Raw genomic sequence first — 72,089 nt, forward strand, 5'->3', positions numbered from 1 at the left:
TTATAAACATGGTGTAGCAGGATTAGACAATATATATATACTGTATATATATATAATGTATATGTAGTCCAAATTGATTTCAGTAAGTTATTACAGTATATGAAATGGATTCAATTATTAAAAAACACCACAGTAGCACAACATTATCATGATATTAATAACTCCAACTGAAATATTCATGGTCAATGAAGGTTTTTTTCATTATTAAATTGAAATTTGTATGGTTTAACTAGAGCATACTGATTTATTAATCATCGGCTATTGGATGTCAAACCTTTGGTAATTCTGACAAAGTGTTAGAGAGGAAACCCGCTACATTTTTCTGTTGGTAGCAAGGGATCTTTTAAATGCACCATCCCACAGACAGGATAGCACATACCATGGCCGTTGATATACCAGTCATGGTGCACTGGCTGGAACGAGAAATAGTCCAATGGTCCCACTGATGGGGATTTTCATAATTAAATTATGAAAGACACCTGACAAAATGATCTTAGTGCTAAGATCACTGTAAGTGCACAACTACTGTATGCACTAAGGTGATCTTAGCGGTAAGATCACTTCATTGATGGGACCCTGAAATGTAAAATGTGTGGAAACTGGGTGTGTGCATGTAAATGTGTATGTGGGTACATGAGCAAAACATTTGTGAAATTATTTCATCTGAAATACCTAAAACATGTACAACATATTTGACACACTTTGTGAACTGCTTACAGTTTCCACTCGCATTTTGGTAGCACTATCACAGCACACTTCAGAATATATTATTTACATATACAACAAAATATTTCATAAATCTCATCAAAACTCTTTTTTTTTGCTTTTTTTCTTTGGTTTACTAATAAAATAAATACTAGTGCATTAAATGCAAACACAATCAAGTTATCTTTACCATTTAAACATTTATATATGTACATTTATATACATGCAAGTTTGAGCATGTCAAAATCTACGGTACTGTAAATGCTGCCAAACAAAAGAAAAGCATAAAGCATAAGACATTCGAGTTAACTAATATTCCAAATAAACAAAGTTTAAGTAACAATATTTGTATTTGTCGTAAGCAGTCATTCGGTATCTTGCAACAGTTACTGTTAATATGTTAAGTGATCTTCACGCGATCTTTGCAGCCAATCATATTCAATAAACACTGAATACTGATTAAGCATTCCACTGTAATTATTACGTGTTTACATGGACATATCAATAAGAGATACCAATCAGTCTAAATATACCAGAATGAAAATTTATATTACATACTGGTGCATATATTTATTTCCATAATTTTTTCCCTCCATGATTTTAACATAAGGGCGACTGTTAATCATGTTAACACAATCTTACTATCAATATCTTCATCTAACCATTCAGCACAACCAGTGCTTAAGTACTTATGTATTAAGTGCACTGTAGCATTGTAAACAACATCGTATCAAGAAAACAAATCCCCAAAATACCTTATTAAAGGTGCAATCTTGAGAGAATATTTTTATTATTTTCCTTCCTGTGGCATACCATTCTCTGATGCAGTTGTTAATTTAGGTCACGTTAAAAATGCCTAAAGATCTGTTTGTCCGATTAAGGCGGTTTACCACAATAAGCTGATGACAAAAACACAAATTTATTAAAATAGTACATGTAGTTGTTTATATACTACAGTGATCAATTTTAAGAATTTTGGTCGCTTGCCCAGAGGGCAAGTATGGGTTCACATTGAGGTTGCCCCTCCAAAAATTTGTTTGCCCTGATTTCATCCGTGTTTTGAAACTAGAGTTATATTTATATTCCAATAAAACAGCAACCAACAGGTTTGGAATTAATATGTTGTCAATGTAAAATGTAATATGTACTGTCTGACAATAAAATACATTACTTTTTAATGATGTTTTTAAATGTTTGTAGTTACACACATGTACACATAGAGCCTAATTGCTTAAGATTTTTGTGATTTGGCAACACATCAGCTATTTTCCAATCGAATGCACTCTATGTTCCTATCGAATGCACTGGAATGTTTACTATTCGGAATGCTTCAGCCGATTACGATTTTCCCCTGATGTAACACAGAATCGGCCGAGGAGTTCCGAGTGGCAAACTCACGTGATTTCGATAGATTGACTAATATTTTAACGACAGTTTAAAAGTGATTGTGGGCAAGGAAACTGCACATTATTATGCGACACAACTCACCTTTTGGTGTAAAAAAAAAAGTCAGCCGTCCTACGGGCAACTAGTATCATAGAATTAAGTTGCCCAATTGAATATTAAGTCGTCAGACGACCGTAAAAAATTGAGTGCTGTACTAGTATATATTTCTTATTAGGAACCCATGTTATAAGATGGGTAGATGAGACTGAAACTTAAATTATACAGGCTGACCTTCAACACAGTTGTATCTATAGTCACTTCATAAGACCATCCTAATTAAACCTGAATACGTGTACAAAGTCTGTTGTTAACACCTACAGATATATAATACTAGTACATAAAAATTAATTAAAATTGCACAGGGATCACACTGGAAAGAATTTAGTGTTAGCCAATTTGTAAAATATGTAGAGCAGTTCTTTGAACATGATTGAAAAAGGGCAAACTTATACAAATAATTATTAGCCAAATGTTGTGGCCACTGTAAAAAAAAAATAGCAATTCGCTAATTTGGCAATGGGCAAGGTGAGCCTTGCTTGTATCATGATAACAAGTCATATAACAAGACAGATTATTTGGGTTAAAAAATACACGGTGTGGGTGTGTGTGTGTGTGTGTGTGTGAAACATGAAACCATATAGATGTTTTCAATTCAACACGGACCAGCATTTAAATATATACATGTACATTAGTAAAACCCAGCTGATTTACTGTTGACTGAAATCTAAAATAGTAAACACGACAAATGCAACCTTATGATAATGTTCTCAAGCTTCAACTTCAAGCTAGATTGACAAAATGAAGACGTCACTTCTTTCTTCAACCAATTTGGGAAGAAGTGAGGAGATAGGGGAAGATATGGTGCAAGAACTACAATGTATTACATGTACCTTCGTTATTTTTTTTTTTTTAATAATTTTAAATTTAATGTCTCACTGACTGATACTATGTAAAAAATGGCTTTATATTAATTTGTGACATAAAATTCATGATTAATGTAGATTTTTTTTTTCTTTTTTAATTTTAAGACATGCATTGTGATGAAAACCCATGAGAGGAACTGTGATTCAACTTTAATGACGGACTTCGAAGACAACTAAATTCAAACACCACTAGAATAACACCTAAATCTTGCCTTTTGACTTGGCCAAAGTAAAACAAAAATGACACGCCATAAATAAATATTTAAATAAATTGATATTTACACATAAACTTGAGGACCATCCTGAAAAACAATAATTTGCTTGCAGTAACCCAACCAAACATTACAGATACAGCTAGTTAATAGACTTTATATTTAAAGTTGCAGACCCTAGTTTTTAAATATTAATGCATATTTTAATCAAGCCATTTTTGATGATTGAACTCAAACATTACCTACATTTTGTTTAGATTGTCCGTTTCCAAACATCCAAACTGGTTCTGATCATCCTGGTGTTTGTAATTATACCATGAAATGCATTTTTCATAATTCTAAAAACACACATCTCTGAGAGGCAACGGTAAATGGAGATGAGCTAGTATATTTTTACGGGGCCTTTCCCCGTTTCACAATCACAAACTCCTGCCTCACTCTTATTTTAAATATATCCAGATCTGTTACAGGTTTGTGGAGTAACCAAACCAAGTGTCCATTTATTTTCACAGACTGAAAACACTAGGGTCTGTAACTTTAATAACAAACAATTGACAACAGATATATAATAGTTTCAACAAAAACAAAAAATGCTGTGTACTTTACTCATATATAAGCTGGTTGGGTTACACACAATTAGTAATTTTTTTGGCTGACCCATTTGTTATTTTAACCGTATGAACAACTACCTCTATGTTCTACCACTCAACACTACTATTGAAATCCTCAACTAATGCCGATCCTGCATCCGTCTGGTTTTTGGAGGTGTTGGCAGAACGTTTACAGACACTGACGCCTCTTCCGTCTCCGTCGAGGCATCACTGGACTGTGTTTCAGTGTTATCGGTCGACGCCGACTTGGAAGACTTCTTTCGTTTCACTGGTTTGGCAGTTTTTGCCTTGGCAGCATTGGCGGTGGCCTGCCACTCACTCTGGACCTTGAGCCGGAGATTGTGCAGCAGCCGGCTCATACACATGTTGGAAGGGAGGTCCGAGACCTTGGACATCACTTCAGTTCTACACTCAGGACACCGGAACATGCTACTCTGGCAGAACACGCACTTCGTTGAGTTGAGTGTCTCGAGCAGCTTCTCGAGACACTTGCGATGGAACGTGTGCTGACACGGCAGATACTTGTTCGTGTGGTCCAGAGTCTGGAGACATATGGCACACTCCAGCAGCTTCCCCACTGCGTTCGGCATCTTGCTGATGAACGCTACGACCAGCTCCTGGAGTTTTGTCTTCAGCGTCTGACAGAGAGGCACCCGGCAGCTGTCGCTGTCGAGTTGGCAGTGCTTGGCGTGGTAGAGACAGAGGATCTTAAAGTTCTTGCAGGTGGAGCAGCCTCCAAAAAGGCCGATGCAGCAGGTGCGTGCGTGGGCCTGCACGTACTTCATCTTCATGCAGTTCTTGATGCGACAGCGCACCTCCGTGCAGTGACACGAGTGCACCAACACTGTCATACACTTCTTGAGGGTCTTTTTTCTCTCCTCCGATGTCGCCTTCTCTCGCTGACTGGCACTCTTGTTTTCAGAAGACTCTTCTCTCACCTTGTCCGATGTACTTTTCTTCTCGGCAGCTTCACGAGCCTGAACATAAAAATAACACATTGATTAATATTAGCATAGAAAAATTCATCATAAATGCCAGTAAGCTATCAGCCAGAAAGCAACCCCTGCAATTAACAAAATGCTGACGGCAAAAAAACATGCCACTAAAAAAACTTGAATATAGTCCAAGGCAAAAAAGTTCTGTGGAGTATTAAAAACTCCACAGCATTGTCGATTGTCATGGGCAGGAAGGGTTGCAGAAAGACATGTATGGAAGGCAGTTGAAATCCGTCAACCCGTATGACTTACAATGTTTGACATCCGACATCCAATAGCCAATGATTAATAAATCAATATGATCTAGTGGTGTTGTTAAAACAAAACAAACATTAACTTTTTAACTGAAAAGACAGTATGGCTGTATCAAACAACTAATTCATCATGTTGCCATTGATGACCAATAGTAGTACTTTAGTAATATGTGGGTAAGTATAATTACAAGGCACACAACTTGGTGCACGACTTTTTAAAATAAAATATTAAGCAACAAATTTATTTTGTATATACAGTTTGCCTCTATTAATTAGTATCCCTTGGTTGTTAGTATTCAAAACAATCATCAAAACATTTAACAACACATATTGTAACAAGAACACGTTATGATCACTATAGCACCAAAACTGTAGCAACCTTCAACACCCATAAAGTATTAGTCATCATTAAGTTTGCAATGCAAACAAGTTCTACTGTCCCAAATATCTTATTTAAAAAAAACCCAGTGATGTCATTTACCTTACGACGAGCCTGAGAACGAGTAACCACAGGTGATGACACAGGGTCAGATTGAGAGCTTCCAGTTTCTGTCACAGACTGCCGCTGTAATGTTTCGGACTGCTGCTCTAAAGAATGTATATCACTGGATCCTGATGTGGTAGTAGTCACTGCTTCTGAACGTCTCCTGGCACGCAATCTAGTATGAGGACCAGCTGCAGCAACATCAGAACAATCACTTGTTCTGTTTTCTGACACAGAAACAGATCGGGTTGGAGGTGATGCATTTTCTGTAGTTATTGCAAACGTCTTTAATGTCGAATTGGGCTTGGGTAACTGGGCTGATAATGTCTTTAAAGCCAGAACAGTGGCTTGGGATTCAATGTTTAATTCACGTTTGTTTTCCAAAAGTCGATTTATCCAGATGTTAGTCGGAAGGTCAACAATGTTTTTACCAACAGATTTTTTGCACTCCGGACATCTCCAGAATCGAGTTAGTCTGACACGATTTTCCAAACATTCTAGACAAAGAGTGTGTTGGCATGGCAACAGTTTACTTGTACTGTCAAGGATGTTGCTACATGCTGTGTTGTTACACTGTAGAAGAGACAATAGAGTTTGCTGCTCCATTGTTATCTTTCAAAACAGTAATCTGGATGCCTAAAAACAGAAACAGTATGAATAACATCTGTACAATACATTATAGCTTTAAGTCATCTAAAATTAAAACAGTATAAATTATAATAAAATATATATATGCCACATACGTGCCTGATGCATCTATGGGTCATATCACAAGTGTGTAGGGTCTCCACGAGTACTCGAGTACGGGCCGAGTCTAGCAAGACCCGAGTCTATTCACAGCACTCGAGTACCCGTACAAGGTGGAATACAACGATCAACTATAATACAATGGACAATGTAGGACAATAATTTCAGCAGTAAATAATCAACGACATAAGTTACACAATAATTATATGTTCATGTGCTAGTTTCTCTTTTCAAACTGGCCATTCATCTGTCACATCACTGAACATATCAACCAGTTTCTAAATGCAATACAATGGCATGATTTGGCATCCATGTTTAGCGCTGGAATTAAGATGCATAATGCCATTTTAGTTTATTTCTTAAGACTAGGTAAAATCAGGTACAGGGTTTTTATGACAACAAAAGTGGTGGACTCGGAGAACAAATGATCAAATTCGCCCCACCCACCCAACCTAAGTCATTTTGACACAAAGAACCCCAAAGTTTTCAACATCTTCAAAATCCACACAACCCTAATCTAGACGTGGGCAATATTTTTTCAACAAAAGTGGCTATGACTTTCGCTGAACAATCTATTTCAAAATCCCTGCAGACATGGGCAAGTGACTGACAACAATATTTATGGTTTGAGTGTGGTGCAATCATAAAACCCTGAGACATCTCAAGTGACTGACATTGTCTAGTGTCATAGCTGACTTAACACCTTGTCGGTCTGCTGTTTTACTTTGGCGCCAGACTGTACATCAGTGCCTGTCACGCTGTTTGCCATGACCAGTCAAGCATTACAGTCTCGGCCAGATTAATTTCAGTAATACCAAAAAATATTAATTAAAAGAAAGAATTTGTTTTAATTTTAATGTAACACATTAATTATTAGTTACTTAAAAACACAGACCCTAGTTTGAACCCTGTAATACATTTGAAAAAAGATGCAATATAGAGTGAAACAAGAATCTGTGGCGATGAAACGGGAAAATTCTATCTTAAAAAAAAGAAAGAAGTAAGACTAGAACTTGTCTCCTCAACCGTTACTTCTCAGATGCACATGCGTTTTTAGAATTATGAAAAGTTTGTGGCATTATGAACACCAGGATGACCATAAACACTTCATATGCACGGATATTAAATAAAATCATTTTAATGTAAGTGATGTCTGATTTTAATTAACAAGATTACCAGTGAAGTTCATGATACACCCGTCAGGAGTTTAACGGAAAACCATAAATATTAATGAATATGTTACGGGTATGATTCAATTCTAATTATGTGAAATTTTTGCAATGGGATAGATGAACAGGTTTTTTCGGACCAACTACTGATGATACTGTATCCATTGGAGAAGGTGTGGTCTGATTAATGAAGTCCTGACTTCCTCAAAAGCTAAACAAGACTTTCCTATGATGTTCAGAATATAGACAAATTATCTGATTTAATTATATCACAGTGACCTAGTAATTGTATGTGACACATCACTATCCCAAGTTGTTCCTACATCTGAGGTTTGATAGTCCTGTATGCATCTGTATGCAAGATATGGCCCAGACAAGGATTTACTGTTATGTGCAGTAGACCGTGAAAGGTAGGTCACAGTGACCTCATAATAGTACATGACACACCGCCATCCCAAGTTGTTCCTACATGTGAGGTTTGATGGTCCTGTATGCAAGATATGTTTTAGACAAGGATTTACTGTTATGTGCAGGAGACTGAAAAGTAGGTCACAGTGATCTAGTAATAGTACGAGACACACCACCATCCCAAGTTGTTCTTACATGTGAGATTTGATGTTCCTGTATGTATCTGTATGCAAGATATGGTCCAGATAAGAAAAAGTTAACAGGCGTACGAATGGACAATGCCATACCATAATATGACCCATCATAGATGGGCGTATAAAAATGGCTTTGATAGTGTAAAATACACTGCACGTGTAGTGTTTAAAAACTAGAGTCTGTTGTTTTTGTTATGAAATATTCAAGTGTTTTGTCTAAAATTTTATTACATGAGGTACTTAGTTGTACGTAGCAGCACATGGTGAAACATGAATGATGAAATGTACTGATTTTTATTTAAATTACAAATGTTTGGTTAATCAAGGAATTTCGAAAATGATCGATGTAATTTGTAAAGGTATTTGATGTCAAACAAAGGACACTGAAAAAATTACATAGGTCGGTCTCTGACTGTAATTGTGTAAGAGAGTTGTAACAATTGTCCAATGTCTGTCTAGCTCTCTTACCATCAGAGTACTCAGGCTATGGGTAAACAGGATATAAAATCAGATGTATTGTAATATTATTTCAGAAAGTTCAAGATAGGATAAAGTTGTTGTTTTAACAGGTGCCGTGGCAACAGTTTCCTAGTTATAAAAAAAAAAAAAAATTCTTAGTTTTATTTTTATTTTTTTAAATTAAGAGGGGGAAAAAAGGAAGAAGAAAAATACAACGCCTTTCGATATTGTTACAGTCCCTATTGTGAGTATCGGTCACTGAGCAACAATGAAACGAACTATAGCTTTTGGATTAGACACAGTCTTTGTTTTTGACATTCCCAGACTAGTAACACTCTGTTAACATTATGTGCGATCAAATTAACAGCAAACGTTAGAAACAACGCCTATTAAAATGGGAGTTACAAATGAAAAAATGGCGACTACAATTTGCAGTGAGGAAATAAAAACAAATTAGTGTATCTAGACAAACAGAAAATATTTAGACTGCAAAAATAATAAAAGCGGCCTAGTCTGATATATCCAACATTATACAGACGTGTTAAAAAAAAATACAAACCAAAAAAGGTCACTCAAACTTGTTACAAGATATCCGGCTGAAGCGATTACAATCACATTTCACCAGTTTTAGAAAAAAGCAAAAGTTCCGGAAATGAAAAACTGGGTTGGGCAAATATACAATATGGCATGTCGAAAAACACGGAATAAGACCACGAAATTATTAATCCTTGTTCGACATTTATAGTGTTCCAGTATTTTGTTTTTGTTATAAATTTCGATACTTTAAAATTATATTGCATTAATTAGACTGTTACGTGCATTGGAAGTGTATTCACAATGTAAGGGCGGGTCTAAGAAGCGACTAGTCCGATGTATCGCTCATTCTCAAATAAATTTAGTTGTTTTAGTTTATGTATTCAACAGTATTGTCGTCTGATAAATCGTGTGCAAGGAAACAAAAGTATATATAGTCGTGGTGGGCATGTTATGTTTCAGCTAGAGACATGGGCGTACGACCGGGGGGGGGGGGGGGGGGGGGGGGGGGGGGGGGCAAACAGTGGGGAAAATTCGGGCAGTTTTTATCTGGGTAAAATTTCGGGCAAATCAACCCCTCCAGCCCCCATAAATCAAAGAGTCCCCATACGCCCATGGCTAGAGATATATTAAAACTACTAATGTAATCACCGTGTATCATCGAACACAGGATATTACGAGCTCCGAAGCGAAAGAAAGGCAAAATACCAACGCATCGTTATTTGTCGTTTTCTTTGATCTGGTGCAAATTTATGTTGACCAATGTTATGCAATTACTAACTAGATAATTTGCTAATAAAATCCATTCGTCAGAAGGTCATTTGAAGTGACAGATAATATGTAATGCACAAATTATAACGATTGCTCATCTTCACTGCCACAATGCCCCGACAAAAAGATCAATTTACTGAATGATCGTTACGACATCGATACTTAAACACAGAGTGTAAGTTCTGCAATAGACAATTAAGTTTTGTTTCGTTTTATTTGTTAAAAGCCCAAAATTGTGGTGTGGAGATCGAGTGTACTGCATGTTGCAATTTAGCAAATATTCAGTGTACTGCATATTGATTCATTACACCGTAATTTTGGACTTTTAACAAATACAACGAAAACAAACTTAATTTTCTGTTGCACAACTTACTCAGTATGTTTGATAAAGTCTAAGGATAATTGATATGTAACTTTTTGGATCGATTTCGCTATGATCATTTAGTAAATTAACCTTTTTGTCGGGGTATTGTTAAAGTGATGATGGACAATCGTTATAATTTGTATATCATTTCAATTGGCCTTCTTGCGAATGGCTTTTTTATTAGCAAATTATCTAGCTAGTAATTGCATAACATTTGTCAATATAAACCTGCACCAGATCAAAGAAAATGGCAAATAACTACCTAGATGAGTTGTTATTTTGCCTTTCTCTCGCTTCGGAGCTCGCAATATCCGGTGTACGATGATACACGGCGAACACGGAACGCCCTTTTTTTAAAGTATGAAATTAACTGAGCCGATTGTTTTTTAAATTGCACATACAAATAGGTGTTTTTTTGTTTTGTTTTGGGGGTTTTCTTTTTTAAAAAAACACTTACTTTTCTTCATACGTCAAACCAAAACCAAACAGAAATTATTTACTATAAAAACATTTTTGTAGAAGGATGGGACGGCTATAGGCTAATGTTTCTCAAGTTCTACACACACACACCCACACATATGTATATATATATTTTTATTTTTTTTGAATATATATTCACTAAACAATCGGAGTGTAACATACGGTGGCTGGGAAAGGACATCACATGAAATTATTTTTCTCGATCGATCGATCGATTTAATATCTTGATCGATCGACTTACTATCTCGATCGATTGATCGACTTTCGAACTTGCGAAACTAGGGGTGTTGTAAAAACATCTGGTTATACCGAAAATGAGCCATGAAAGGTACCATTTTCTGCAGTTAATACTTTGAGGTAGGGGTTGTAGTACTGATATTTATGGGTCATAGTTTGGTTGATATATTGCATATAGTGTTTTTAAACACAAACGTTAATATGGTCGCCTATGGGATTTGAATTGGTATAGTCCAACCTAAAGGCCACCCACTGTTCACATCTCTCAAGTGCATCCACTGATGCAATAGCTACGGCAACTACGTCTGTATCTGTAGCAGATAGCATTATCCATACGTAGCTTTGCTGATATTCATCGAATATGGAGGGGCATGTTGAAGCTCAAAATGTCCCAATTGGGACATATTTGGCCGGTGCTCTAATTAATGTATTTAATATCATTTATATATTAGGCCCTGGAAGAAGGTTTCGCAAACGGGTGGGCTTCGCGGACAGGTTGCTGACGTTCCAATACCAGGAAAGTACCCAAAATTGCCGGGCCGGATTTCCATGGTAGGACGCGCCGGGTGTGTGGGCGGGGGAGGCCTCCTACCAGACAAACCTAACGGCCGAGACCACCTTCTCCCTAACGCCTCCTGACACGGCGCCCCCCCCCCCCCCCATCCTTCCCAGGTTATCCATACAACTGTTGTGAGCACACTATTTATAATGTATATGAAGGAAGGTTGTTGGGATAGATATGGGAAGGAATGATGGGGTGAGGAAGGAGAGGAATGGTGATGTTTATGAACAGTCCGCCATTCGTCCACCCAAAGGAGCAGGTGGGTGAAACGCATGATGATCTCCAGATGCTGAAGTTGTTATATTGAAGATGTTGTTGAACTTCCGAGGTGACTCATAAAGTTCCAAGAGCATTCGTGAGCTTACTATCTGTGGATGGGCCACCTATATGGATGACCATTGCTATATAAAAATCCAGCAGTACACGAAGAACCACTAATCGTTTGACGCGGTTATGGTTACAGATATTGAGATCTAAGAAACCCGCTGTCGCAACTTCATAGGCTATTCTTTTTTTAATAGCAGCAATGGATCTTTTATATGCAACATTCCATAGACAGGATAGCACATACCACGGCCTTTGATGTACCAGTCGTGGTGCACTGGCTGAAGCGAGAAATAATTAAGTTTCAAGTACGCTATCCTGGATACACATCTCAGATATCTGGGCTGTCTGTCCAGGACAGTGGGTTAGTTGTTAGTTGGTTTGTTAGTGGTTGGTGAGAGAGAAGAGAGTGTAGTGGCCTTACACCTACCCATTGAGACCTTAAGAACTCGCTCTGGGTTGGAACCGGTATCGGGCTGGGAATCCTGTACCTACCAGCCTGTAGTCCGATGGCTTAACCACTGCGCCACTGAAGCCGGTTGCTAGCAACAATCAGTTTATTCAACTTACATGGCCTCTTAATTAATTACAAACATCAAAGACTTTATATTGAGCTTGAATTTAAACAGAATCGAGAACCAATTAAATAGTTCTTGAACGTTGGTGCTGTTCGTTGTCGCTGAACGCATCCCTATTTTACGTGGATGACAAGAACTGTATATTTTGTTGCTGTCTGTAATTTTGAATAATAATAAGGCACACAATATTAAACTTTATTGTTGATAGTTATATTGGTTTGCACATTTTATATAACGAATGACCCGTTAGTTATTTCGTTTAGCACTTTAAAAAATAGTGTATGTAATTGTGTACTGTTATAATATGCCAAAGGTGTAAACGAATTGGCTAATATTACTTTAAAAAAAACCCCAATCAAGCCAAATATTATAATTGGCATAATATCTTTAAGGGAAGTTATAAATTACATATCATTCACGCTTCATTGGTGTATACCTATTATACACAAACACACGAGCACACACACACACACACACACACACACACACACACACACACACACACACACAAACACACACACACACACATTGACATTAAATTTGGTTTATTATCCAACTAAATATATTTAGTATACATCTTTGGAGTAAAAACAAAAATGTAACTGAATTTGATGATATGAAATGTTTACCGTTTCATTGAATCAAAAATTCTTTTACACTAAATTGCGGTTGTATTGTTTTCTGGGTTTTTAAAATTTATTTTATGTTTGTTTGTTTGTTTGTTTCTATTGTGTAGACTCCTATATTTGTGACAACAAAAAACCGCCACAAACATTTAACACAGAGACAAAGACATTCTCTTGTTATAAAAATGCAGGTCTAATTGGTAGTAACATGCGACACTGATTATTTGTACTATTATCTTTTATGAAGTATCAGGCACGGCGGAGCAGGGGGTGGGGGTTGGGGGTCTACTCAATCAATCCCCCCACCTATGTCTACATTTGATATGCGGTGTACACTTGAGGATGAAACCGGTACATGGTAAACTATTTTTTCTTAAATGGACTGCGATTTTCAGCTAAAATGAAGGTTACTAACAAAAATATTCTTTAAATCATAAATACCATGTGACACCTTATTTTGTTGCAGGTAGATTAAAACTATTATGAGGTGACATACTTTTTATGTCGGTGGGCCCATTGGGCTATTTCTTTCCAGCCAGTGCTCCACAACTGGTGTGACAAAGGCCGTGGTATGTACTGTCCTATATGTAGGATGTTGCCTGTATGAAAGGTCCCTTGCTGCTAATCGAAAAGAATAGCTCATGGCGTGATGGCGGCGAGTTTTCTCTTTCATCATTTGCGACGCCATATAACCCCCATTAGAATGTGTTGCGTGCGTCGTTAAAGAAAACAGTTTTTCTTTCCTTCAGTTAGGTCTCGCTTGGTTTCCTTTGGACAGTGGAGTCACCAAAAGTAGACGAACAAGTTATGAATACGAGTAAATGTAGATGTGTGCTAATTGTACTCCCAGCCGTAATTTTCCATCAGCTACCTAGTCTGTTGGGCAGCATCCTGGTTTATATAAAGTGGTTATGTTAGGTTACCAGCACGCCTGTGACGAAGGCAGACATTTGAAGACAGACATTTGAAAAGCCTTAAATGTCGACAGTGCATGACAAATATACTGATGGAAAGAAATAAGGGAACACATCAAATTGTTTACAAATTTAATTCCCAACTAGCGTGGTAATGTCTGTATTTCATACCCAGTTGTAATGTGGGATCGAATGTCTGTAGTGTTGAATGTGCTGCCTATATGTTCCCAGTCAACTTCTGACAGTATGAATTGATTTTATTGCAGTCATTATTTCTTGTTGCTATCTGTGTGATCCTTTATTTCTTTCCATCAGTATACTATTGGCACATTTTGTATTTTTACATAGTTTTAGATGAAGTGACGGTCTGTTTATCACGACTTATTTAGAGCATAACAGAAGTACTGTATAGTATTAGTTATGTCTATTTAATACCTATAGAAAATGATATAATGGGAATATATACTGTAATGTTGTTGTGACCTCCCCCCAAAAATGTGGGGCAAAAAAATATATACACACACACACACACACACACACACACACACACACACACACACACACACACACACACATACATACATACATACATACATACATACATTGATGTTTGGATAGCTCAGAACGCATCGTGGTTAGTCTGCAATTTGCGGGCGATTCGGTGCCACAGGTTCGAGTTCCAGCAACGGCATGGGGCAATTTGTGAGGCCAGAAAGGATTTAATTACCCCTTGCGCCAGGGCGTTAATATCTATGTATGTAACAGACATGTAACTAAACGTGCTATGGCGACACTACAGAATTGACGTATGCATTCATAATCATAAAACAAAAAATGCTTACTAGAGCAACTTTACATTGAAAACTATCCAGTGTTCTGGGAAAAAAAAGTCATGTACTAGTTGATTTTAATATAAGGATATTCCTTTTGAAAAGACACGGCACCATTCATTCATTTGAATATCGAGTAATGGCTGACTGGAATTAAAGTTGTGTATGCAGTTTACAAAGACACTTTGTATTAACTTTGAGATTATATAATAAAGAGATTATTACCCTTCTGTGTTTCAGTATCGTCAATATCATATATTAGGAGTAAAATTAGTGTATTATGCCAGTAGCTTACATAATACAACTTTTATTCCTAATATATAATATTGACGATATGTACAGAGAGAGAGAGAGAGAGAGAGAGAGAGAGAGAGAGAGAGAGAGAGAGAGAGAGAGAGAGAGAGAGAGAGAGAGAGAGAGACAGACAGACAGACAGACGAAGAAGGGAGATATCACACACATATACCAGTAATCAAAACATATTTTTGTGAAAGAAGAACCGGTATATTATCATGTGGGATGCTAGACAAGTACGATTTATAAATATAAGTGAAAGTCAACATTAATGTATCGCCATAAGTGAGACATAGCTAAATATTCACACGCAAACACATTTACATAACCAGATACACATACAGGCACGCATGAACACACAAACATACATCCATCCATCCGAGACAGGACGTAGCCCAGTGGTAAATAGTTCGCCTGATACGCGGTCTGTCTAGGATCGATCCCCGTCGGTGGACCCATTGGACTATTTATCGTTCCAGCCAGTGCGTCACGAGTTGTATATCAAAGACTGTGGTATGTGCTATCCAGTCTATGGGATAGTGCATACAAAAGATCCCTTGCTACTAATGTGGGGAAAATGTAGCGGGTTTCCTCTCTAAAACTCTAGCCGATGATTAATAAATCAATTAATATGTTCTTGTGGTGTCGTTAAACAAAACAAACTTTAAACGATCCATCGATCCATCCATACGTACGTACGTAACTACATACCAACCACCCACCCACCTGCCTACATCCATTCATCCATACATACATGCATATACATAGATAGTAGATACACGCACACACATACATGCACATACAAAGTATATACATATTTACACAGCATATTTCATACTATATCCTATGATATGTCATTCATGAATCACTGGTTGGAATAGGAAAACTCAATAGCTTCACCCAGATAATCGACCCTTCATTGTATTCCATTTCAAACGAATGGAGCGAAAATCCCACTCGTTTGGGCAGGCACAGCTTCAAAATGTCCACATGCCTTTAAACGGTGTGACCAGAGCCCCACGTCTATTATATCTTTGGGAAAGTGCATATAAAAGACCCTTTGCTGCTAATGGCAAAATGTGACAGGTTTCCTCTCAAGACTACATGTCAGAATTGCCAATTGTTTGACATCCAATAGCCGATTATTAATTCATTAATGTGCTCTAGAGGTGTCGTTAAACAAAAAACAATTTGAACGATTTAAGCAAATGTAACAAAAGTATATAGCATCTCTTGGCCCAAGAAGATGTCCCATTTGGGACACTTTGGGCTTCATCATGCCCCTCCATATTCGATGCATATCACCAAAGCTACATATGGATCATGATATCTGCTACAGATACTGACGTATTGCCTTAGCTATTGCAACAGTGGGTGTACTTGAGAGATGTGAACAGTGGGTGGCTTTTAGTACAGTGTATACATATCTGCTCACCTCGTCCCGACCAAATTGGTAGGGCAAAGGGAATGGGGATTAGTTCTTCTCCAATTTAAGAAAGGAAAAATGTGGTGGCCTGTATTTATGTGATGGATGAATGTTATAGTTTTGTTGATATATTGCATATAGTGTTTTTAACCACAAACGTTAACGTTGTTGCTTATGGGATTTTATATGGTATAGTATAATCTATAACGGTATCCCAGTCGCTTATCTTGACGCAAAGCCTCGAGTTCGAAAGTCGATCGATCGAGATAGTAAGTCGATCGATCGAGATAGTAAGTCGATCGATCAAGATATTAAATCGATCGATCGAGAAAAATAATTTGATGTGATGTCTTTTCCCAGCCACCGTAGTAACACATAGGATACAGTACATATGCTGTATACATAGTGTGACGGAACATGCTCTTATCTTTTCGCCTGTGGCTATGTCCATTGTGCTGGGGGCTAGTGCAGCTTGGTTACGTAATACCTCCGCGCGACCGTGCCTTCTAATACACACCCAGACCAGATGTGGAGGCCATGTGGGGAGTGGTTACGTAATACCTCCGCGCGACCATGGTATCTCTAGCGCACTGGCAACGATCAGTCTAGGCTTGTAAGAAAATATACCGTCTTGGTTGCTGTGGAAATATACTCATCATACGATTCGGTCCGCGTACTGTCTCCGGACCCGTCTGGGATTTTTATAATAAATAGCGAGGATTTTAGATATATCAGGCCTGTAATGAACGGAGGAGCCGGCCAAGGCCGGCCCCTGTGCCCACGACAGGCGTGCGCTACAGCAGCTTGCTCTGAATGTGCACGTAAAACCCTATGACATGACATGACATGATATATCAGGGAGAAACATTGGAAGTATCCAGGGGAACGGACGTTGTCCAACTGAACGAACTATATTAGTTCAGACCGGACTTGGTAACTATATATTTCTGCTCTGTTGTATAACTTTGATGTGTTTGATGTGACTTTAAATATTCTAATACTGTATTATACCAATATTCTTTAGACAGTGTCTCCGGTAATCTGACGAAGTAAATTGTAGGCTTCACTGTTCTAATATTTTTATACGAGTATTTGGTAAGATAAAGCTTAGCCGGTCATCCTAGAGGACCTAGGTAAACTGTAGGTTATTGTCTTTATTGTGATAGGTACCAGTATTAATTCTGTATTACAAGGTTACTGAATGAGTATTTAAGGGTTAATTAAAAATTAACCAGTTAGGAATAGAGTTGTAATTCCTTTATTAATTAAGTTCCCCTGGAAGCGTTTCTCAATTATCACACGTGTGTGTGTTGTATCACGGTGAAGTGGTTAGAATATTGTGTAAACTAGACACCCAGTGATTAACTAATTAAGTGATTAGTTCTGGGTTGTTATTATATTGTTGTTGTTAATTAACTACTGCGGCAAGTACATTTGTCAGCGTTAGAGTTAATACAGATTCCAAAGTGTATTGTGTTTTGTTGTGTTTTCTAGTGAACTAAACGTGCTACATATACATATTTATATCAGATCTTATCTCTGATTACTCCTAGAGCCGGGCCACTCGGGTAGAAGTCTGCCCGATACAGAGAGATCTAATAGATATACAGTTAGGAGAGATATTTGGATAATCGTGTTTTATTCAGTTACGGGTATTATCAGGATCCCCGTGACACATAGCTAATATATTTTAGATGTCACTGCATGTCAATTTAACAGGTGGTGTTCATTTCTGAATCTTCAGTAACATTTCGGGTAACCAAATTAAATGGTGAGGGTAATTTCCATCAGAAACGTTAACTTAATGTCTCATGCCAGATGCATATGGAGTAGTTACACCATAATTCAACAAAAACACCATAATATGATGTGCAATACCGAGGTGTGCTACTCTCGTCTGGAGCACATGAATATATTCACAGTACTTGTTCAAGTGAGAAAATCTTATATATGTGATGAGTATTATAATTTATGACATTTTAGTTGTTGCTTACGTACTCATTATATTCGCTCACTGCTCGCGTAACGTTTTAATACATATGTCTGTATAAACTAATGGAGAATGTACGAGGGTGTGTGGATTCGTGAAAAATAATTCACGAACGCCATAGTTGATGATTTTTTATGGCTCTACACTTCTGACAATATTTGCTTTTACCTAAATATTAATATCACTAGTAATAAGGCTTAAATTACATATGTATTTGTTGATTCAGATGTTTGTTCATATAATTAATGTATATTTACCGGCCTCGGTGGCGTCGTGGCAGGCCATCGGTCTACAGGCTGGTAGGTACTGGGTTCGGATCCCAGTCGAGGCATGGGATTTTTAATCGAGATACCGACTCCAAACCCTGAGTGAGTGCTCCGCAAGGCTCAATGGGTAGGTGTAAACCACTTGCACCGACCAGTGATCCATAACTGGTTCAACAAAGGCCATGGTTTGGGCTATCCTGCCTGTGGGAAGCGCAAATAAAAGATCCCTTGCTGCCTGTCGTAAAAAAGAGTAGCCTATGTGGCGACAGCGGGTTTCCTCTAAAAACAGTGTCAGAATGACCATGTGTTTGACGTCCAATAGCCGATGATAAGATAAAAAATCAATGTGCTCTAGCGGCGTCGTTAAATAAAACAAACTTTACTTTACTTTTAATGTATATTTATGTTAGTTACTGCAGATAAATGTATATTATATTGTTATTTGTGCTCTGCCCATATTCGGGTGTTATGCAAATAAATTATTCTTATTCTTATTCTTATTCAGAAATTCCATTTGGGGGGGGGGGGGGGGGGGGGCAATGACATGTCGCTGAAGGCCACAAACGTTCCCGAAGAGATTCCTCGATTTTCCAACGTAAAAAAATAAAAAAAATAAAAATATTAGTAAATATATAACTGTCACATAATTTAGAGGGAGCGGGCCCCTGCCCCCTCCTCCTCCCCCCCCCCCCCCCGGATCTGCCACTGTTATTTATTTCATTATTACCACAAAATAAGATGATCTGTATACAAACATTACATCTCAATTTTAACTTAACAGAATACTTTCATATTTAACGTATTTGATGGAACTTAACGAATTTGACACCATTATATGCGTAACGTAGCTGTTGCTTGGAGACGGTTTAACGGTCCACGTTTATTAAAAACGTAATTTACTATTGTTTGGTATCTTCGTATACCTTTTACAATATATATGAAGTATCAATGAAATAAAAAATAATTTTTTGTACCCGTTTTTTGATAAAAAGTCCTTTTCCCCCATCGCTTGCCAAAACGCCTGTCGACTCCAAGAGCCAAGTCACGTGACCCCGTGACGCGCTAACCGGCATAACACGAAAGCGTGATTCACAGCCTTTTAGACATTTTACTGGGAAGGTGGAACACGTGTATTTTAAAACGCGAAAAATTTATTTTATTGAATTGAATTGTATGGATGGAATATTCTTTTGGAGATAGTTTTCAAATGTAAAATATGGTGAACCATTGTTGGATGTATCAAAGCAGCAGTTTTTCCGAACTTTAAACAAACCGACAATCACAGGGTTTGCATGGAAGTGGTTCTTAAACAGAACCCGTGCGTAATGGAAAGGATCATCACGATGGGATAGGATCTGCAGTGACCCCTTCTTCCCTGGGGATTACGACAATTATTTAAGGTAGTCGATAAATACGACACCTATTTTTATTACTTTTTTTTAAACATATCTGTTCCAAGCCTGTATCCCCCACCGGCACATGTTCTACAATTGCCCATGATACAGCAGACAAGAAACCACGACGAACACGCGCTAAACTAGAGCTCAAAAGGGTTAGGGGGAGGAGACGGGGAGGGTACCAGAGCAGGGGCGGCAGTGTAAAATATAGTGATACGGCTCGAGGTTGCCAAACTCTTCTTTCAAATTCAATTGAGAAGGATATTTTCACAAATACAACAAATATAACTCACAAAAGTGCCTCTTTTAAAAGTGATACGGCCATGTGCCGTCCCTGCAGTGGCGTATGGAGGGGCCCCACGGGAACATGCCCCCCCCCCCCCCCAACATTTTTTTTAAAACTATTAAATTTTTATAAAATCGTACATACACATGTATATACATAGTGTAGGTTGTCTCCCCCATCCCAATATAAAATCCTGCCCACGCCAGTGGAGGGTACCAAGCCTAGAACGATAAAAAATATGAGGCTTGTATTTCATAATTAAATGCAAAATTGTTGTGCGTGCGTGCGTGTGTACACACACACAAACACACACACACACACACCGTTAATTTATTAGGAAAAAAACCCTGTCTACACCGCATGCCTTATATTCCGGACTTCGGATGCAAATTCAAGAACAAAAGAACGCTTCATGTAGTAATTAGCTCGGTCTACAACGGCGCGCGATCTTGACCCTACGGTCTACACCGGCATTCGATCATTCCTCTATTGTCCAGGTCAAGTCAGGTCATAGGGCTTTACGTGCACATTCAGAGCAAGCTGTTGTAGCGTACGCCTGTCTTGAGCACAAGGGCCGGCTCCTCCGTCTAGGACAGGAAAGGTGGGGGTGGGGAGGAGGGATCGCCTGCACTGGCAGGTGCAAGGGAGCAGGCGGATGGGGGGGGGGGGGGGGTAATGGTGCTATGGAATTTTAAATGGAGCAAAGTATAATGCCAATGAGAAAAGGGTGCTCAATTTTGATTGAGGAAATTGGGCGCAATTTTGAACGGTTGGTCGAAAAAGAAAAACTGTCCCACAGTGGTCACCTTTTAAACAATGACGGCAGTTCCCTAGTAGGCCTAATTAAGACACCACAGAAAGTGTTATGAAATAATCGCGCCTCTTTGAAAGCTTAATAGGCCTACACAACAGGGCCGTAGCTAGGATTTTTTGTTTGCGGGGGGGGGGGGGGGGGGGGGGGGGGGGGGTAGTCTAAAACTGAGTAGTTAATATTCTAAAACTCTTTAAACAGTTAAGAAGAGAATTTTCAATTTTCTTTAAGTTTCTATAATGCTTTCCGGATTTTTTCTTCTTGTCTCCCCCCCCCCCCCCCCCCCGCTAGCTACGGCCCTGCACAATGAACAACACCTGTAGTAACGGGTGTTGGTAGCAAGATAAATCGTAATATTGTTTGTATGTGTTCAATCTAATTAAAATTAGCTCCACTATTACATGTGGATCTAACAGCAGCCAGTTGGAGCTCATGTCCACCAATCAAAACCTTACTTGCAGAATCATGCCAGTGATTTAAAAATAATTTGAAAACATTCCGAATTATCCTGAGGGTATACATGTTTCGTGTGAATTACGAATGCCTTAAAACATGTTTTATTTTATAAAATAAATAATTTGTAATGTAAAACTGAAGACTGATTTAGTTGGGTTTTTTATATATATATATATATATAAATAAATAAATATTTTTAAATGTAAAATTGAAGACTGATAACCCATCTCGTACGTATTGCATGAGCGTACATGGGGGGGGGGGGTGTCGATGGGTTCGACCGACCCCCCCCCCTTGAAATCGCATTTTTTTATAATTTAATATATCTGACATTGATATCTGACATTATTATATTTACTCAACATAGAAATATATGCCCAATATCTCTGCAATCTATTTTGGAACCCACCTTTTCAAAATCCTATGTATTGGAACCCCCCTTTTCAAAATCCTATGTACGCCCATGTATTGGTATGGTTAGCTGTACTGCGGCCACTAAAATAGACTCGCCCGATATTTTTAGAATTTGTATGCTCCCAAATAACGTTATAAAAGGCGAAGTGTGATTGGTCAATATTTAAATTATTATTTACAGACGAAATGTTACCTGGACATTGGAGACTACTGGTCTAAATAAGGCATTCGTAATTCACATGAACCATATCGTATACCCTCAGGATAATTCGGAATGTTTTCAAATTATTTTCAAATCACTGGCATGATTCTGCAAGTAAGCTTTTGATTGGTGGACACGAGCTCCAACTGGCTGCTGTTAGATCCACATGTAATAGTGGAGATAAGTTTAATTAGATTGGTATGTGTTCATACCTGCATTGCATCATACCGATCTGTCTAAAACAATAAATTCAGATCCCTATTTTCTGTGATATTAATCAATAAAATAATGTTATTTATTCTGTTGTTGTTTTAAATGCGTTCTGATCTGAACACATATTTTTTATTACAGTCAAATGTTAATATCCCACTTTTAAAAGGTAACTAGGTGTGCTTATATACCATTCCCACGAGGTACCATTAGAGTAGAAAATAAGTCGGGTCCACTGAACTTGTGTCCTGCTTCTCAAAGGTAAAATTGCAGGTAGGTAACTAGGTTAACGTGCTTAAAAAAACGTTGAGCATACCTACTTCCGGGATAGTTCCACCAATCGAGACGTTGGTATACCACGTGACCGTTACCATTAGAGTAGATGTACAAATGTGATAAGACCAAAAACATCCAAACTAGCGTCCATTAAGAATCAGCTGTTTTTCGAAAAATAAGTTCATTCTCTGCTGTCTGCATATGTTGACCTACTAACAGAATGCTGGATGCTACGTCACAGGTCTGACGCGGGTCAAATCGATGTCCAGAGCAGTGGGAACGCACCCCCAAGTGTTTTATAAAGTTGTTGTGCTTTATTAACATAACTGGAATGGTACTTTTGTTTTTTATTTTTAATCCTGTAATATTTATGTATTTGTTTTATATACTGTGTCATGGATGTCAGGTGCGGATTCAGGCGGGCCCGCCCCACTCCCCCCACCTTTGGTCAAACAATATATATTACAGAATATATATATATATATATATATATATATATATATATATATTAAAAAATCAAACTTATCTCTTCCACCTTTAAATTCTATTTTAAAACAACAACGAGTTTTGGGCCCCCCATATTAAAATATCCTGGATTCGCGCCTGTTGATGTATCATTTTTTTTATATAAACATCTGACACAAAGTAGGTGCCTTCGACTTCCATCCCCAACCCCGCTCCTGATGACTATTGTACACACACTTAGCAATGTTTTTATTTTTTAAAGAACAATCTATTTGTATTTATTTTAATTCGGTATATGTTTCTTTCTTGTCATTGCTTGCTTGAACTGTTTTTTACGTGCCTATTAATTAATTAATTTATTTATTCATTCATTCATTCATACCGGTTTATACCGAGAGAGAGAGAGAGAGAGAGAGAGAGAGAGAGAGAGAGAGAGAGAGAGAGAGAGAGAGAAAGAGAGAGAGCGCTCAGGCGCGTGTGAAAACGAGGAGGTTGGGGATCGAAACACCACCTCGAAGCGATTTTTGTCGGGTTTTTCCTATGTATTTTCTCAACGCCCCTTAAAAATCCGTTATGCACAGTCTTGACCTCTCCCTGCACACTCACTTGTATTAAAATAGATTGAGACGAGGAGGAAAAAACCCATGAGAATAGTTAGGGCAATCGATCCTGCGTCCCATCACACCTCATGCGATCTCTACCACCGGACCACATCCTGCTCCAGTGGTGCTTTACTTTAAATAACACCATAATATTGTATATTATAAAACTTATATCAAGTCCTGGTAATTGTAAGGTCCCACCCACACAGATGTAATTAATAGTATGTACCGGCCTCGGTGGCGCCATGGCAGGCCATCGGTCTACAGGCTGGTAGGTACTGGGTTCGGATCCCAGTCGAGGCATGGGATTTTTAATCGAGATACCGACTCCAAACCCTGAGTGAGTGCTCCGCAGGCTCAATGGGTAGGTATAAACCACTTGCACCGACCAGTGATCCATAACTGGTTCAACAAAGGCCATGGTTTGTGCTATCCTGCCTGTGGGAAGCGCAAATAAAAGATCCCTTGCTGCCTGTCGTAAAAAGAGTAGCCTATGTGGCGACAGCGGGTTTCCTCTAAAAACAGTGTCAGAATGACCATATGTTTGACGTCCAATAGCCGATGATAAGAAAAAATCAATGTGTTCTAGCGGCGTCGTTAAATAAAACAAACTTTACTTTTTTTTAATAGTATGTACTAGTACTAGTAGTTAAAATGCTGAGCATGATAGTCTTGGGCGTACTTTACAGGTTTTATTAGCACGGGTCCTGCAGATTATTTTGTCAGAACAGATTGGTCGTTCATTTGACGCCTTGAGACCCACCCCCCCCCCCCCCCCCCCCCCTTATACCACCCTATTATTACGCCACCATTAGGTTTACACTATTTGCGGGTCTGGAATAGATTTGTTTTTCCTAGTTATTATAAACCGATGTGCACTGCATGCAGGTTCCTCCTACAACACTATGGCCAGGCGCGGATCTAGGAGTTTGTGAAGGGTGGGGGTGTTGGGTATGGTAAGAGTTCTCTGGATATTTGAACAAGCTTTTTTGTCTTTGCTGTCGGCGAAAACAATGCTTTTTGGCTACCCCCCCCCCCCCCCCCCCTGGATCCGCGCCTGGTGACCTAATACGTAGGTCATGATGTTCTCCCAGCTTCCGGAAATTCCAGTATCAGGTTTCTTCGGTTGAAGAAAACAGCAGAGGTACACCGAGACATCGAAGGTCAGCCGAGTTATGAATTTACTAGGATTATTGCTCGTCATCACACAGTTGGTACTTATTAACATTTCTCCGGTAGGGTGTAAGCCGAACACAGTTGATTCCAAAGTGTCTAAAGAGATTGTGATATTTGGAGGAAACGGTTTCATCGGTTCAGCTACGGTGGAAGAGTTACTAAAACGGGGTCACACACTGACACTCATTAACCGCGGGAACTGGTACTGGGACTCGGAGCAGACGATCAAGCCGCGCGTGCAACACGTCACCTGTGATCGAGGCATCGCGCTCACGAAATGTGAGGAAATGGTTAAGTACGTCGAAAATCTCAACTCAACAGTTGGCGCCATTGTCGATTTTAGTGCTTTCCAACACTTCGCTGTCGTCGAAGCGACAAAACTATTTCGGGGTAAAGCGGATCTGTACATTTATATCAGTTCTGATTCGGTGTATGAAGTGTGTTTGAAAAATCATTCGAATCCTTCAAGAGAAACTGACGCTGTGCGACCGAATTCGATAGACGAACGTAATACTCTAGCGGAAAAAGATCACTACGGTGACAGCAAACTGCGATGTGAGGAGGAACTGTCAGCCCAAAGACCTAACGGCGGGATTCCGTTCATAAGTCTTCGACTACCTGATGTAATAGGACCACGTGACAACACATACAGGTGGTGGATATATCAGATGTGGTTGCGACTTATAAAATATCTCGAGAAACCCGTATCCGTACCACGTGACCTTCTGAACCGACCACTGAGTTTGGTGTATTCCGCAGACGTGGCCAAGGCAGTTGTCGTGTGTTTGGACCCCACGCCGGAAATGCTGGATCAGGCATTTAATATTGCTTTTGAAGAGACTCCGTCCCTGTTAGAAATAATGAACACCATGAAAATGATGCTGAATTTAACGGATATTTCCATAAAAACAGATTCAGGAGACGAACCGTTATACCTGTTTCCATCAGTTCGTTTAGGACCAGTAGACATATCAAAAGCTCGAGACTTGTTGGGGTGGACCCCAACACCGTGGCTTCAAGCTGTTAACGAAACTATTGACTTCTATGAAAAGGCAATTACAAATCCGGTTTTTGAAACGGCTAAGAAAGACATCATTCGTACTATGCAGACATACTTTACAAGCCGTCCTCTTAAAGTTTTGGTTGGTTTGAAGAAAGTTTACGGTGTAACTTACGAAGGACCAACGTTATCAAAAGACGAACTGTGATTTGCTTTGTGGTGTTTAGTAACCATCGTATTTTTATATGTATATGTGTACCTTGTGTAACTCATGCGATGTATAATCTGTGCGAAACTTACCAGTTCTAACCATTATTAAAATGTACCTAGTATAGAAAGAAATGTTTTATTTAACGACGCACTCAACACATTTTATTTACGGTTATATGGCGTCAGACATATGGTTAAGGACCACACAGATTTTGAGATGAAACCCGATGTCGCCACTACATTGGCTACTCTTCCGATTAGCAGCAAGGGATCTTTTATTTGCGCTTCCCACAGGCAGGATAGCACAAACCATGGCCTTTTTTGAACCAGTTATGGATCACTGGTCGGTGCAAGTGGTTTACACCTACCCATTGAGCCTTGCGGAGCACTCGCTCAAGGTTTGGAGTCGGTATCTGGATTAAAAATCCCATGCCTCGACTGGGATCCGAACCCAGTACCTACCAGCCTGTAGACCGATGGCCTGCCACGACGCCACCGAGGCCGGTACCTAGTATAGAGGATGCTAACTTTAAAATAGTGTGTGGAACATTGTTTGTTTCTTTAACGACACCACTTGAGCACATTGATTTATTAATCATCGGCTATTGGAACATTTGGTAATTTTGACATATAGTCTTAGATAGCGAGTCTTAGAGAAAAAACCCGCTTCATTTTTCCATTAGTAGCAAGATAACTTTTATATGTACCATTCCACTGACAGGATAGTACATACCACGGCCTTTGATATACCAGTCGTGGTGCACTGGCTGGAACAAGAAATAGCCCAATGGGCCCACTGAGTGGAATGAGAAATAACTTAATGGGCCCATCGACGAGGATCGATCACAGACCGACCGCACATCAGGCGAGCGCTTGACCACTGGGCTACGTCCCGCCCCTTCTGGCTGAAACCACGGGTGTTCGGGTCCTGGTTGGAGTTTATGGGTGTTCAATTAGTACCACTCGGTGGAACGAGCCATACCCTGTGCTGGCGTTTATACCCGTGGCTGAAACTAACAATTCCCTGCTTAAGAGTATTCATTTTTGTACACATGGGACCTAATTCACAAAGTAGATCTTAAGCTTTCTTAAGCAACATCTCAACATAGGACCTAATTCACAAAGTAGATCTTAAGCTTTCTTAAGCAACATCTCAACATAGGACCTAATTCACAAAGTAGATCTTAAGCTTTCTTAAGCAACATCTCATCATCCTCGTACGTCTGTTTGCATCAATGGGCTAAGTCTCGTTCCAGCCAGTACACCATGTCTGGTGTACCAAAGTCCATGGTATGTGCTATCCTGTATGTTGGATGGTGCATATAAAATATCACATACTACTAATAGAAAAGTGTGGCGTGTTTCCTCTCTAAGACTGTATGTCAAAATTACCAAATGTTTGACATCCAGTAGCTGTAGTGGTGTTAAACAAAACAAACTAACTGCACTGTGAGATCGCAAAGTTGGTGTGGCTCTTTGCCGTACGCCAGAATGTTGATGTTGACACCCAATAAATATTTAGTGTTGAGGACCAAGGGCAGTTCTCGTTCCTGCCAGTGCTCCACGACTGGTATATCAAAGCCCGTGGTATGTACTACCCTGTCTGTGGGATAGTGCATATAAAAGATCCCATGCTGCTAATCGAAAAGAGTAGCCCATGTAGTGGCGACAACGGGTTTCCTCGCTCAATATCTATGTGGTCCTTAACCACATGTCCGACGCCATATAACCGTAAATACAATGTGTTGAGTGCGTCGTTAAATAAAACATTTCTTTCTAAGGACAGACCCAATACATATTTAGTGATGGGGACCAAGGCCAAAAGGGCACATGAATTAACTCCCTGAATTACATAAACACAAATGTAATAGTAATGGACTGCTGTATGAAACTACGAAAATATCGTTTTCCTTGATGTCCTATTCCTGTGTTCATTGTAACTGTCATAAACATTCAACATCTATCTTGGCTGTGATGTTTTGGTTGGTTGGGTTTTTTTTTTTAATTTAATTTTTTTTTTTTTTTTTTGGACGGGGTGAGGGGTGGAGGGTATTATTATTAAAGTTACTTTTAAATACATGGGCCTTTCTAACACGGCGTGTCTAGAAATATTTGTCAGTAGTCAAACACCATGACTCACGTGAACTTTGATCGGGAGTAAGTCTTGAGTAATAGAAGGACGAGTCCATGATTTAAAGAAAGAATGGGTTGCATACAACTTAGAAACTTTTTCACCATACTTAGTAATGAAAGGGCTAGTAAAAAAGAATGTACACATTAAAAAAATGAGGTGCACACGGTGTGGAATTTAGTCACAATACTAGATAGTATAGTATATTTTAAAAAATTTAAATTTAAAAACTAAGATATTAACCCATATGACCCTTTGTATCAGAATTTTGTTCTTTATTGTGTAGGAACCACGTTTACTTGAAACAAACAAATGTCGCTATAAATCATAGTCGACACAGATTAGATCCTTCTGGGGGTAAAAATGTTTTGCTTTATTTTAGTTGTGAAAGAAAGAAAGAAATGTTTTATTTAACGACGCACTCAACACATTTTATTTACGGTTATATAGCGTCAGACATATGGTTAAGGACCACACATATTTTGAGAGGAAACCCGCTGTCACCACTACATGGGCTATTTCCGATTAGCAGCAAGGGATCTTTTATTTGCGCTTTCCACATGCAGGATAGCACATACCATGGCCTTTGTTGAACCAGTTATGGATCACTGGTCGGTGCAAGTGGTTTACACCTACCCATTGAGCCTTGCGGAACACTCACTCAGGGTTTGGAGTCTGTATCTGGATTAAAAATCCCATGCCTCGACTTAGCCCGAGTACTCTGACTGTAAGAGAGCTAGACGGACATTTGGACATAAACACGCTCTCATTACAGTCAGAGACCAACCTATGTCTTTTTTTGGCAATTCCTGACTACCAAACGGTAGGCAACGAGTCCCGCTCTAATACCACAACAATCCTATGTTTGACGTCAAATACCTTTACATCAATCATTTTCGAGTTAAGTGATACAAAAAAATCCACATATTAATCACTAATACACTTACTACAGAAAGAAACCCGACAGCACCCACATTCAGCTACGCTTCGTGACACTCCGTCGCAACAATTGCAAAGCTCGGCGATCTATTTCGAGACGTAGACCACGTGATCGCGCACTGGGCGATTCCGCCTTGTGCAGCAGTTACAGGGGCCGTCTCATATCAAGCGAAGTTACAACATGGAAGAGTTGGCTAATGCCGTTTTGGATGAATTTGGATTTCATTACGTCATTAAACCAAAACAATTACACATTATTGATTCCATTTTGAATTTGAAGGATACATTTGGGGTGTTATCGACAGGATACGGCAAAAGTATGTGCTACGTACTGCCTCCTCTTATGAGACGACCCCTGTAACTGCTGCACAAGGCGGAATCGCCCAGTCTCGAAATAGATCGCCGAGCTTTGTAATTGTTGCGACGGAGTGTGACGAAGCGTAGCTGAATGTGGGTGCTGTCGGGTTTCTTTCTGTAGTATGTGTATTAGTGATTAATATGTGGATTTTTTTGTATCACTTAACTCGAAAATGATTGATGTAAAGGTATTTGACGTCAAACATAGGATTGTTGTGGTATTAGAGCGGGATTCGTTGCCTACCGTTTGGTAGTCAGGAATTGCCAAAAAAAGACATAGGCTGGTCTCTGACTGTAATGAGAGCGTGTTTATGTCCAAATGTCCGTCTAGCTCTCTTACAGTCAGAGTACTCGGGCTAGCCTCGACTGTGATCCGAACCCAGTACCTACCAGCCTGTAGACCGATGGCCTAACCACGACGCCATCGAGGCCGGTTTATTTTAGTTATGTGTCAGCCATTAGATTACATTTAATAAGTATTAAATAATTGTTATTGACATAAAAAAAAAAAGTAAAAAAAAAGTAATCGAAACTGTTTTATGTCTGAGTGGGAGTGGTGGGGTGGGGGGGGGGGGGGGGGGGGAATGGATATAGTTATCAGCTCTGTTATAGTTTCATAAAAGTTTGACATTGAGAAACGAGACTAGGTAAAGTCTTGTTTCTTAGTAATTTTCATTTTTGCATTAATTATCTGGCCTGTTTTATTTCACTATTAAAGTAGCTAATGTAAAATCGTTATATGTTACTTGTTTGTGAACAATGTAATAAAAAAAACATGTTATTACCACCTTTCAATATAAAATTCAGTTATCTAATAAATAAATTAATCAATTGGCCGGTTTTTCAGGATTGGTGATACATAATGCAAATAGAGACTTTGTTTAAGTATATACTATGGTTATTTTTACAGTGACGACGACGTAGCATATCAATGAGATAAGCCGGGGACTGGTGGAATAAGAAAGGACCATATGTCTCGCGTGTTTAATGATGTCGGTCATTTTGTGTTCATTTCTTATACCAATAAAGCATTGAAGAGATCGTTAAAGTTTGTTTTGTTTAACGACATCACTAGAGCACATTGATTTATTAATGGTCATTTATTAATTTTGATATTTAGTCTTAGAAAAGAAACCCGCTACATTTTTCCATTGGTAGCAAAGGATCTTTTATATGCACCAACCCACAGACAGGATAGCACATACCACGGCCTTTGATGTACCAGTCGTAATGCACTGGCTGGAAATAAAAATAGCCCAATATGGGCACATAGACTAAGATCCCCTGCGCGTGCTGTAACCTCACCGTGGTGCAGGGGTGTAACATTCTCTTTGAGAATGGCCAATACAGCACAAATCCCCTTGTTTTCTTCGAGATACAATTGAAATTTTGAGTAAAAGTCAGTATCTATCTGTGATATTTGTATTTTTGCACACTTCTTTACACTGTTTTTATTTAAATCTTGAATTTTTATATTGATGTTGATCATCACTTTATTTGTTTGCATTACCATAGTTTGACACCCAATAGCCGATGTATTTTTCGTGCTGGGGTGTCGTTAAACAGTCATTCATTCATTCATTCATTCATCGACTAAGATCGATCCCAGACCGACCGATATCAGGGGAGTGCTTTACTACTCGGCTATGTTCCGCCTATTCAAGAGATCAAGCGCTCGCGGTCGATTTTGTTTATTGGTTATAAGCATTTTCACTCCGGAATAAGTTGTATTACTAGTATGCTAGAAAAGCTACCCACCGTTCACTTGATATGCTGTTGTCATATTCTCTACGACCAGTACTATATGCGTAGGCCCTACTTATAAATCCAACTCACATCTAGCTACCAGGCCAGTGCTTATAAAACCTTTAGAATCTAGACTTGAGACTAATAGAAAGAAGGAAATGTTTTATTTAACGATGCACTCAACACATTTTATTTACGGTTATATGGCGTCAGATATATGATTACGGACCACACAGATATTGAGAGAGGAAACCCGCTGTCGCCACTTCATAGGTTACTCTTTTCGATTAGCAGCAAGGGATCTTTTATATGCACCATCCCACAGACAGGGTGGTACATACCACGGCCTTTGATATATCAGTCGTGGTGCACTGGCTGGAACGAGAAATAGCCCAATTGGCACACCGACGGGGATCGATCCCACATCGACCGCGCATCGAGCGAGCGCTGTACCACTGGGCTTCGTCCCGCCCTCGAGACTGTGAGACACTAATGTCATGACAACGCTATACAAATTGAATGCGCGTGACGTCATTAGAGATGAGTCTGGACTCTACCGGTAAATAAATAGAGATTATTATACGAGCTTGTGTGTCGTACTGATTTTAAGAAACGAGTGTCAGGATTTTTGTATTGCCCGAGCGAAAGCGAGGGTAATACATGAATCCTGACACGAGTTTCGTAAAATCAGTACGACTCACACGCGAGTGTAATAATTTCTTTATTATCCATATTATTGTTGTTGTTTTCTTTATGAATAACAAGACCCAACTCAAAATGTTTCAGCCACAACTAGGAGATGACGAAATGACGTCATATTTCAAATGCTAGGACTGGAGAAATAATGTCGTGTTATGACGTCGCTTCCCAAAATTACGTCATTACACTTGTTATTACATGTGTGCTTCGTATGATTATTATTAACTCGGTTATGTTGAACCATATGGATAATAAAAGTTTTTATTACCCTCCTGGTGAAGATATAACGGTGTCGTACAAATTTCGTACGCACCACCAGGTGCGTATTACAAACTGTATTTTGATTTGTCAACAGGGAACAGAGTTAATTTCGATTGGTTGGACAGCGACCTTATTAGCATAACGGGACTATTTTTTTCATTCATAATTAATATCAAGGTCAGTAATATCCACAACTTTTACTACAAATGTCATTCATTAAAAGTTGATGTAAACTGGACCGCGCGAGAAATATTTTTAAATAAAAAATAAAAATAAAAGAATGAATAGAACAATAATTAAACATATTCATTTTATTTATTATGTGGATTTTTGGTCTAAAATTGTTATTGTCAGTTGTGATTTGTGAATTCATCATTATTAAGGTCTACGACAGTAATTTTTTGGACCCTTGTTTTGGCTTCGTACACAATAAATAAAACCAATCCAACGTTAATTTTTTTCATATGATATGGTAGATTTTTATTTTTTTAAACTTAATATTTTTTGTAGAATTATGAAAAAGTAAAATATACCGACCTGTAAACAGCGTTGTTTGCTTGTTGTAGAAATTTAACAGGGGTCAAGGTTAGTAGACCAGTTTTTATTTTAATGTGGCGATGCATTGTAATAATATAGCTAATTTTGAATTTGAATTACATCAGAATTCCAATGACGTCACTTTGCACCTCCTTACAATAACCACAAACTGGGTACATGACGTTTCCGTTTTAAGAATGCTGGACAAAATCCAATGCAAAATTTGTATTGATTTTTTTTTTTCGAACATTACTGAAGCACCTGAATGTTTTTGAAGAAAATTCTTTGATTGAAAAATTGTACATTTTACGAAATATGGATTTCAAGTGAAATTACGGTAAGATATGCTATATTTATTGTGTACAAAGAAAGCCAAAACAAGGGAGCGAAAAGTGACTGTCGTCGACCTTAAAGTTATAACTTTAGTTTTCCCGTGAACTCAGCTGTTTTTGCAAGCTAGGCTACACGTTTTTAACTGCAAAAACACTTGTTATTCTCTTATTGGTTGGATTTTTGGTCAACAAATTGTTATTGTCAGTTGTGATTTGTGAATTCATCATTATTAGCATAACCAGTGCCAGTGGGGTAACGGGAACATTTGTTTCTTGGGGGCGTTTTGTTAAAATATGGAATTATGCATTAGTTTTACCAATTTTTCACCCAATATGAAAATAAACATATATTGATGCATGTACCTTACAGCTTTCTTTAAATTAAAAAATGAAACCCGATGGAAATGTATGGGGAAGTACGTCTACACCACTCCCCTGAAAACATCACTGAGAAGTAGCGGAAGTACAAAGAACTATTTCTCAATGCGGCGGTACGTAGTCGTGCACCGGCTAGTTATGCAAATCAACATCCGGTCTTGAAATAGGCTACAAAATTGATTGATTAATTTATTTATTTTTCATAATTTGCGTGATTTAAAGGAGGGTAATAAATAAAATACCACACTCGTTTTCGCTAGATATCATTTTTACGAAACTCGTGAACTTCCCAAACGTATCTGACCTCACTTTCGTTCGGTCAGATACGTTTGGGAAGTTCACTCGTTTCGTAAAAATGATATCTAGCGAAAACTCGTATAGTATTCTATATTTATAAGCATGGGCAGATCATCCGACAAAAACTAATAGAAGGTATTCGGCATTACCAGCATTATGCAAAAACTGATATATTAAAATGAATGCACAATTTGCTGCCATTGTGTCGGATATGTTATTAAACAACAAAATACATTTAATATGTAAGTATAGTAGTTTAAAGGGGCTCTGTTGATCGGAAATATTATGTTACCATGTGGTAACAACCGCGATAAAATGCTTAAATTTTGAATTAAACTCTGAAATGTGCCTTTTATTAAAAATAAATTACTTCAATTATTATGGTCGGTTTGTTTTGTCTGTTCTGAAATAAAGTTATATTCTATTTGTTTTTTTAACGGTGCAGGTTTTTGTAATGTTTGGGGTGGTGGTGGTGGTGGTGGTGGTGGTGGTGTGTGTGTGTGGGGGGGGTTTGTTGTTTTTTTGGAGGGGGGTCGAAATCATATTACATCTCTGTTGGTGAGAAGGGGTGGGATCTAGCTCAGTCAGTGGGCCCATTCTTTGATTGGGCTTTTCTCGTCCCAACTGATGTATCAACGGTCGTGGCACTTGCTGCAGTGTTCGTGGAAAAGTGCATATTTATAAAAGATCCCTTGCTGCTAATGTAAAAATGTAGTTCGGGTTTCCTCTAAGACTATATGTCGGAATTATCAAATATTTGTCATCCATTAGCGGAGGATTATTAAATCATTGTATGCTAGTGGTGTCGTTAAACGGAAGATTATTGTAACTCTGGTAGTAAGAGGCAGCTTAGTCCAGACTAGACCCGTTCTAAAGTAAAAGGCGCACATACAAGTAAATTGATACATTCTGAGAGTGCAAGTTATACTTGTTTAAGGAATCTAAAATGCAGTACTAAAAGAAAATCGGTTAACTATGTGTGTGCGTACGTATTGTGTGTTTGTGTCTGTGTTGTGGTATCGCAGCAGCAGCAGCAGCAAGAGTAGTAGTAGTAGTAGTAGCATCAGCCTCTAGTAGTAGTAGTAATAGTAATACTAGTAGTAGTAGTAGTAGTAATAATAATAATAATAATATTAGCAGTAGTAGTAATAATAGTAATACTAGTAGTAGTAGTAGTAGTAGTAATAATAATAGCAGTAGTAGTAGTAGTAATAGTAATACTAGTAGTAGTAGTAGTAATAATAATAATAATAGCAGTAGTAGTAGTAGTAATACTAGTAGTAGTAGTAGTAATAATAATAATAGCAGTAGTAATAATAGTAATAGTAATACTAGTAGTAGTAGTAATAATAATAATAATAATAATAGCAGTAGTAGTATTAGTAATAGTAATACTAGTAGTAGTAGTAATAATAATAATAATAATAGCAGCAGTAGTAATAGTAATACTAGTTGTAGTAGTAGTAGTAATAATAATAATAATAATAGCAGTAGTAGTAGTAATAGTAATACTAGTAGTAGTAATAATAATAATAGCAGTAGTAGTAATAGTAATACTAGTAGTAGTAGTAATAATAATAATAATAGCAGTAGTAGTAATAGTAATACTAGTAGTAGTAGTAGTAGTAATAATAATAGCAGTAGTAGTAGTAGTAGTAATAGTAATACTAGTAGTAGTAATAATAATAATAATAGCAGTAGTAGTAGTAGTAATAATAATACTAGTAGTAGTAGTAGTAATAATAATAATAGCAGTAGTAGTAGTAGCTGTAGTAGGCTAGTATCAGCAACAACAACGTGAAGTAATAGTATCGGCAATCGTCGTAATTATAATAATAGCAGTCGTTGTAGTAGCAGCAGCAGTAGCCGTGGCAACCTCAACAACAATGGGCGCAGTAATAAAAGGGGATGAAAGGTACTTATTTATTTTTGGACTGTCCTTTTAAAATGTTCCAAAATATATAAATATTCGGCCGAGCAGTCAATACTTTTATTTTTGGGCTTGTTAGCTTTTTATTTTATTTATAAAATTCTATTAACGTTTTCACTAATTGCTATTTTTAAAATTCTGCCTTTATTTCAACTCTAACCTCCCCAATTCCACCCCACCACTTCTGTCCCGGACCCAATCACTGCCGAAGTCAGAGACTGTGCCTGGGAGAGACGTGCTTGAACCTTGATTGGATATAGGCACGTTAATATGTTATCCAATCATTTCATTTTAACTTATTTTCGTGCTTATATTATCCAATCCTATCGAACTAAACGACAGTAGTAGTAAGAGGACGTAACCATATGTCTGACGCCATATAACCGTAGATAAAATGTGTTGAGTGCGTCCTTATGTTTTTTTTTAGTAAGAGGAGACCCTTTTGGCATGACCAGTCTGTTAAAACTACCCGTGATTATGGTGTGTATGTTATCTGGACCTTCCTGGTATAGCCCACTATTGGCGTATCACAGCCGCTGTTTCAGTGGCTATAGATCCTGTATAGGGCGTGACATTAATTTGTTCATTAGAACACATTTTGGTTTGCCTGTGACTGTCGACAAGACTGTTTAAAATCTTAGAAACAAAAACGATCGAAAAGTGAAATTTTGTAACATATTTTATGATGTATTCAATACAAAGAACATGTTATAATGCAGCGACCGTTGTCGTCCTACTAGGATTTGTGTTGCCTGAGATATCTACAAATACAACTACATTAACTACACGTACTACTGCAACTGATAATGCAAGTGGAACTGTAGTTAATGCGTCCTCTGCGAGTACTCTGTCAGTATTAAAGACATTTGCTAGTATTTCTACAACTGCAACTGTTAACTCTTCTATGGGTAAACCTGAAACAACTGAACATACTATTGTGTCACCTGCAAGTAAAACTAACGCATCCAAAATTACTACTAAGTCTCCTACGAGTGCAAGTCAACGTAAGTTTGAATCGAGTGATGAGAAAACTTTGGCATGGATACTGACGGTCATAATGGTCGGATCTGGCCTCATCATCGCGGCAGTGGCAGGTCTCAGCTGCTATCTGAACCGTGCACCCAAACGTAACATCTCCAAGTACCTTTCCGAGATGAAAAACAGAAGAATGGTTGGTGACAAGACGTCCATTGAGGTTGATCCAGAAATGTTGTACAAGCAGAACGGCGGCTTCGACTACGACATGGAGAACGACGATGACGACGAAGCAAGACGTCAACAGTCACAACACCGCTCGGTTATGTTTGAGAACACCTAGCGTCAGTGACTGTCAGCTACAAACACTCAGACACTGACTGCTGCAGTGAATTCCGATTTTATTTATTTTCTCTTGACCGAAGATAATTCGCTAAAACATTTGGAATATTTGTGTTAAAGTTACTGGTCCTTTTCTGTATATCCAATAGCTGTTAAATAATTAATTAATTAAAATGCTTTTGTGTAGTCGTTAAAGAAAACCAACTTTAGCTGACCCAAGGTTTTGAGGTACGTACCTTTTTTGTTCGTATAAAATACACAAAATTTGCTAAAACTGACATTTGTTATTTAGCAAAGAAGTTGTCAGTGATGTAAATAACGACAAAAAACACTTCAGTAGCCGAATATATATTCTTCTCTGCCTAATAACTAGGGTCAGTTTCTTTAATATGTTTGTACATTACTGAAAACGAAAAGACATTTACGAATATGTTTGTTTTATAGTTATTAAGTTTATTATATAGTTATATATATATATATATATATATATATATATATATATATATATATATATATATATATATACAGGGGCGGCGCAAACGTAGCGTCTCAAGACTTGAGCTATTTTGAAAATGAGATTCAAATTCGAAAAATGGTTTCAAATCAGCGGTCCAAGTCCCATCTACATTGAAATTGCTCGTTAATATGACGCCGAGCTTCAAATTAGCGGTTAACTTCAATTTAATGCTTAATACAGTGAATAGGACCCTGTGTCGGGATGCAAACCTAGTACACCATCGATGTCTGTGTTACCATATATTTAGTGGCAAGAGGTGCGGGTTTTTTTCGTTTTTTTTTTTTTTTTTTTTTTTTGGGGGGGAGGTGGACAAGTAGTAAAGCAGTCTAGGGCCATTTCTTATCACAATAGCTGAGTTATGTACTATCTTGTCTGTGGGATGTTGTATGTAAAAGATCCCTTGCTACTAATTTGAAAGAGTAGCCCATTTCGTGGCGGCAGCGGATTTCCTCTCTCATTATCTGAGTGGTCCTTAACCATATTGTGTTCGACGCCATATAACCGTAATTAAAATGTGTTATGCGTCGTTACATACAACATTATTTCTTTTATATGTGCCTCGGCCCTTCCAGCAGACGTGATAACACATGCCATGGCTTTGGAGATACCAATCGTGGAGCATTTGTTGGAACGGGAAATAATTCCTTTCAAATTTAACAGTAAAAGAAAAGACTTGAGATTTTAAAATATTTTATATTACAATAGAACACAAGTGGCACTGATTTATGGGCACCTTTTAAATGTTAGTTTGTTCTAGCCCCATCCACCATGGTAATAATGAATCCGCTTGAAGTGCTTGGGTCGTAGGATTGAACATCCTCGGCGGACCCATTAGGGTTTTTTACGTCCCAACCAGTGTTCCACGACTGGTATATCAAAGATCGTACTGTTTACTAACCTGTCTGTGGAGAAAATGCATATAAAAGATTCCTATCTACTGATGGAAAAATGTAATGGATTTCCTCTTAAGACAACTGCCAAATGTCTGACATCTAATAACTGATCAATCTGCTCTAGTGGTGTCGTTAAACAAAACAAACTTTACTATACGTTAGTAGTGGTTTAATCGTTTGGAACTTTTCCTTTAATTGTTTTATTTATATTTTATAAGGGGGATAAAAGGAAGAAGTGATTTTAAAGTAAGTCAGGAAGATAGTCGGATTTCAGTAAACAATTCGTTTTCAAAATTGGCCTTAAAGATCCTAATGTACTGACAATGGTAACTTGCGTTTTAGATAAAATACTTGAGATAACAAATTTGTGTTTGTTTTGACGGTGACGTTAGATTAGGACCGGGCGCAATTATTGTTAACTCAAGCTTTTGAACTTGGAGCTGATATATACACCATGGCTGGGTTGCCATAACGCTAGAAATGAATTGAGTTTTTAGTTAACACTTTAAATATTTAAAATTTGGAGTCGAAGTTTGGGTCAAAACTTCAAGTAAATAGCCTTTTAGTTCTGTCTTAATCTAGCGTTGAAAGCACAGATTCGGGTAAAAATTTAATATATCGTCAAGATATATGGATTAAATCAACAATACAATAAATTATATATTTCTATCACTCTGTATCGATATATTTGTAAAGGTTTCATCTATGAATCATAATACACATAATAAACAGAGTTTAGACAATGATAAACAATTTACAGTAATAAATAAATAGCAATTTCCTTGTAAATTCGTGACTGCAGGCAGGAAACCATTAGTATGACAAGCAGTATGTGCATACGAGGGGTACAAATAGTCACGTATAAAACATTAATATATTCTAAAACAGCTTTAAATTCGTGTGTATATATATATATATATATATATATATATATAGTGAAACCCCTCTAAACCGGACACCCATGGACCAAGACAAATGCACGGTTTTAAGAGGGATCCGGTTCTGTCCTGGTTTTTGAAAAGGGACTTCCGGTTTACAGATGGTCCGGTATTGAGATATTTCACTATATACCTATATATATAACTATATATATATAACAATATATAACTATATATATATATATATATATATATATACAGTTGAATCTCGTTGGCTCGAACCCCGTCGGTGCTCGAGAAAGTGTTCGACCCATCGGGAAGTTCGACCGAACCATTCGGTCAACATCGGATATTATCGTAACATAAGTTAGAAAGTTGAATTAGATAGGTGTCAGGACGTTTCGGCCCCAGTACATGTTCGGCTCTTAATGCCATATAAGGCGATCTAGTGTTCGTGTATACAGATATATGCTGCAATTGGTATAGTAACACCGGTAATAATATAAATAAAATACAAATTTGTAACGTTAATTCGTCCCCGTAATTATTGTTGTGTGTATGCGCGCGCGCACGCACACACACACACGCGCGCGCGCGCGCGCATACATACAACAAGCCTACATACTTATTATACACCGTAACACGCACACACATACGTTTTAACATTGTTTCACTAACGATTCAAGTGGTAGAGAGTAATACAAGACAGAACTTACCTAACCCACGATGCTATCACAAACAACTCAGACAAGGTTCAGGAACTGTGCATCCATATGTTTTTGCTGTTTCTTTTAAATGCTAGAACACTGAGATGTGTGTCCAGGACAGCTTGGTTGAACTTTAATGGGATATAAGCACGAAAATAAAGTTGAACTGAACTGAACTAGAACATGTCATAATGATGCTACTTTCAATTTACCTACCGGCCTCAGTGGCGCAGTGGTTAAGCCATCGGTCTCCAGGCTGGTGGGTACTGGGTTCGGATCCCAGTCGAGGAATGGGATTTTTAATCCAGATACCGACTCCAAACCCTGAGTGAGTGCTCCGCATGGAAAACATTCTTTGTGATCGTACTTAATTTCTGTACACATGTAACCCCTACTGATGTCAAATATCAGTGGTTCCAATTCTAGCCACATGTAAAGCGCCCCTATTATGGGAAGGGTCTACATGGAAATATAATTAAGTAGAACAAACGCAAAACAATTTATTGCAATTTATTAAATTGTATTTACACAAGCAAGAAAATCAGTTCATTTTCATTTTTGGATTATCAAAGCTAAATACAGTTTTGGTTGGTTGGCTCTTATTTATTCTTTAACACTCCGATATTATGTTCAATTAAAAATAATAATAATAATCACAAAAAGAGAGAAAGAAAGAAAAAAAGAAAGAGAACGAGAGAAAGAAATTACAATACTTACGATAAAATTTAATAACAAAACACAAGTGACTGAATAATTTTATTTATAAAACAACAATAACCGGGGCCGAAACGACTAGGGTTACGGGGCCGAAACGTCTGGGGCCGAATGTGTAGCGGGGCCGAAACGTCTCGAAAGCATTAGATACATATTATTCGAATCCGGGTCGTTTCGCCCTAAAACCATTTCGAACTCTGCGTTGTTTCACCCTTAGTCCTATTCACCCAGGGTTGGTTCGCCCTAAATCTCATTCGTACCGAGTCGTTTAACCTCAGCTGGGTATGTAGTATATTTAATAAGAAACCACAGCACATCAGTAGTATGCAGTGTGACTGTTCATAAATTAATTATTAATGTGAATACATTGTCTGTATATTATCTAAGGCCTGTACGTATTTCATGTATATGGCTTGAGTAAATGATACTGGAAATAAACAAAATTATATTATTTTTATCTGTAAATATAAACACGCAATGTGTGACATCTAAAAATCAATGGCTATAGGACAAATCAATGAATAAATGTACTTTATTAACAAAATAAAAATTATTGCGAATCGAAACATGGGGCGAAACGACTCGGTTAGAGGTACGAATCAACCCTGTTCAAAACGATTCGGGTGAACTAGTAATAAGGGCGAAACGACCTGTTACCATATTATTTTGTTAACTGCAAACTTAAACATTTCATCAATGTGTTATATAACAAAATATCAGAGTGAAAGGATTTATTAGAAATTACTCCTGTGATGCAGAAGCCCTTGCCGAAGTGATGATAGCTGAGTACCTCGCCCCTGGTTTCATTGAAAACTGGTCTGGTAGACGTGTTCAGAGTAACGCTTCCCGCCGAGGCCAATTGTTCGATTGGTATCACGGTTCATCGAAAAGGCACCGTGACACTAGCTGTACTTGAAAGACTTTTACCGATAGCTGCTGGCTGAACACACAACATGACAGGTATGGCAAAGAAAGGATTGCTTGGCTTCGCAGATAATAAAAATAACACATTAGACATTGGAATACATCTTATTTGCTTATTGTACGCTGACGATACTGCTTTACTAGCAACAAGTGCGGTCAATTTACAACACACGTTAAATATATTCGATCAATATTGTAATATTTGGAAACTTAAAATAAATACTACAAAAACAAAAGTCTTAATTTTTAATGGAAATTCTAAAGATTATATATATACTTTTAAGATTGGAAAAACTATTCTCGAAAATGTCAAAGAATACAAATATTTAGGTGCCATTTTTACTAAACTAAATAAATTCAAAAATACTAAGATTAGACTTAAACAACAGGCGACAAAGGCTATGTATTTCGTTCTGGCAAAAGCAAAAGATCGTCATCTATCAATAGAATGTAAACTCAAAATGTTTGACTCGATGGTTCTGCCAATATTATTATATGGATGTGAAATATGGGGATTCGAAAACAACGACATCTATAACTCTGTTCAAATCAATTTTATTAGACATATTCTCCCTGTGAAAAAAGCTATCCCAATTTGCATGTTATATGGTGAACTTGGTAGAATGCCAGTCGAGTTGACTATCCACAAAAGATTAATTTGTTATTGGGCACGTTGGAATACAGTTCTATTAGAAGATAGACTTTGTACTATTTGTGATGAAAACGACATAGGAGACGAATTTCATTATTTATTTGTATGTAGTTTTTTCAATAATACCCCGAAAGAATGTTTACGTCCATATTATTATATACGACCAAATATATATAAATTTAGAGAACTTATGAGCAGTAAAAGAATAAGCACACTAAAAAAATTAGCCAAATTCATGAATATAATTTTTCAAGTATTTAAACGCCCATAACAACAATACCCAACAACAACCAAAATTACCATACATTAACCAGTTAATGAAACTAAAGGTCAACATAGAACTATACTTGATATATTTTAAATCGTATTACATTATTTATGTCTTATTGTTATTTTATGAGAATGTAATTTTTATTATTATCATTATTTATTTATTTTAATTATACCTATATATTGTAATACCAATAATTATAAAGTACACAGTTGTAACTGAAATTTTCTGAATAATTATATTTTACAATATACCTCTACTCTGTTACACCGCAGAATGCATCTATATGGTTAATACACATATCTCTATAATGTAATATCATGTATTTATATTATTAATACACATATCTTTATAATGTAATGTAATGTCATGTATTTGTATTTGTATTCACATATGTACCAAGCAATGTATTCCTATTATTTGTATCCTCCTGTTAACCATCTTGTCAAAATCAGAATATGTATGCTCCTCTTACGCCGTTGCATAACGGCCTGAGTGTAATAAAGTTCTGTTCTGATCTGTTCTGCTAGTGTCGCGATTCTCCGATCCATCTATAACTCGTAACTATATAACCATAACTATAACTATAACTATAACTATATATATATATATATATATATATATATATATATATATATATATATATATATATATATATATATATATACATACATGTAGTTACATATATAGTATATATATATATATATATATATATATATATATATATATATATATATATATATATATATATATATCAGGGGCGGCGCACAGTGTAAAAAATAGTGGTACGGCTCGTGGTTGCCAGACTCACCTTTCAAATTACTTGTAAGGACATTTTCACAGATATAGCAAATATAACCACACACACACACGCACGCACGCACGCACGAACACACACACACACGCACACACACACACACATACACACAAGTGGTACGGCGATGCCGTACCTCTTTGAAAAGTTTAAAGCAGATTGTATGCCAAACATGCTGATGTTGATTTCAGTTCCTGTTGTATCTCTGTCCATAGATTACCAATACCATTACAACTGGTCACACTTAAAGTAGTGTTTCTGAAACATTATTGCAAAACTACAGCCAATATATATATATATATATATATATATATATATATATATATATATATATATATATATTAAATCATGTGCAAACACGTGTTAGTAAACAAGATTCTGTTCAAAATTCTACATTGAAGCAATACTAAAAATTTATTTTTACCCTATGGAAAGGAAGAACTAGTATAACGGTTCCTATTCGTGTAAAGTTAGTAGTTATACGATACTTTCAAGTCTTTGTTCATTCAAAACAGGCACACGGAGAAGGGGTGGAGGACGAATCAATAATTCTGAATCAAAAATATTATTGGTAGTAATACTTAAGGCAGAGATGAATTTTACATTGCATTTTAGAATGCAGGAAATTACATTGCAGAACATCTATAGTACGTTCTACGGGGAACGTTTTTTTCATACTATGGAATTTACTACAAGTTATTTATTTCTGCGTTCTAAATTGCACACACAAATAGTGTAATATTATTTCCAAAACACTTTTTCTTTTCTTTTTACGTCAAACCAAACTGAAATTATTTACAAAAAAAACCAAAACATTTTTGTAGTTTTAAAATATTTATGGTGGAGTATGCCCCCGAACCCACTAGCCAATTTATTTTGAGCCCTCGGATCTTAGTCACCTCCCCCCACCCCACCCCCCATGTCTACTTGTTTTCGCCGTGCCAGCAAAAGATCACATAAAAATTGATACCAGTTTTAAAGTAATTTTTAATACATATTTTATTATTGTACCCAAATTATCATCTATATTACTATATGAAGTCTTGTACCCAAATTATCATCTATATTACTATATGAAGTCTTGTACCCAAATTATCATCTATATTACTATATATGAAAGAAAGAAATGTTTTATTTAACGACGCACTCAACACATTTTTATTTACGGTTATATGGCGTCAGACATATGGTTAAGGACCACACAGATTTTGAGAGGAAACCCGCTGTCGCCACTACATGGGCTACTCTTTCCAATTAGCAGCAAGGGATCTTTTATTTGCGCTTCCCACAGGCAGGTTAGCACAAACCATGGCCTTTGTTGAACCAGTTATGGATCACTGGTCGGTGTATGTGGTTTACACCTACCCACTGAGCCTTGCGGAGCACTCACTCAGGTTTTGGAGTCGGTATCTGGATTAAAAATCCCATTTCTCGACTGGGATCCGAACCCAGTACCTACCAGCCTGTTGAACGATGACCTAACCACGACGCCACCGAGACCGGTTACTATAATATATTATATGACGTCCACAGAGCAGATTTACTATTAATGTTAGCTCCACATCCTGACATATCAGTGGTGCGCCGCATTAGAGGTGGAGGGTTATTTTATTTAATCTATGTAACATAAAACTAAAGTAAATTTATTTCAAACAACCCAACCTTTTCCTTGTTTGCAGTGTGATCTTTTAAAGTTGCATTTACCAGACGCATTAATAAAAATGCGCATTTTTAATATGTACCTGTCCCAACGCAGTAATATTATGACGCATTATTTTCGATGGCGTGATCTAGCTTAGTCGATAAAGCGCTTGTCCGAGGTGTTTTGGTCGAAGGATGGAACCTCGGCGGACCCATTCTCCGATTGGGTTGTAATTGTCCCAACCAGTGCACCATGACTGGTATATCAAAGGTCGTTGCATGTGCTGTCCTGTCTGTGTGAAAGTGCATATCTAAAATGCTTTTCTGCTAATGGGAAAAATATAGCGGGTTTCCTCTGAAGACTACGAAGGAAGGAAGAAAATGTTTTATTTAACGATGCACTCAACACATTTTATTTACGGTTATATGGCGTCAGACATATGGTTAAGGACCACACATATATTGAGGAAACCCGCTGTCGCCACTTCATAGGCTACTCTTTTCGATTAGCAGCAAGGGATCTTTTATATGCACCATCCTGAAGACAGGATAGTACATACCACGGCCTTTGTTACACCAGTTGTGGAGCATTGGATGGAACGACAAATTGCCCAATGGGTCCACCGACGGGGATCGATGCTAGACCGACCATGCATCAAGCGAACGCTTTACCACTGGGCTACGTCTCCCCCCCCCCCCCCCCCCCCCCCCCCCCCCCCAAATGTTTGATATCTAGTAGCTAATGATTAATTAATCAATGTGCTCTAATGGTGTCGTTAAATAAAACAAACCAACCTTTTTTTTACACTCTTTCTCCCGATGTATAGTTTATGTTGATCAGAGGGTACACAGTTAGCTGTCAGGAACGAGGCTTGCTAAAGTTGTATTGATCTCTCGTGAGTCCCAACAGCCATTTATGACAGATTTGGTTGTGTTTTGCGGTCTTTTTTACTTCATACGGCTCCGAATGTCCAAAATGCGGTTCCAAGAGTGTCGTTAAGAGCTCTAACAATTTAAATCGACCTACGTTGGTGTAGGTGTTGTCTGTAGCCGATCGAGGAGTCTAGAATGAAGCTTCGAACTCACATTTGACCTATAGATAGCCAGAATACTGTACCGTTCGAGAGTCCGAGGAACATCTGGACGGTTAAGATCGCTCTCTCAGCCAGAGATAACTTTATAACGAAAACACGGCTCTAATATAACAATAGACCTATACTATGTTAGACGTTAAATACCATTACATTACCATTGTTTTTAGGTTCGCTAACAAATATTTGACATATAAACCATTAATACACATACTACAGGAAGAAAGCCGGCAGCACCCCTTTTAATAATGTTTCAGTTAAATACGTATGTGTTGACGATTTTCTTCCTGTAACGTGTGTATTAGTGATTAATATGTGAAATTGTTATCGGCGAACTGGAAAAGTATGGTATTTAGGGTCAAACATAGGGTTATTTTTGTATTAGAGCGGGAAGCTTTGCCTACCTGGTGGTAGACAGCATTTCCATGTTTTCGCTATAGTTATCTCTGGCCGAGAGAGCGATCATAACCGCCCATATGTCCGTCTAGCTCTCGAACGGCAGAGTACTCTGGATAACCCATAGACGGCCACGATACATCTAATACGTCTTGGAGACATTTTTTCGAAGACATTGTTACGAACTTCGAAGACCTTTTTCCGTGATGTATCATCAAAAGTCTCAGAGACTTTGTTTCCGAGGCCAGTCTCTGAAGATAGGGGAGTGTTCTATTTTGAGAGAGGTCTACGAAACAAAAAATCAAATACCAATCAGAAAATAAGTAAACAAATGGTGGTCCTCCTGCCCCCCCCCCCCCCCCCCCCCCCCCCCCCCCCCCCCCCCCCCCACATTCATTAAAAACGCCCATATTTACCATTGGATTATTATAAGCTATGTGTGTCTGCCATTATGTAAATGACGTTTCTGGAACAAAGTCTCGAACAATTCTCTAAGATGTACCGTGGCCTTTACTTGGTATGTTTGGAAGTAGTATGCTATTCCGCGGATTTTGCTTTTAATGTTAGTTTTTTTTAATATTGTACACTGAAAAAGAGAAGCGGTCCCTGTACTTCGAATTGAAAATAAAGCTTAAAGGCCTCAGTCCAGGGCTCCGTTCCATTAAACAATCTCAGCACTAAGATCATCTTAAGTGTCTAACTACCTTTTAGCGCTAAGATCGCTTCGTGGAACGAAGGAAATGTTTTATTTAACGACGCACTCAACACATTTTAGTTACGGTTATATGGCGTCAGACATATGGTTAAGAACCACACAGATATTGAGAGAGGAAACCCGCTGTTGCCACTTCATGGGTTACTCTTTTCGATTAGCAGCAAGGGATCTTTTATATGCACCATCCCGCAGACAGGATAACACATACCACGGTCTTTGATATACGAGTCGTGGTGCACTGGCTGGAACGAGAAATAGCCCAATGGGCCCACCGAGCTTCGTGGTACGGGACACAATACTCCCCATTACTAGTACTCGAAAACGTGCTCCCATTTTACTACGATTTACAGAATTAATTCTCTCACGAATAATTGCTATTACATAAATAAAACATAGACGATCTTGAATAATAATATTAGTACATGTACATTATTTATTTCAAATTTTATTAATTAATTTTTTTGAGTACGTGGTATGTTATAGTTAAAATTTCACATCAATTAATAGTTTATTAAGGTATAACAAATGCAATCTATCATCTAAAATGGTAACAACATACTCAGTAAATTAATTATCATACAACTGTTACATATCCTAAATCCATTTATGTACATGTGAGAGTGCGTGTGTGCGTGCGTGTATGATACTGTGTGTGCGAAACTGAGTGTATAGGTGTGCGTGCACGTGTGTATCAGCAGCAGGTTTATTCACTGTTTAATAAAATATCTCCCTCAACAACTTTTTTCCTCTTTTTTTTTGTTGTTTTAAATACAGTACTGCTTATAAGCTCTCTGTGTATAAGTTACATTATAAAAGTATTACAAAATATATTTTCTTTACATACAGCTTCTTTCCGTCACATATCGTTCTCTCTCTCTCTCTCTCCCCTCGTTCTCTCTCCCTCGCCCCCCCCCCCCCCTCGCTCTCTCTCATATTTCTTTCAGCTACTTCTCTGTGAGTCTCTCACTCCACCCCTTTCGCAACCCCCTCTTCCTCTCTGATGTGCACTGTCCCATATGGCTAGAGGACACAAGCTATTAAAACATATATCACCGGATTATAAAATATTAAATGTACATTCATGAAAACAATTATAGTCCTTCCAACAGAGAATACCTTTTACATACTATGGAATTTACTACAAGCTATATTTATTTCTAAGCCGATTGTTTTCTAAATAGCACACAAAAATAGTTGGGGGTTTTTGGGTTTTTTTTGGGTTTTTTTGTTATTTCCAAAACATTTTCACTTTTCTTCTTACCTCATCCCAAACTGAAATTATTTACAAAAAAAACAAAACATTTTTGTACGATGATAGGACGGACTATAGGTTTAAATTTACCCCCTCCTCCAAAAAAAGAAAAGAAAAGAAAAAAGATTCCAATTTAGTAACCTTCAAGCTATGTAAAGACAAGTCAATTTAATCTTCATTTTTGTAATAATAATATAATGCCTTTACGTTAAGAAAGGCCTACGTAAAGACATTACAAAAGGCAAAGTTTCGATTTTCGAAATGTTATTATTTGGTGGCCACCCCAAACATCCACGGTCTGGTTAACCAGATCTTGGACGGATACATGAAGTCTGTAATACGAATGGATTTAAAGCCAGCTTCCTGCAAAACTGCACGTGCGTTGTTGTTCAAATGACAGCTCCCGGTCATCAACTTCCACGCCGGTGTAAACGTATTCTGCATCTTCCGTCGAAATGTTCCTGGCTGGTCTGCTACATGTTCCATGAAATAAAACTGACCATCCTGAAACCAAACACAGTGCATATATTACACACACTATATAGTTATATTTTATTAAACAAACTAAATGATTATAGAGATTCATACATTTGAAGAATCCAGTATAGTAGAGAACTAGGTTTCTTAAGCCCCATTTACATGCACCTCCAGGAGGTAAATAGTCATGTAAACGCATTTTAACCCTGGGTGTCAATTAGCTCCAAGTAATAAGTTGGAGAAAATCGTATTACCCTCTGTAGCAAAATACCTACATGCGTAAATGCGTCATATAAACACTGTTATGCAAAATCGTATCTGGAAAAAATCATAAACCCTTGCAATAAGACATTGTGGATTTATGTATTCCAGTTATATTACCAGCAGTATAATATTCTAATGGGGACTAATGCTCAACTGCTCGGGGGGGGGGGGGGCGGGGGGGTGGGGGGGGGGGGGGGGGGGGGGGGGGGGGTGGGGGGGGGGGGGGGGGGGGGGGGGGGGGGGGGGGGGGGGGGGGGGGGGGGGGGGGGGGGGGGGGGGGGGGGGGGGGGGGGGGGGGGGGGGGGGGGGGGGGTGGGGGGGGGGGGGTGGGGGGGGTGGGGGGGGGGGGGGGGGGGGGGGGGGGGGGGGGGGTGGGGGGGGGGGGGGGGGGGGGGTGGGGGGGGGGGGGGGTGGGGGGTGGGGGGGGGGGGGGTGGGGGGGGGGTGGGGGGGGGGGGGGGGGGGGGGGGGGGGGGGGGGGGGGGGGGGTGGGGGGGGGTGGGGGGGGGAGGGGGTCGGGGGGGGGGGGGGGGGGGGGGGGGGGGGGGGGGGGTGGGGGGGGGGGGGGGGGGGGGGGGTGGTCGGGGGGGGGGGGGGGGGGGGTGGGGGGAAAGAAAAAAAGAAAAAGAAAGATGACATGCTCGCCATTTTTGTTTTTTTAAGTATGGGAGACATACTATTAGGCCTACCAGGTCACTTAAACTTCGAGACCTGGAGTAATTTAATATGTAACTAGTACATATAAAGTTATCACTGATGACCAAACCAGAAGCAACAACATAAATTATAATGCCAGGCGTGGAATGTTGGTTCCTGTCAGCTTGTGTGAAGTAAAAAGGCTGTTTGTGGAAAGTAGGCAGCTACATTTACTGACCACAGTGAAGTAAGTAATTAAAATGAAAAGTAAATGGCGGCGATGACTGCATGCAGCAGTCTCCAAGAATTACTGGTAATGGCCATTCTTGCTTCAGTCTGCATGGACGCTGATCGACTGTTTGGAGAAAGACCAAGCCATTAAAGTAAAGATTAAACACCTCAGAGGTATTTTCAAAAATCTGTGTCGAGTGTTTGTGCCGGCAAAACGTCCTCAGGCAATAACATTTGATAGTGAGTTATAAGTGGACCCTGTGACGGGGGGGGGGGGGGGGGGGGGGGGTACGTAGCCCAGTGGTAATGCGTTCGCTTGATGCGCGGTCGGTCTAGGATCGATCCCAGTCGGTGGACCCATTTGCTATTTCTCGTTCCAGCCAGTGCTCCACAACTGGTGTAACAAAGGCCGTGGTATGTACTATCATGTCTGTGGGATGGTGCATATAAAAGATCCCTTGCTGCTAATCGAAAGGAATAACCCATGAAGTGGCGACAACGGGTTTCCTCTCTCGATATCTGTGTGGTCCTTAACTATATGTCTGACGCCATATAACCGCAAATAAAATGTGATGAGTGTGTCGTTAAATAAACATTTCCTTCCTTCCTTCTGTTACTGTGGTGACTACTTTCAGAGTAGAGTACCGGCCTCGGTGGCGTCGTGGCAGGCCATCGGTCTACAGGCTGGTAGGTACTGGGTTCGGATCCCAGTCGAGGCATGGGATTTTTAATCCAGATACCGACTCCAAACACCCTGAGTGAGTGACTCCGCAAGGCTCAATGGGTAGGTGTAAACCACGCACATGCACCGAGCTTTGCAAACCGCAGTGATCCATAAAGCTTGGTTCAAACAAAGGCCATGGTTTGGTGCTGTCCTGCCTGTGGGAAGCGCAAATAAAAGATCCCTTGCTGCCTGTCGTAAAAAAGAGTAGCCTATGTGGCGACAGCGGGTTTCCTCTAAAAACAGTGTCAGAATGACCATATGTTTGACGTCCAATAGCCGATGATAAGATTAAAAATCAATGTGCTCTAGTGGCGTCGTTAAATAAAACAAACTTTACTTTTTTTTACTTTCAGAGTATGTGACAAACCAAAATAAAAAATAAAAATAAATAAATACAGTTTTACAGCATTTATCCCGTTTTGAGTCTGGGCTGAGTAATGGTCAGATAGAAAGTGATTAAATAAATTACCCCCACTTACATTATGAACCATGTAAACGCAACATGAGTTTGCCCTTTGGCTCTGAGGTTAAATTTTACCCAAGGACAGAATATCTCCAAGCGAAAACTTGATGCAAAAAAATTAGGCTTTAGATTTTACATTTATTCAAACCAAATACAAAATAACTATATCTTCCTCAGAAAATAGCTTCTATGCGTTATACCAGATGGTAGAAATGTTAAAATCGCAAGTTTCTGTTTTTTCCCATGGGAAATCATGATGTTTACATAATATAATTATAATGTTTGCCATTTCAGGGACAGATACAGCAATTTGAAAAAAGGGAAAGCACTTAGTGTGTTTCTAAAGATGACCCTACATCTTGACTAAATTCATCAAAACTGACATACTGTATTTATAAAGAAAAATGGGGCGAGCATCCCCTACTTTGGCAGTTAAGCTTTGATATGCGATATGCGAGAGCCGCTTAACTGCACAGCAACATATGCACTTACGGTGATCTTATCGCTATATCGCTTTGCGGCACGGGTGCACTTAAACAGAAGTTCTACTTATGTACCATAATGAGGTTTACTAGTTGCCGGTATTAATATTCCGTAAAACCTCGACTGCACTCCTTCGTGGTTTTTTTCACCTACCCACCACCAAGTGCAGCGCCGCGTGTGCCTCTCGGTGTCCCGATTCCTGGCATGCTTTCTGCGAACCCGCAGACCAAAATCCTTTAACGTAAGACTTGGATTTGTTTGGCGTATATTTTCGTCTTAATACAGGGGTTGCCGCCGCCTCACTGCGATCCACACCACTGGTAGCCTTTCTTCACACTCCACGTACAATAGAGACGCACTTGTGGCTGGGTTCCATAGTCGTTTATACATTCACAAAAGGCGACCAGATTGGTCGGGCAGACAGTGCCTGATTTCCACCAGCAGCCCAAGTCAGAGACCAACTCCGCGTTGGTCGCATTATGGCATGCTTCTAGCGAACACCGCAGACAAATTGGTCCACTGAACGCTAAGACTTGGGTTTGTTGGCGGATTATTTTTTCCTTAAATAACTCCCCTCACCATGGTACTGCAAAATGGGTCCCACTCACATACGATCACGCTTTGATATCGTGTGGATAATGTTTATAATTTCAGACCCCCCAAAAAACGTAGGGCACCCCCGTCGGGGCTCGACGCCCTGCTCATGTACGGCTTCTGCACCGCTGCATCTCCATGGACTCACAGTAGAGATCCTCGACACTCGGTGCATGAGGTCGCGCGTTAGTGACACGGAAATAGCTTTTCGTTCTTTCAGCATTATGGTTGCAACGATTGAAAAATGGCGATTACATAAGCTATATCCCGATCGTGACGCGATTGGCTTTACGCCTCTATTCAGCTTTGCACACCACCTTTGACCAGCGCTCATCTGAATGTCTACTGCTCTTCGGGACCACGACAAAACAAGGAGACGACCGACGACAAAATTAATAAAATTTAAACCAGATCTTATGAACAGCACATGCCAAGTTCCGTTGATTTCACAGGTTTAGCTAGCGGAAATATTAATCGTACCACAGCAGTCGAATATTCTGCGAAAATGACGATGGTTAGCTACGCCCTTTTTCGTAAGCGCGCCGCGCGCCCCCATCTCACAGTCGAGTCTGATGTTTCGCGGGGAAAAACATAAATATGAACGAGTACAAGGGGAGTGGGCCTAGTTACATCTCTGAGTTAACCATCTTATAACATATGTACAATGTGAAATACAAGCTCAAATGCACTTTTAAAACCAAGTCAGGTGTGTGTGACCGTAATGAAACCGCTATCGTCAAACGTATGACGCTTTATTCGTCAACGATGGGTCGCGCCGCAAAAAATTAAAAAAAGCAATCAAAAACGGACAGGCTTTAACGCAGAACACGTTTCAGATGGAGATCCTGCACGCTGAAGCCACGTTTCGACGATTCCAACACTGGGCGTAGGGTAGCTGTCGTGCAAACAGGTATATCTAATTAGAGCTCGAAAGCTTGCGCTGTTAGCGAAAGAGGTAAGTTCGGTGAGGAGATTGGTACTAGAGTCTTTTAGTTAAAAGAAGCTGATGGGAGTTTTGAGTCTCGTGGACCTGCGGTGCAACTGTTTAATTTACTGTCGCACTACGTCCGTAATTCCTAGGTTCAGAACACCGTTTGAGAGCATCTTTATCATACCCAGGTATTTAGTAGAACTTTCAAAGCGCTGGTTTAACAATTGGGTTACGTTTCAACCTTAACGGACATTAATCCAATATATATCTTGTTTAAAAAAAACTAGGTACTCAAGAATGTACCGACGACTCATGTGAACCCGTGTTTAAATACTTTCACATTTTTTAAGGTGGGTTCAGTTATGATGACGAAAGGGTCAAATAAAATATATTTCGTTTGGAAAGGGTAAATTAGGGTGGTGGGGTGGGGTGTGTTTAACGACATCAAAGATAAAGCATATTGATTTTAATATTATCCGACCCCATACAACCGTAAATAAAATGTGATGAATGCGTTGTTAAATAAAACATATCCTATCCATCTTTCCATCTGCTGTTGGATGTCTAACATTTAGTAATTTTGACATATAATCTTAGAAAAGAATCGGGTGCATGTGCAGGGGAAGGGTATTGGAGGTCGAAACCCTTACTTGCCCAAGCTTAAAAAAAATTGAAATGTATTTTTGGGGGGAGCATGGCCCCATATAAACTTCGCTCAACACAGTCTATAACCCCAGCACCGCTGAAATCCCTGCACACGCGCCTTGGAAATCCGCTACATTTTTTTTTTAGCAAGGGATCGTTTATACGTACCATCCCACAGACAGGATATCACATACCATGGTCTTTTATATACCCGCCGATGGGATCCTAGACTGACCGTGCATTTCCAAAAAACACCTTTTTAGGTCTAAGTAATGAATAAAAATAACATTTTACGTAAATCGAACACAGTACCCTCTTCCTCTACCCCTAGAGCGTTACGTAATTAGTAACACCCCCTTACATGTAACGCGTATGCAAACAGCTGGCCACTGTCAAAATTTCAAGGCAAATCCCCCACCCACCGACCCCTGGAAAGGCGTTGTACCATACCTCTATGGATATAAATATGTTTTGGAGATATGAGACGACAACTCAATCAAGACAGTTAAATTTGTTCAAAAATTGCGAAATCTCACGTGATCTCTTATTGGAGAATTCTATACTTGTGATAAGCCAATGAAAACCGAGATCGGTACGAGCCCGTCAAAAGTGTCCCACTTTCAAAATACTGGCTTTGTTTGTCAAAACATCGGAAGTACAGATTAGAAGAAGAAGAAAAAAACATTGAAAAACGCTCAGTTATAAAACTGATTTGTATTATTTAAAGCGACAGTATCCGGAATATTATTATTATTTAAAAGTAAAGTTTGTTTTATTTAACGACGCCACTAGAGCACATTGATTTTTAATCTTATCATCGGCTATTGGACGTCAAACATATGGTCATTCTGACACTGTTTTTAGAGGAAACCCGCTGTCGCCACATAGGCTACTCTTCTTTACGACAGGCAGCAAGGGATCTTTTATTTGCGCTTCCCACAGGCAGGATAGCACAAACCATGGCCTTTGTTGAACCAGTTATGGATCACTGGTCGGTGCAAGTGGTTTTACACCTACCCATTGAGCCTTGCGGAGCACTCACTCAGGGTTTGGAGTCGGTATCTGGATTAAAAATCCCATGCCTCGACTGGGATCCGAACCCAGTACCTACCAGCCTGTAGACCGATGGCCTGCCACGACGCCACCGAGGCCGGTATATTATTATTTAAGCATATAAAACAGAAAATCCAATTACGTTTGGTGCATATATGACGCCGCACTCCGCATTGGTTTCTCTACGCTGATTTATCCAGGTCAACCGTCAACTCAGCAACTGAGTTTATGACATGTTTCGGACTACAAACAACGCTGCATAGTTAATCGTTTGTATACGTGACACAATATTAATAACATGGGCGGATCCAGGAAATATTTTTAGGGGGGGGGGACCAAAAAAGAAGGGCACATTGACTCGTCAAAAGGGCACCTTACTACAAGTTTTGATATTTACAATTAATATGAATTCCTACAGTTCTACGTCATAATATACTAGCAATAATGAAGTAAATTGGCGTCACTCGCGTTAGAACCTCAATGGGGCCCCATTGAGACTCAATAACACAGACACATATCTGCAAGCTTGCGCATGTACACGAAAATCTTGATTTCATTTATCTACAATATAATTATTGTTTACTTAAAAAAAAAAAAAATTCTACAAACAAAAAGGGCACTTGGACATTTTGAGGGCACTTGAACAATTTTTTTTGGGGGGGACGCGTCCCCCTGGTCCCCCCCCCTTGGATCCGCCCATGAATAATACATGAATAATAATATATATCGCATAGTTTTTTGGCTGTTTTTTTTAACGCCTGTATCAGATATGTAAACATGAATATATATACAGTATATGTAAAAATTAATATATAATCGTGGGTTAATTCACTATCTACCACCTACAGATAAGGTGAGGGAATGGGGTTCAATGACCTAACAACTGACCTAACAATGTGGTACATGATATTTGGCTAATGTCAGGGCTTTAGATTGCACCAAAGCTGCACATGTACTATATATATGCTGGGGGGTAGTTTTTGCAAAAATGATAAACTTTAGATTTCAATTTTTTCAGAGTAGATTTTCCATTTTATATGTAATGTTAATGTCAGCTAAATAAATGCCTTCTTATGCAGATACTGAAAATTAAATATGAATATAATGGATTAATCCATTATCTAAATGATCAGGGTATATTTACAATTTGTTATTTGTAATTTTCATTTTCTATTTTTGTAAAAGTGGGGCGGGACATAGCCCAGTGGATTAAGCATTCGCTTGATGTGAGGGTCAAGCGTTTCACGAAGTTGAGTCATTAAATCGAACAGTAGGGCTTTTTCGTTTTTAACATTATTGTTGTCCGATTTGAAAAATGGATTCATAATCCAAGCGCTGAACCGTTGCCCCATTGTCTAGCGACCACGACAAAACAACAACGACGACGACAAAATTAATTAAAATTTAAAACAGATCTTATGAACAGCACATGCAACTTGTTTGACTTTCCCATTAGCTAGCGAAAATACTTAATCGTAGCCAGCAGGATGTAACATCTCGCGAAATGCGATTTGAAGCTACGCCCTTTTTCGTAAGCCATGCCCCCATGAAACAAACGAGTCTGATGTTTCCGCGGGAAATAAACATAAATTTGAACGAGTAGGCCTAATTCCCTGGTACATTTTGCTAAATATAGATCTGTGTCATTGTAACGAGCATTTAATAAAATATTAAGTAATACAAATCAGTTTTATAACTGAGCGTTTTTCAATGCGTTTTTTGTTCTCTTCTAATCTGTACTTCCGATGTTTTGACGTATCTACGTAGTCTTATACACCTGCCGTCAACTCAGCAACTGAGTTTATGACATGTATCGGACTACAAACAACGCTGCATAGTTAATCGTTTGTAAACGTGACACAATATTAATAATACGTGAATAATTTAATATATCGCATAATTGTTTAAAAAAAAAAAAATGCTGGGGGGTATTTTTTGCAAAAATTATAAACCTCAGATTTCAATTTTATCAGAGTAGATTTTCCTGTTTATATGTAATGTTAATTTCAGCTAAATAAATGCCTTCTTATGCAGACACTGAAAATTAAATATGAATATGATGGATTAATCCATTATCTAAATGATCAGGGTATATTTACAATTTGTTATTTGTAATTTTCATTTTCTATTTTTGTAAAAGTGGGGTGGGACATAGCCCAGTGGATTAAGCATTCGCTTGATGTGAGGTCGGTCTGGGATCAATCCCCATCGGTGGACCCATTGGGCTATTTCTCGTTCCAGCCAGTGCTCCACAACTGGTGTAACAAAGGCTGTGGTATGTACTATCCTGTCTGTGGGATGGTGCATATAAAAGATCCCTTCCTGCTAATCGAAAAAAGTAGCCCACTAAGTTTCCTTTCTTTATATCTGTGTGGTCCTTAACCATATGTCTGATGCCATATTGCCAGAAATAAAAATGTGTTGAGTGCATCGTTAAATAAAACATTTCCTTCCTTCCTTTATTTTTGTAAAAATATACCGGGCATGTGAATAACCTTACTGTATGTTTCCTATCCATGCTAGGAATAGTTGTAGGAAAATGAGACACTTAAGAATTTAATAGGCTGGATTTTAGAGTACCTTAACCACCGACGGTACAAGATCATCCTCTGAGGGTATTTAATCTAAATGATCAGGGTAGATTTCCAAATTATAAGAAATTTTTATTATTATTATTATTTTTTATTATTATTATTATTTTTTAAATATATGTGAATAACCTTACTGTATGTATACTATCAGTGCTAGGGATAGTTCTAGGAAATTGAGACACTTAAAATTTCAATAGGGTGGATTTTATAGTACCTAACTACTGAGGGTATATTATCATCCACCGAGGGTACTTTTTCCTTAATATGGTATATTAATTTATGTATTTGTTAGCTATTGATTTTTCGTTCCAGCCAGTGCAACATGACTGGCATATCAAAGGCCATGGTATGTACTACCCCTGTCTGTGGGATGGTGCATATAAAAGATCCCTTGCTGCTAATCGAAAAGAAGCCATGAAGTGGCGACAGCAGGTTTCGTCTCTCTATATATCTGTGTGGTCCTTAACCATATGTCTGATGCCATATAACCATAAATAAAATGTGTTGAGTGCATCGTTAAATAAAACGTTTCCTTCCTTCCTTTATTTTTGTAAAAATATACCAGGCATGTGAATAACCTTACTGTATGTTTCCTATCCATGCTAGGAATAGTTGTTGGAAAATGAGACACTTAAGAATTTAATAGGCTGGATTTTAGAGTACCTTAACCACCGATGGTACAAGATCATCCACTGAGGGTACTTTTTCCTTAATATGGTATATTAATTTATGTATTTGTTAGCTATTGTATATTTCAGCTAAGTAAACACCTTCTTGTATAGACACTAACAATTAAATATGTATATCCATTATCTAACTAATAAGGGTAGATTTTCAAATTATAAGAAATTTTTTTTCTATTTTTATTATTATTATTTTTTAAGTAAACACCTTCTTATATAAACACTAACAATTAAATATGTATATGATGGATTAATCCATTATCTAAATGATCAGGGTAGGTTTCAAATTATAAGAAATTATTATTATTATTTTTTTTTAATTATTATTTTTTTTTTTTAATATATGTGAATAAGCTTACTGTATGTTTACTATCAGTGCTAGGGATAGTTTTAGGAAATTGAGACACTTATGATTTCAATAGGGTGAATTTTACAGTACCTAACTACCGACGGTACAATATCATCCACCAAGTGTACTTTTTCCTTAATATGGTATATTAATTTATGTATTTGTTAGCTATTGATTTCTCGTTCCAGCACGACTGGCATATCAAAGGCTGTGGTATGTACTACCCTGTCTGTGGGATGGTGCATATAAAAGATCCCTTGCTGCTAATTGAAAAGAGTAGCCCATGAAGTGGTGACAGTGGGTTTCCTCTCTCTCTATATCTGTGTGTTCCTTAACCATATGTCTGATGCCATATAACCGTAAATAAAATGTGTGGAGTGCATCGTTAAATAAAACATTTCCTTTCTTTGTTAGCTATTGTATATTTTATCTAAGTAAACACCTTCTTATACTAATAATTAAATCTGTATATGGTGGATTAATCCAATATCCAAATGATAAGGGTAGATTTTCAAATTCTAAGAAATTACTATTATTATTTTTTATTTTATTATTATTATTTTTTTTAAATATATGTGAATAACCTTACTGTATATTTACTATCAGTGCTAGGGATAGTTCTAGGAAAATGAGACACTTAAGATTTCAATAGGGTGGATTTTACTGGGGGTACAAGATCAAAATATGGTATATTAATTTACTTATTTGTTAGCTAATATATATTTCAGCTAAGTAAACACCTTCTTATATAGACACTAACAACTAAATAAGTATATGATGGATTAATCCATTATCTAAATGATCAGGGTAGATTTCCATATTATAAGAATTTTTTTTTTTTTTATTTTTTTTATTATTATAATTAAAAAAATATATATATATGTGAACAGCCGAATGCCAATTTGGGTTCAAAGTGTGCACAATTTGGTGCACATCAATAATCTACTATGTGCCACAAGGGCACCCTTGAAGAAAAATCCAAGATGGCCGACAAAATGGTGGCCAAATCAGGGAAATGGCTATAGCTTGCTTATAAATTGATAGATAAACAACAATTATTGCTTTTACCCTATGGTTTTAGGAGCCAAGGAGGGCACTGGTGATATCAAAATTCAGATTTAAGTAAATGGGCCATGTAATATGGTGGTCCAAATTGAGAAAATTACAATAACTTCCTTATTATTCAGTACTAAAATGTAATTCTTGCATCTAACCTGTGGTTTTAGGGGTCATGGAATACGATGCAAGTAGTTCATTTCTTCTATACAAGACAGGAAAGCACATACCATGGACTTTGACCAGTTGTGGTGCACTTTTTGAAACAAGAAAGAACTCAATCATTTGAATGGATTGACAGATGTAAAATGCATTGTAACATTATTTTACAGTGACCTTTTCTTGGCCAATAGAATGTAAGATCTGTGGTAGTGTTGTGTGTGGTGTAGTATGCATGATGTAATTTTGTTAATTTGCAGTGTAATATTATTTTAGGTGGCCTAGTACTTGCTTTTTATTCCCAGTGTTAAATACCATTATTGTGAAGAAAAGAAAAAAAAATAGACCAGCTAAAACTGAATTCCATTGCAAACTGGCAAAACTCTATCATGCTTACTAAACAACACACACAGTACCTGAGAGAAAAAAAAAGAACCAATAAAGGGTCACTTTAATATAGTGTTTCATTATTACATGTAGGTCATCCTCTTTAAACCAACAAGTCTTTTGTGTGACTGTTACTTTTAACAGTTCTATCTTCCTTGGTTCATTACTTATATTGGTGGCCATCTTGAATAAATTAAAATTAACAGGTATAGAAGAACTGAACTACTTTCATTGTGTTCATTGATCCCTAAAACCATGAGTTAAATGCAAGAATTACTTTTCTGTATCAAACAATAAGCAATTTATTGCCATTTTCTTCATTTGAACCACCATATTGGCAACCATCTTGTATTCAGGTGACCCATTTATGAAATCTGAATTATGAAGGAAGGAAATGTTTTATTTAATGACACACTCTCAACACATTTTATTTACGGTTATATGGCGTCAGACATATGGTTAAGGACAACACAGATACAGAGAGAAGAAACCCGCTGTCGCCACTTCATGGGCTACTCTTTTTGATTAGCAGCAAGGGATCTTTTATGTACACCATCCCACAGACAGGATAGTACATACCACAGCCTTTGTTACACCAGTTGTGGAGCACTGGCTGGAACGAGAAATAGCCCAATGGGTCCACCAACAGGGATTGATCCTAGACCGACGGTGCATCAAGCAAACACATTACCCATCCTCCTGAATTATGATGGCACCAATTATGATGGCACCAATTATGATAGCACCAGTGTCTTTTCTGGCTCCTAAAACCATGGGGTAGATATAAGAATTGTTGTTCTTTGTTCTCTGATTTGGCCACCATCTTGGCCTCCATCTTGGATCTTTCAAATTTCTCAAGGATGGCACCCAGTGGATTATCAATGTGAACCCCCAACAGTGTCAGAATCCATGGATAACAACTATGTTTCAAATTTTGCACACCCAAGTGGTAATTCTTCGAGACTATCATAAAGACAATGACAATGACCTTTATTCTCATAAACTGTAGGCTTACAGTGTAGAGAAGAATGAAATACACACACACACACACACACACACACAGAGAGAGAGAGAGAGAGAGAGAGAGAGAGAGAGAGAGAGAGAGAGAGAGAGAGAGTCATACATACATACATACATATGTATGCTATACATACATATAGCCAGCTGTAAGTATATAGATGCTATGATAGGTACTATATACAATTAGTGGGCAACGGGTGGAGTGGTGCCATATTTTTCAAAATGACACAAGAAAATTTTAAAATACATATCTTTGGACATAAATCCAAATCTAATTGACATGTTCTGTTGTTTTAAATTTTTGACTATGGTTTATGAAAATAAGGATTTGCTTATAATAAATATTTAATGTGATTAGATACAATGTAATTGTTATTGGAAACTCAGACAGTATTTACATACTTAAAAGTTGGTATCCTGACATTAAAAGATGCAAACTCAATGTGCTCAGTCAGAATAAAATGTGTTCAGTTATATTTGTTAATGGTTTGACAATGTAAATTCTAATTTGTTGTCAAAGTGTTGCTTAAAGGAGAGGACAATTAAGGCATTTGGCCTAGTATGCATATTCAACAATATATAATGCACATTATTGCTTAATATCAACATGTATAATCGTATAGTTAATTAATAAAACATTTAAATGTGACGGCTATTATATATAACGGGCGCAGCCATTTTGTACCATCTCAGTGAGTACGCCCTCTGGCAAGCTGGTGGTTACGTAATACTTAATGTGTAATGTTAGTTATGAGCCTTAGAACTAGAGAAACACAATCTACCTGGTTTTTGCGGGATGATAAATAGTCATACATTGCAATGTTCTGTAATAATACACATCCCAGTAAGCCAGCAATAAGTATATCCAGCACTATATATATTATTTTTCAATACAAAATAAAATACCATTGTCAAAGTGGCTACATAACAAGTCGAAACAATTAACAATGTTTTGCCCATGCATTAACCTACGTACTGAAATGATACACGGAGTGTTTTCTTAGTTAATTGGTCTATGCTGTTAGTTGCTTCTACCTGTGATTCCTAAATGGCAGGTGTGTATTTGATTGGTAACCAGACGAGCCAATTAATTGATGCCGTCTAGACACAAAAATACATACCGGTATTGTGGAATATTACCTGTCGCCCCTAAAATGGTAATGGACATGGTTTATAACTGTAAATAGTTCTGTAAAACTATTGATTAAGTAGACTTTTCCATCTAAAACCACAGAACTGACCAATTAGGTAGTCCCAAAGAAAAGAAAATTATCACTTTTGGTATCATGGGTTGTCGTTTTTGCTCCAACGTAGCATATCGATAGGCCTAATAGGGTACATTTTTCCTTTGGATTATTAAACAGAGAAAAATACTATAACCCCATTTTGTTCCAGTAATGCAACTTGAAATATATTTAGTTAAATAGTTTATTATATTATTACGTCATTTATGCTGTTTTACAAGTCAAGTTGATCAAAGAGAAGCGCCATGTCGAAAATTACTGCTTTTGTTTACACTGTACATACAGGAGATGGTCAGGAGCTGACGTCACTTCGCCCCAAGCTATCCCTCCGGACATCACAAAAACGAAACAAAATGGCTGCCCCCAGTTAGCAGGAATAATCATGGTTTTTTATTAACTCTAAAATTATGCATTTTTCATTTGCTAAAGTGTCAGTATGTGTTGGTGGTCCGGGTATGCATCTTTTCAACACATAAGGCTCTTGTTTGAGTTGACCCTACCTTTAAACATTTCACTACCTGTAATTCTGGGGTTTTTTAAATATTTATACCATCTCCTAATAATGAGCCATAAATTTGCAAGTGCATTTGAAGAAATCAGTCAGCTCTCATAGTGAAGCCATTGATGCCTCTGGGTGCCACTCATGTTTCGTTAGCATTCCCCATTCCCCATTGTTTATAAGTGTCCACTTGTTTCTGTCAGTTGTGCTATATAAAATACTGAGCTGTCCAGCACTACCTTTGTGACAAGATCTTCACCATCATCTAAAATTCCAGTCTCCTTACAGAAAATTCCATTAATTCTGCCTGCACACCTGCTGACTTGTTAGTGATATGGTCCACACTGTTTGCCACTCATTTAAGACTTGATTTCAGAACCTGCAGCCTGTCTTTATAACAGAACAGGATGACCACTATTATTGCAAGATTTATCATTTTGATGTATGATCGCACAAGTACCTATAGTGACAATAGCCGATGATTAATGTTATTATAGGTGTTAAAACTGTATTGATATATTTGATATTTTATGAGATATTGAGAAAAATAGCTTATGGATGGTGGCCATCTTGGATTTCAAGATGACAGCCATATATTCGATGTCACCAATGGATTTTTAGACCCCTGAAATGTCAGTCTAGGTGTTAAATCTGTATTGATATGTTTACTACTAAATGAGATATTGAGTAAAATAGCATGTGGACGGCGATCATCTTGGATATTCAAGATGGCAGCTACAATTTGCAAACACTTCTGTCACCACTGGATTCCTAGTCCCCTAAAATGTAGGTATAGGCATTTCAACTCTCTCGATATGTGTATTAGTTAAGGAGATATTAAACAAACAGATCCACAATGGTGGCCATTTTGGAGTTCAAGATGGCAGCCATACAGGGTGCAATTTCCAGTGGGCCCTAGACTAAATATCCTTGTATTGGGTTACTCTAACCATTTGCCAATGTTCTTGCTTTCACGAAAACGTGCACAATTGATCAGCTAAGTCGCTCCACTACTAGCATGGATAGTAAACATACCGTAAGGTTATTCACATATATTTGATTACAAAATAAAAACATTACATACAATTTAGACATCTACACTGATCATTTAGATAATGAATTAATCTATCACATATAGTGTCTACATAAGAAGGTGCTTACTTAGCTGAAATATACATGAGTTAACAAATATGTAAATTAATATAACATCTTTTGGGAAAAGTATAATGATAATGATAATGTACCCTTGGTAGTTGGGTACTGTAAAATCCACCCTACTGAACCCTTAAGTGTCTCATTTTCCTAGAACTATCCCTAGCACTGACAGTAAACATACCATAAGGTTATTCACATATATTTTTAAATAATAATAATAAGAAGAAGAATTTCTTTTAATTTGGAAATGTACTCTGATCATTTAAATAATGGATTAAGCCATCATATTCATATTGAATTGTCATGTCTACATTTGAAAGTGTTTACTCAGCTGAAATATACATTAGCCAACATATATGTAATGTAATATACAATATTATAGGAAAAGTACCCTCAGTGGATGATATCCATGTACCTTCGGTAGTTAGGTATAGTAAAATCCACGCTTTTTAAAATTTAAGTCTCCTTTTCTGAAAACCACTCCTGACATGGATAGTAAATATGCAGTAAGATTATTGACATCTTATTACCAAAAAAAAAAAAAAAAAAAAAAAAAAAAAAAAAAAAAAAAAAAAAAATAATAATAATAAACTTTCACACATCTACCCTGATCAATTAAATAATAGATTAAGCCATCACATTCATATTGAATTGTCATGTCTACATTAGAAGGTTTTTATGTTGCTGAAATATACATTACGGTAAAATCCACGCTTTTTAAATTTTAAGAGTCTCCTTTTCTGAAAACCACTCCTGATGTGGATAGTAAATATGCAGTAAGATTATTGACATCTTGTTAATAAAAAAAAAAAAAAAAAAAAAAAACTTTCACACATGGAAAGAAAATCTACCCTGATCAGTTAAATAATAGATTAAGCCATCACATTCATATGGAATTGTCATGTCTACATTAGAAGGTTTTTACGTAGCTAAAATATATATTAGCCAACATATGTGTAATGTAATATAATATATTAAAGGAAAACTACCCTCGGTGGATGATATCCATGTACCCTCAGTAGTTAGGTACTATACTGTAAAATCCACCCTTTTGAACTGTTAAGGATCTCCTTTTCTGAAAACTACTCCTGACATGGATAATAAATATGCAGTAAGGTTATTCATATCTATTTACTAGTATTTAAAAAAAAAATTAAAACTTTACATATTGTAGGATAGTGAAATATATATGGTGTATTATTTCTTATATCTTGAAGGTCGGGATTTGCCTGCTTCATATGGTGGTGGAAATTCACTATCATTGTTTCATTTACTGCATGTATAGTTCCTCCCTTTCTATAAAAAGAACACAACCAACCACTCTCTAAGGGCTTACATTATTATGTTTGGAAGGCTGGTGCCAGAGGGGACAGCTTTCGTGGTCATGTGACATGACCATAATGGAAAAGGGCCAAAGTTCCTTGTTCTTGGTGTGGATCTCACACAAGGCATTCCACTCTAGTCACCGAGCAATCAACACCGAGTTACTCGAGCCATCTTAAGGTAAGCATCGTATTACATTTAGTTACAAGGAAGTATATTTGCTATTTTAGGAATCAAGCTATTGATAATTTTTATAAGATTGAATGCATAGTTATAGTATTTTATAAAGTTGGTTTCTCTCCCGAAAGTATATTAACGATTAGTAAGTTATCATTTTATTACCTGTTAGTACTGCTGCCATAATGCTTAAGAAAGAAAGAACACAGATGTCATAAGGTTCCATATCATGATGTATCATAATTATCAACATTTTCTTGCACTGTATAGTTTGGGAGCTTTTATTTGACATTAAATATGTTGGCGCCGTTTTATTAAATATGTTAGCTCAAAAGAGATAAACCGCTGCTTTAGCAATTTATATTAACTCTTGGTGAGAGGGAATCTTAAAAAGATCCAATTAATGCCTTATTGCTTTCATTTATTTATCTGTAAAACGCGACTGATAATTGCTTCTTTTTGTTCAGGTTTGGACTCTGGTCGTGTGGGGTAAGTGATACTGGCATCATTACATATTAGTTTGTTCATTCATATTATGCTTTTACAGATATGTATATTATAATTTTCATAATTTGTACTTAAATGGTACATATGTGATCAGTCATTTTTATAAACGAATGTCCAAGTAGACAGTACAAAACCTGTATTTAGTGGACACATATTTAGTATGCTTTTAAATAGAGGTGCCCTTTTTAGTAAAAGGCTCATCTCTGTACTTATTTGAATAATTAGTATTAGAATATTGCATACATATGTATTCATTAACGAGGTTAATGGTTTGATTATTGTAAATTTTTATGCTGGGATAAAATATATTAAAGACATTGTTAGTATTGAAAGGAAAGAGCTGAGTTAGTGAGCAAAATATATTTTATCACCAAATGATCACACATGTAAACGATTACTGCAAGGGAACAGTTGGTATTTAGCCTCTCTCTCTCTCAGTAGGGGATTATGGTGTGTGTCCTAATTAGCACCAACAGCTCTAACTCTAAGAGAACAAAGCACTTGGAATTTTGGGAAATAGTCAGAATGACCGGGGGGGGGGGGGGGGGGGGGGGGGTCATTCCTTTAGCAGACGACCAGTTTGACACCGATATCTATTAAATCTTCAGCTGCAACATAAACATTGGTCTCAGCTTGAAATTAATTGACTTAAGCTGAATAACCTTTGGTAATGTGTTTGTATTTGTTTGAGAATGGCTTTCTCACTTTGTTTTTATGTGAAGAATATACATGTACACTAGAGAAGAAACGTATACAACTTTACATAATTAGAATAGGAAAACATGTTTATCAGGATAATATTAAAGTAAAAATGCTTTTCTAATAATAGAGTGACAGTTCTTATTAAGTGTTTAGAAATAATCTATTTTGTATTGTTAACTTGTTGCATTAGTGCCGGCCAAATTTATATGGGTTGAGGATGATTACAAATGTCTTATTCATGTTACTTCTTCTTGAAGCCATGGTTTAATGATATTGTGGAAGAGTGTTGATATTAATGATTATGTGTATTTGGTTTGATAGATGAAGCTTGGTTACTAATGCTATTTAATTGATTAGCCTACACTTTTGTTGAACATGTATTTATACAACTGTTTTCTATTTTGTTAAATATTAGGGCTATACCTGTGGGGTATACACTACTTGTATATTGATTTATAGATCCTGGGGATAATTGATCCTATATGGAAACCCCAGTGTTCTAATTTACTTATAATTAATTAACCCTATTATTAAAGCCCTTCAGATCCTGAACCTCGTCTTTCTTATTTATATTAATACATATTTACTATATTCATATTTGAGGGTGAAGGTAGAGAATCTGCTTTCTCTGTACCACACGATAGTAAATTACTCCCCCCCCCCCCCTTACAATATGAAAAGAATATCTATCCTGATCAGTTAGATAATGGATTAAGCCATCATGTTCATATTGAATTGTCATGTCTACATTCGAAGGTGTTTACTTAGCTGAAATATACATTAGCCAACATATATGTAATGCAATATACCATATTAAACGAAAAGTACACTCGGTGGATGATATCCATATAACCTTGGTAGTTAGGTACCGTACAATCCACCCTTTTGAAATGTTACGTGTCTGTTTTTCTGAAAACTACCACTGACATCGGTAGTAAACATACAATAAGATTATTTAAATCTACTTAAATAATAATAATATTTTTAATTGCACATATGTAATAAAATGGAAATCTATCCTGATCAGTTAGATAGTTGATGAATATTTCATATTCATATTTTATTTTCAGTGTCTACATAAATTGGAGGGGCCAGACGTAGCCCAGTGGTAAAGCGTGGTCGGTCTAGGATCGATCCATTTTGTTTGGACCATTGTGCTATTTCTTATCACAGCCAGTGCACCACAACTGGTACATGTATATCAAAAGCCGTGGCATGGTGCATATAAAAGATTACCTGCTACTGATGAAAAAATATAGTGGGTTTCCTCTCTAAGACTATATGTCAAAATTACCAAATGCTTGACATCCAATAAATCAATGTGCTCTAGTTGTGTCGTTAAAAAAAGAAAGAAAAGTGTTTACTTATACATATGTATTTTCACACATGCACACATTTATTTTAACTTATTTTCGTGCTTATATCCAATTAAGGTTCAAGCATGCTGTCCTGTGCACACACCTCAGCTATCTGGGCTGTCTGTCCAGGACAGTGGGTTAGTTGTTAGTTGGTTAGTGGTTAGGGAGAGAGAAGAGGGTGTAGTGGCCTTACACCTATGCACTGAGTCCTTAAGAACTTGCTCTGGGTTGGAGCCAGTACGGGGCTGCGAACCCTGTACCTACCAGCCTGTAGTCCGATGGCTTAACCACTGCACCACCGCACCCGGTTACACACACACACACACACACACACACACACGTATGTATGTATGTGTGTATGTATGTGTGTATATATATATATGTATATTAAAGGTAAATGAATCCTCAGTGGTACTTTATTCAAATCTATTTAATAAAAATCATACTTTAAAAAATAAAGAAATAGAAATCTACTCTGATCACTTAGATAACTGATTAATTTTGTCTACAAAAGTAGATTTTTACTTTGAGGAAATAGACATTAGCCAAGTGTGTAATTTGTTAACAACTACATCAGTGGATGACTTAATGTGTACTTGGTAGTGAGATAATGTATTTATAATCCAATAATTTTCTAAAAAAAACTACCGTAACTACTGTTGTGTTACTATTAATTTTATTTAGGACAATTGCTATTACAAATAATTATAATTAAAAGTAGTGGACATTTTTCTAATCGGTTTGACCTGTACTCATTTATACAGTAATTATTTTAAATTATATATTTTGTAGTTGTTGGATGATTTTGTTGTTGTTGTTGTTTGTTTATTTGTTTATGAAATTAGGTTGTACAGACGTGTATTACAATTTTGATGTTTAGATAACCGTAACCACTGGTGTAAAATTCATCAAAATATCGGAGGATTATCCTACAGAAGAAGAGAATAGGAAAACAACAAACAACGACATGTAACATTTAATTACACAATTTATTAAACACTCTGTATATAATTAAATACTTGTTACATTAATATCTACAGCTGGAATAATTTGTATATATACACCAGGACATTACCCGATGTCGTAAAATCTCGATGTCGATCAACCGTTTGCTCATGAATATTCAGTAGACGCATACGATATCGGTTAATACTATATTTTGGAATGTATACGAATCGCAATTAATTTAACTAATTTTTTTAAGTAGGTTATGTCGTATATCATAGCCTATTTAGACATTTAAAAAAAATATTTTTTCATTATTATTACTATTTGAAACAGAAATATAATAATGCTTTAAGATATAAACAGGTTTGGTTGAGTAAATTGAGTTACTCTATTATGATTATTATTAATGATTACGGGCGAGACGTAGCCCAGTGGTAAAGCACTCGCTCGCCGTCTGTGGGCCCATTGGGCTATTTCTCGTTCCAGCCAGTGCACCACGACTGGTATATCAAAGGCCGTGGTATGTGCTATCCTGTCTGTGGAAGGGTGCATATAAAACATCCCTTGCTACTAATGGAATAATGTAGCGATTTTCCTCGCTAAGGCTATATGCCACAATTACAATGTTTAACATCCAACAGACGACGATTAATAAATCAATGTGCTCTAGTGGTGTCGTTAAACAAAACAAATTTTACTGTATTATGATTATGAAATCGTAGGCCCCACGTTCTTCAGTAATTTTAATAAGCATTTTCATTGAGCCTAATGAAGACATTGCTCGTATGGAAATTAATTCTATCCCATATATTGGGTGTTGTTGAGCGGGCACAACATTCGTTCTTTCATATCAGACAATATCAAAGTTGCTGGTATGAAAATTTATTATTCTAATAAGAAAATTTAGTTGTAATCACTAGCATTTTATCTTTTATTTCACATTAATATTAAAATTAATTTATATAAAACTACATGCATTCTTTCAACATATTAAAATATATCAATTATTTAATTTTAAGTACCAGTTCAACAATTACGTCACGCAAAATGGGTTACATGTTATTTTGTTTCACTCCTCAACTCCCCCATATATATATATATATATATATATATATATATATATATATATATATATATATATATATAACGTATCTTGAAAAATTACGGGATCTAACTGAATCGGTAGAGTGCGAGCCTGATGTGCTTTGGTCACAGGATTGAAACCCCAACAGTTGACCCATTCTCTGATTGTTTTTTTCGTCACAGCCAGTGCCCCACGATTGATATATCGTAAGCCGTGGTGTGTGCTGTCCTATCTGCTAATGGAAAAATGTTGTGGATTTCACCTAAGACTGAATGAAAAATGGTTTGTTTTGCTTAACGACACCAATAGAGCAGATTGATTTATTAATCATCGGCTACTGAATGTCAAACACTTGGTAATTTTGACATATAGGATTATAGAGGAAACACGCTACATTTTTATATTGGTAGCAAGGGATCTTTTATATGCACCATCCCATAGATAGAATAACACATACCACGGCCTTTGAAATACCAGTTGTAGTGCACTGGCTGTAACAAGAAATAGTCCTGTAGGTACCAACGACGGGGATCGATCCCAGTCCCTCCTTGGATCCGCGTCTGATTGTTGATGAACAACCCTGTTAATAAAATTGCACATTGTAACACTATTATAATAATCTTTGTGCCATAATCACCGTCTGACATCGCAACAATCGAAACGATTTTACAGCTTGCTGGTGATTTAGACATAAGGGTATTGATTTAAGTTTTTCTCGTTAAATGCACCACAACTGGTCAAAGTTCGTGGTATGTGCTTTCCTGTCTGTGGGAAAGTGCATATCAAAAATCCTTTGCTGCTAATGGGGAAAATATAGGTTTCCTCTGAAGACCACGAAGGAAGGATATGGTTTATTCAACGACGCACTCAACACATTTTATTTAGGGTTATATGGCGTCAGCATATGGAAAACCACACAGATATTGAGAGAGGAAACCTGCTGTTGCCACTTCATGGGCTACTCTTTTTGATTAGCAGCAAGGGATCTTTTATATGCACCATCCCACAGACAGGATAGTACATACCACGGCCTTTGATATACGAGTCGTGGTGCACTGGCTGGAACGAGAAATAGCCCAATGGGCCCACCGAGCTTCGTGGAACGGGACACAATACTCCCCATTACTAATACTCGAAAATGTGCTCCCATTTTACTACGATTTACAGAATTAATTCTCTCACGAATAATTGCTATTACATAAATAAAACATAGACGATCTTGAATAATAATAATATTAGTACATGTACATTATTTATTTCAAATTTTATTAATTTTCTTGAGTACGTGGTATGTTATAATTAAAATTTCACATCAATTAATAGTTTATTAAGGTATAACAAATGCAATCTATCATCTAAAATGGTAACAATATACTCAGTAAATTAATTATCATACAACCGTTACATATCCCAAATCCATTTATGTACATGTAAGAGTGCACGTGTGCGTGCGTGTATGATATTGTGTGTGCGAGACTGAGTGTGTAGGTGTGTGTGCACGTGTGTATCAGTAGCCGATTTATTCACTGTTTGATAAAATATCTGCCCGGTATACAATCTCCCTCCACAACCTTTTTTGAAAATACAGTACTGCTTATAAGCTCTCTGTGTATAAGTTACATTATAAAAGTAGTACAAAATATATTGGCT

At 37.6% G+C, this 72,089-nt stretch overlaps 3 protein-coding genes and 1 long non-coding RNA gene across 5 annotated transcripts in view; 2 read left to right on the forward strand and 2 right to left on the reverse strand.

Moving 5' to 3' along the window:
- Positions 1-3,322: 3,322 nt before the first annotated feature.
- LOC121376052 lies at positions 3,323-9,229 on the reverse strand. Its single transcript, XM_041503829.1, has 3 exons — positions 9,167-9,229; positions 5,628-6,266; positions 3,323-4,874 (listed from the first exon to the last, which is right to left on the reverse strand). Exons 2-3 carry the CDS (start codon positions 6,234-6,236, stop codon positions 4,017-4,019), a joined length of 1,467 nt encoding a protein of 488 aa, XP_041359763.1. The 5' UTR covers positions 6,237-6,266; positions 9,167-9,229; the 3' UTR covers positions 3,323-4,016.
- Positions 9,230-25,028: 15,799 nt separating this feature from the next.
- On the forward strand, positions 25,029-26,432 carry LOC121375811. Its single transcript, XM_041503467.1, has one exon. The coding sequence runs from the start codon at positions 25,098-25,100 to the stop codon at positions 26,304-26,306; it is 1,209 nt and encodes a 402-aa protein (XP_041359401.1). The 5' UTR covers positions 25,029-25,097; the 3' UTR covers positions 26,307-26,432.
- Positions 26,433-41,567: 15,135 nt separating this feature from the next.
- Positions 41,568-68,155, forward strand: LOC121376414. 2 transcript variants are annotated; one of them, XR_005958442.1, is made up of 4 exons: positions 41,568-41,901; positions 65,694-65,843; positions 66,308-66,329; positions 68,120-68,155. It is a non-coding gene; the product is annotated as an uncharacterized LOC121376414 (long non-coding RNA). The 2 variants fall into 2 exon arrangements; XR_005958441.1 differs by lacking the exon at positions 68,120-68,155 and having other exon boundaries at positions 66,308-66,896.
- Positions 68,156-71,663: 3,508 nt separating this feature from the next.
- LOC121375652 (methyltransferase-like protein 7A) overlaps positions 71,664-72,089 on the reverse strand; it is a 4,819-nt gene continuing 4,393 nt past the window's right edge. The window contains exon 2 of the mRNA XM_041503206.1: positions 71,664-72,089. This exon is cut by the window's right edge and continues 1,201 nt beyond it. The gene's annotated coding sequence lies outside the window, so the exon portion shown is untranslated.

This window comes from Gigantopelta aegis, chromosome 6 (genome assembly GCF_016097555.1).
Source record: "Gigantopelta aegis isolate Gae_Host chromosome 6, Gae_host_genome, whole genome shotgun sequence".
Taxonomy (NCBI): Eukaryota; Metazoa; Mollusca; class Gastropoda; order Neomphalida; family Peltospiridae; genus Gigantopelta; species Gigantopelta aegis.

Coding starts and splice junctions, on each gene's coding strand:
- LOC121375811 (XM_041503467.1), top strand. CDS start 25,098: ATGAATTTACTAGGATTATTGCTCGTCATCACACAGTTGGTACTTATT.
- LOC121376052 (XM_041503829.1), bottom strand. CDS start 6,236: ATGGAGCAGCAAACTCTATTGTCTCTTCTACAGTGTAACAACACAGCA. Junction 4,875..5,627: donor GTTCTCAGGCTCGTCGTAAG/GTAAATGACATC, acceptor TTTTATGTTCAG/GCTCGTGAAGCTGCCGAGAA.